The 72,089-nt window shown below is 44.1% G+C and overlaps 1 protein-coding gene across 1 annotated transcript; it reads right to left on the reverse strand.

Moving 5' to 3' along the window:
- Window positions 1-1,424: 1,424 nt before the first annotated feature.
- On the reverse strand, window positions 1,425-42,678 carry LOC126263259 (mucin-7-like). The gene is made up of 2 exons (XM_049960345.1): window positions 42,301-42,678; window positions 1,425-1,733 (listed from the first exon to the last, which is right to left on the reverse strand). Exons 1-2 carry the CDS (start codon window positions 42,676-42,678, stop codon window positions 1,425-1,427), a joined length of 687 nt encoding a protein of 228 aa, XP_049816302.1.
- Window positions 42,679-72,089: the final 29,411 nt, after the last annotated feature.

A 72,089-nucleotide genomic window follows, 5' to 3' on the forward strand; every position in this document is an offset into this window, starting at 1 on the left:
CCGTGTATTGATACTAGCTATTCCCTTTCTTGCTCCACTCTCAAATGAAGTGTGGCAAAAACGACTTTCTATACATCTCTTTACAAGCCCTAATCCCTCTTATCTTGCCTTCGCCATCCTTATGTAAAATGTGGTTCTCTAAATTTTCTTTATAGTGTTTCACAAAAAGAAAGTTGTCTTCCCTTTAGGGATTTCCATTTGAGTTCACAAAGCACCTCTGTAACACCTCTGTGTTGATCAAATCTACTGGTAAAAAATCTATCAGGACACCTCTGTATTGCTTCAACATCTCCTGCAAATCGGACTTAATGGGGATTGCAAACATTTCAGCAGTACTCAAGAATGGGTTGCATTCCATTCCATATCACATTGTTTTGCAGCATTAGGCCTAGATATTTAATTGATGTGACTGTGTTAAACAGCACAGTAATACTGTGTTCAAATGTTACAAGTTTATTTGTCCTACTTATCTGCATTAACTAACATTTTTCTACATTTAGAGTACACTTTCCATTCATCACAGCAAATATAAATTTAGATTGAGTCACTCTGTATGCTCCAAAAGCCACTCAACAACTGACACTTTCACATACCCAACAGTGTCATCAGCAAATAGTCACAGATTGCTGCTCTCCTTGTTTTTCAGATTGTTTCCTTCAATTTGCTCTTGAATTTTGGTGTTTATGAGCAAAGCTTTGATGTTGGTTGGCAGAAGACTAAACACTTTCATGCTCGAGCAATCTACTCTTCTACACAAAGATAAAGTTAGTTTGGTTGCTGTACAAGTCCTGCTTTGACCTCACATTGTGGTCATGGTACAGCCTGTTGGTTTGAAGAGATAGCAATTTTTAGAAACAAAACACATGAGGGAGGAGATACACTGAGATGTCCCTGTGAAAGCCTACAGTTTCTGGAGCAGATTCGTGCAAGAATATCTTTTATGGACACTACTAATAATACAGATTGTGATCTGTGCAACAAAGTTAGCTAGGTGTTTTTTTTACAATGGCTAACAAATATGATGCCATAAGAGAACATTGCATGGAAGTATCCAAAGCAAGCTGGTCTGACCCATCCTTAAGTTTAGTTTAAGGCAAAAGATGGTGAATTAAATAATTTTGCCAGATGTAGATTTTAATTTGTACACCTAAGAACTTGGAGAGATGTATTTGATGTCTTTTACATTTTAAATTTATGCTCTTATGTTCTGTCTGGGTCTCGTGGTTTTGTACAAATGTGTTTTATAGTGATTCAGAGTGAGTCCATTACAATTAAACTGTGGCTGGTAATATCACACTTTAGACGTCGAATATATATTTGTTTAACGCAGAAGGCAGTGAATACAACATGACAGTACAAACATAGCACCAAGAGAACACAGACAAAGGTAAATCAAAGATGATCGAGTCCAAAGATATGGTGCTTTACACTGGAGGCACCACAGAGCCCCCTCCCCGGCAGTGCGGAGCACAGCAGAGGGAAGCATCCTCACTTGAACACAAAATCTTTGTGCCAGCACAGCAGTTGAAGGCGGCGTCCAGCATGAGAATTGGGCGCGTTGGAAACTGCGCCTGCAGAGTCACGTGCGTTGGACTGCTGTGTAGGTAGCAGAACATCGCTTGAGGTTGCGTCGGTGGTGTCAGCAGGCATGGCGGTGAAGGCAGGCAGATCGGAAGTGCCGGAATGCGCACAACGTAAGACACGATGTGGACCAGAATAAGGTGGTTGCAATGCTGCATGCACAGAATTGTCATGCAGCATCACAAATTCACACAATGCCAGGTCCTTGTGGACAAACACTGACGGCGTGGTATGAGGGCAAGGCGTGGCGGGGCGGGGTGTAGGCAAGTGACTTGCAGATGCACCCGTTCCACAAGGGCCGGGAGGTCGATGGCATCAGCCTGTGGTGTGTCCTCCACGAATTCTGCTGGCAGGAGGAGGGGTTCTCCGCGTAGGATCTCTGCCAGAGATGCATTCAGGTTCTCCTTATGCGCGGAAAAGCTGCCAAGTAAGACCCAAGGGAGTGCCTTGGGCCATAACCCACCATGGCACACGAGCACAGCTTTTAGAGTTCTGTGCCATCATTCAACCAGGCCGTGCGCCTGCGGGTGATAGGTCATAGTGTGGAACTTTGTGACACCACACAGCTCGCACAGTCGAGCAAAAAGTTTAGACTCAAATTCTCACCCCTGATCAGTAGTGAGTGAAAGAGGGCAGCCAAACCTCATGACCCACGTGGATAAGAAAGCAAGAGCTATCGACTCTCCTGTTATGTCGATGAGAGGGGCAGCCTCAACCCAATGGGTTATGTGGTTGATCATAGATAATATGTATTGGTACTAGTCTCGTCATTGCTCATGTTCCGGGGTGGGCCAAGTTGTGTAAAGCATCGAAGATCCCACACTGAAGAGTGGACAGTACCAAGGGGCAGGGGGAGCCCATAGGAACATCGCAAAGGACCGCGGTCGTCGACCCTTGCAGGACAAGAGGTTGGATAGTGACCGAAGACTCATTGTCCGAAACTAATCACTGTGTATCGATGTATTCAGTCTAGAGTCAGGTGAGGTCATCTAAGTTCAAGGGTGTGGTAAGCACCAAGATATGAGATAGATAGTCAGCTACAACATTTTCCACACCATGGATGTAGAAAGTGTCCAAGGAATGTTGGCAAATATAGTCCATATGCCTGAAACATTGCAGCGGAAGGTCCTTTGCCGGGTTGCATATTGCATCCACGAGAGGCTTGTGATCCGAATAGATAGTGAAAGGGCTCCCCTCGAGGTTGCTCCAGAAGTGTTTGATTGCCTCATGAACCGTGAGAAGCTTGTGGTCGAAAGCCGACCACTTACACTGACTCCTGGTTAGTTTTTTTAAAAAGGAGTGGAGCGGCTGGGTGGATTCAGCAGTGTGCTGTTGTAAAACAGCATCCACAGTTGACTTGCTTGCGTCAGTTGTAATAGAAACATGGGCCTTAGGATCGGGATGGGTGAGAGTGATGGCTTTCGTGACTGCAGTTTTGAGATAGAAAATGTGTCGAGCATGGGTTTGGTCCAGTCAAACTTTTGTTTCCCCATGGTATTTTTGCCAGAGAGGGCGTCGGTAAGGGCCGATTGGACGGAGGCAGCCTGAGGGATATGGTGTCGAAAAATGTTTACCATACCCAGAAAACAACGGAGTTGAGCATAATCTTCGGGAAGAGGCAGTGAGAGAATGATTTCAACATGAGAATCTCTTCGTCGAAGGCCATCGGTCGAGACAGTATGGCTTAGGAGTGTAACTGATGTAGAACAGAGTTGAGATTTATCATGGTTGATCACAATACCATTGGCCACAAGAGCTGAACGAATTGCATCAAGGTGAAACTATTGCTCCTTGGCAGAGGAGGAAAAAATCAGAATGTCATCCAAATAAGCAAAAGCAAAAGGAAGAGGTAGCAAACTGGAATCAATGAACCCCTGCCACATCTTCACAGCATTTTTCAAGCCGTAAGTGTTGTAACAGTTTTCAAATTGGCTGAGGGGTGTGATGCTGGCCATTTTCAGAATATCCGGCAGGTGCATAGGAATTTGGTGATACACTTTCGAACAATCTAAGACAGAGAAGAACTTCGAGCCATGCAGTATTGCGTGAAATCCTGGATACGAGGAATGGGATAGTTATCAGTAATTGTCCGATCACATGCATAAGGAGCTGTCCTTCTTAAGAACAAGGCGGATAGGTGAAGACCAGTTGCTGTCCGATGGTCGGAGCACGTCAGAACCAATAAATCCTGAACAATTTCTTTCACACGCAGAAAGAAGCGTTAAGATGCCTAGCTTTAAAACATACAGATGGGCTCTCTGTGGTGGGTGCAGATTCTATCACAAGTGCCATTGCTGATGGACGATACCTGCAAAGGGAGGCAGGCAGGAGGGGCGAGAGGGGGGGGCTGGTGCGATGACGGTTCACTGACCTTGCCAGGCCAGTACAGCGTGGATGGGCTGTCGGCAGCAGACGATGATGGAGGGTGTGGCTCGGCAGCCACGCAATGCGAGCAACTGTGCGAAGAGAGAATATGGGTGTCCTGTAGATTCGCCTGTGACGACGCGGACATGGCAGCAGGCGGAGGGAAACTGGACACAGGAGCGATGTAGTGTGATGGCGCAGTAGATGTGAGTGATTGTTCCAAACATTGCAGCTCTGTAGACAGGCTGCAAATCGTATTCCATGTGTGATAATTCAGCAGAGGCGCCGACAATGCGACAGAGCTTGTCGATTTGTGTGCACATGTCCTGTAAATTAGAGAGTCATGCAGCAATATGCTTGAGCAGAGATGCACATGTGGAAAGCGTAGCCAAGGAGGCGGAGAGCTGAGTTGTGCTGAACTCATTTGAGCACAGAACGCTAGAACCAGATGCGTGGCGGAGTATGGCGGACTGCATATCTGGCAAAAGTTCATAATGGTGTAGGAAGTCCAAATAGATCACACGTTCATCCACATCGGCAACATGGAAAGTGCAAGGGAAGGTAGCGACTGGTGATAGGTGAAGCGACATATTGATGGAGCCAAGGACCGTGATAGGAGAGTGGTTTGCAGCGATTAAAGTGAGGTTAGTAGGAGAAAGCACGTTGCCTGCGTGCTTGACTGGGATAATGGTGACATTGGCACCGGTGTCAACGAGAAAGCGAGTGCTCAATGACAAGTCCGTGACATAGAGTCATGCCTGGAGCAAGTGGCGCAGTGTCAGATGGTAGGTGCCCTGAAGTTTCGTGGCGGGACATGGCACCTAAACATGCCCGCCGGAATTTTTTGGGTACACGCAAGGCACGTGGCAGTTGCAAGCGGCATCCCTGTAAGTGGCATGGTACCAGCATAGTGGGTAAGCTTGGTAGCGAGGCGGTGTGGAGTGGGAGGGGGATACAGTTGACTGCGTCATTGCTTGAGACCACTCGGGCTGTTGCTCAGGCAGGGACAGCTGCTGTTGGGAGGCCGCAGGCAGTACCTCCTATAGGCTGCTAGGTGTCAGCTCATGACAAGCTGCTGAGGTGAGCGCACTGGCCTCTGCCGGCAGAACGTGGAACCGAGGGTGTGCAGGCATGCCAACTGATGGCAACATGGATGTCGTTCATGACAGCTGGTGTCAGTGACGAATGATAGCGTAGGTGCGGTCAACCATGCAGAGGTGAATCTCGAGAGGGTTGGTGACATGAGATCAGATAAAGTTGTAGGTCTGATGGCAGTTTGGCCATCCACAAAGTCCAAAGCTCAGTTTCCGGTAGTGCTTGATCATCTATTAATGCAAGAATATGCCACCAAAGCTGCGAAGGTGTGCAGTCGTCGAGATGCTCGTCATGAATAATGTGGTGTATAGCCTCCTCTGGTGGGCGAGAAAGACATTCGATGAGCGATGTTTTCGCCATTAAATACTTCGACAAGGCAGGCGGTGAGAGGAGCAGATCACTGATGAGGTCTGAATGAACATGGACGTGGCTCACCAGGCAGACGAAATGTGCATCATTGTCTGAAATCATGTGGATATCCAGTAGGTGATCCACCAATGTGAAACAAGTCTTAGTGTTGTTCTTTTGCGAAGCAGGCAGCTTAGGAAACCTGCTGGGTAACACATGTTGATGCAGCACTGGTAGGCGAAGATCTGTGTGAGTGGGGCAGGAAGCCGACGACTCCGGGAGTGCAGTAGCGGTGGACGGTGCATCACCCAAGGTCTGCGTGGGGGGCGGCTGCAAGTAGCACACGATGTGGAGTGAGCAGGGGCAGCCGACGGCACGATGTGTCCCAACCGCAGGCCCAGTGGTGAATGTGGCGCGGGTGTAACGGCTGGTGCCGTTGCAAAAGTGGGCGGAAAGTGGTCGTGGTGCCGCCATGGGGGGGCTGATCCGGTAACTGGCTTGAATGGAACGGCCGGTGCCATTATGAAAGCGGTGTCATGGTGTGACCACAGAGCGATGGTCGTGGAAACCGGTGCAGTCGAGCTGACTGGTGTTGCCAAGATGGCATGCGGGGTGGGGGGTTTGTGACATCAGGCTTATAAGAATGAGCGACCCCATGAATTGGAATGTTCGAATTACAGTTCTCAAACTTTGTTGGCACATCCAACCAAACTGAAGGAGACTGATTAGCTGAGGGGTGAACCACAGCGTCCTTCACTGTATTATCGTTCACAATGTCACTAAGTGGCATTCACTATCCATGTAGCAGCCATTGCTGCGTAGTTGCATTTTACAGTGGCCATGTTGAGCTGGTTAAGGTCAAGTGGCTGCCAGCATGGCTGGGCGTAGGTAATTGTTCACTTTTAACCAAATGCACATTAGGTACACTTGTAAATACGCAAGCACAGTTAATAGTGTGTGAGGCACTAGCACAGAAACACACTGGTAAATCCATTGTTCTGAAGACAATGTGGGCTGGCACACGTAGTCCGTTAATGATGAAAAGAAACATAAAATAGTTTGCGAACACACGATGACGATGTTGGGGTCACCACTGTGGCTATTACGTCTTTTAGGGCAGTAATAACACACTTTAGATGTCGAATATACATTTATTTAGCACAGAAGTAAGCGAATACAACATGGCAGTACAAATGTAGTGCGCCGAAAGCACACAGACAAAGGTAAATCAAAGATGATTGAGTCCAAAGATATGGCGCTTTATGCCAGAGGTGCCATAAACCCTTTTGTGACCAAATTATTTACAGAAGTTGTGGACTTATATCAGCACTTTATTGGGCTTAGAAGCCACACAAAAAATCATAGCTTAAGTCTTGAAAGTCAGAAATTAGCATAAAAACATAAAAAATTAGTGGGAACTATTGTGCCTACTGAACTCTGGAGTGACTCCACATGAGAATTTGAAGAAAAGGTATTGTTTATTTATACGTATAAAAAACATCTGAAATATTACATGTTTTCATTTATTACATTCTGTTGTCCATTGAGTTCATTAAGCTGATGTGCCATGGAACTTAGAGAAGCATGGTGCTGTATACAAAGGTACCCGATAGCTGCTGCACATTACTTTTGTTCTCATTTCTTTGTTCTTCATGCTACATTCGTGGCATCTTCCGTTTGTTGCATCTTTTGTGGGCAAATGAGACCCAACATTCTGCAGATGAACTTCATTTGGAACTCCAGCCACACCTCTTTTCACAAGCCTTCCTCTTCACTTACGTCTTGAGAAACCACAGATGAGCTGCCTTGCCAGATGTAACCGAAAAGTTAATTGGTCTGCTTCTGTCTTTTGAACCTTCCATGTAATGTAGGAATTGACAACTGCCAAATCTAGCAGAAAGAAAAACAGTCTGTGCCACCACTTCAATGAATGACGACCTACAGCACACTGTTCTCGCAGCTGATCAAATCTATCAACTCCTCCCATTATTTTATTGTACTCTGCCACAGCCAAAGGGCAGAATAATTCACTTCTGCTGTCACCTTTATTTGTTCTCAAAACAGTAGTTGTTTTTTTTTTTGAGGTTATGATAATTTGACAGTATTCTCACAGGTTTACTATCCTGCCTCTTGACTGCTGCAACACATGACAGCAAATTCAAATTCTTCTCCGCTAAGTTCTGAATCTTTTTTTTCAGCATATCTGGTAGATCCTTCATGTCTGAGTGCACAGTACCAATATCATAAAGTCCACAAGACTTTAGATATTCTATTATTCAAAATGTAGTAAAATAATTATCAAATGGCACCAGCTTTTTACTTCCAACCATTGAATTGTTAGTGTAAGCATGTCTCCACCCAATAAAAAATTTGGACCTATCATCTTTGTCTTTTTCTCCAGTGTAGATGTCAAAATTTATAATGTACCCAGTCTTTGCATCAGCTAAGCACCACACTTTATACACACAATCGACTGGTTCCATTGGCAGAAATTGTTTTAGTGTTGAATGTCCTTTGTATGCCACCACACATTCATCAACTGCCCAAACAGAAGAACTTTACACAGTTTCTTTGTTACAGCACTGATGACAGGGCAGGTTGTGTGCACTTATCATATCCCAGTGTCCCTTTTTTACACATTTGCTGTTGTCATTGTAATGGGGATGCTCAACCTTTTTTTTGTATCAGTGCTTTTTTATCATGGATGTGATAGTAGGGACACCAAGAATTGGATCACTACTCCAATAATTTCTGAGTTGTGGAAGTTTGTGTATACCCATCAAAATAAGCATTCCCATAAAAAATTTTAGCTCAGGAATGGTTATGTCCTGCCAGTTGGAAGTTACTTCGCTTGTTTTGTTCCCTTTACTGTTTTCTGTGTAAGTTTGTTTGACTGCAAATGTGTAACAACAGATCTTCTGTAAATAAACACTGGAAATTTATTAGTTCATTATCAGACTTTGAGAAATTAGCCAGAATTTCTGGGCTTTCTTCTAATTTCACTGGAAGATTTTCAAAATAGAAAACATCCTCTCTCCGTGTATTAGCACTGGGTGATGTTGAAGCAGCTCTTACTGGAGTTGAGTTAGATACACAGGCATAACAAGGAGACGTTTTTCCAATTTAACTTGCTTCTATTGCCAAATTTAAATCATTATCATCACTCGGTACAGTAATGTTATCACTAATTTTGTTCAAAATCTGTGAAGTATTCGGCGAATGGATGTCTTAATCAGAATTAGAGTCAGCATCAAAATCTGAAGTGCAGATCTGGTGTCAGTCCAGGCATTTGAAACAATGAAAAACATACAATAAACACAATGCCAATTTCACAGCCACAACACATGCACATCACGTACAGTTCAGTGGGATAAATAGTTCCCACTAACTTACCTTGCAATATTTCTGTGATTTTCAGTTAAAGCGGCCAAATACAGATGTATACTGTCTCTTTGATAAATAAATAAATAAAAAAGAGCAACACAAGTCACTTCACACACAAAACAAAAACACAGAATACAAAAAAAGGTGTTGTGGTCAAAATAATGACTCCAACTCACACAGAAACAGCACCTCTGTATTGCTTGACTAAAGAGGTAGTCATACAACAGCTTCTGTTCACCAGTTGACAAATTACAAACTATAACAGAGAGGATAATGGAATGTAGTCGAATTAAGTCGGGTGATGCTGAGGGTATTAGACTAGGAAATGAGACACTTAAAGTAGTAAAGGAATTTTGCTATTTGGGGAGCAAAATAACTGATGATGGTCGAAGTTGAGAGGATATAAAATGTAGACTGGCAATGGCAAGGAAAGCGTTTCTGAAGAAGAGAAATTTGTTAACATCGAGTATAGATTTAAGTGTCAGGAAATCATTTCTGAAAGTATTTGTATGGAGTGTAGCCATGTATGGAAGTGAAACATGGACGGTAAATAGTTTGGACAAGAAGAGAATAGAAGCTTTCGAAATGTGGTGCTACAGAAGAATGCTGAAGATTAGATGGGTAGATCACGTAACTAATGAGGAGGTACTGAATAGGATTGGGGAGAAGAAGAGTTTGTGGCGCAACTTGACCAGAAGAAGGGACCGGTTGGTAGGACATGTTCTGAGGCATCAAGGGATCACCAATTTAGTATTGGAGGGCAGTGTGGAGGGTAAAAATCGTAGAGGGAGACCAAGAGATGAATACACTAAGCAGATTCAGAAGGATGTAGGTTGCAGTAGGTACTGGGAGACGAAGAAGCTTGCACAGGATAGAGTAGCATGGAGAGCTGCATCAAACCAGTCTCAGGACTGAAGACCACAACAACAACAACAACAACAACAGAGATGGCAGCACAAGCTGGAAGTGGGAACACTGTTTACCATTGAACTTCTAGTGAAAACAAAAAAGTGGGAACTATAGTTCCCACAGGTCATGAAAGGGTTGCCAGTTGAGGGCATCAGCAAAGACATGGTTAGCAGAAGTTTCCAGGTTTTTCCACTGCTGCTTGATCTAGTAGAAGAGAAGTATCACATGCAAAGGTGGTAAACTTGATTGCTGTAATGTAACAGATGGGAGATCATTTACGAATATTAGAAACAGCAAGGGAACCAGCACTGAACCTTGTGAAACTCTCCATTGTGTGCTGTGCCTCGCCCTGATGAAACCAGATATCCATTATTATCCATAACTGTTACTTTCTGTTTCCCACCTGTCACATAAGGCTTAATCCATGTTCCCACTAGTTCATGTAAATTCAATGGATTCTCTTGCGTCCGTCGGCTGTCGTAATTTAATATATTATTATCATTATTTTGATTGTTGCTGACTTATATGGTGGGCCTTAATAAAAATGATATTTCATTCAATTTTGATTTACGGTTAAATGCTTTTGTGAAGTTCTCCTTTTTAACAATATTAATATTAAATTATTTGTTACGTTAATGAATGTTAGACTTGCTGAATCTTAAAACATGAGCGTACAAGTTGAACATTGGAATAAACTTTTCATATTAATTTCCTCAGCTAGTCAGTTCACTTTAAAGCAAGAAATCTTTAGTTATTAATTACTATTGTGGCCCACACATGCGCGAGAGTATTTTTTCTTACCTCCGTTAACCATTGTATTGTAGTCGGAGTCCTAGCTCTGGCTCTCGGCTATGGTACTGAAAATAAGAATCTTAAAACTACGTATTTTCTGCAACGTCGGGCGGCTGTGGAGAAAAATTAATATTATGTTAATAGCGGGCAAGTTTTTTGCTTCCGCTAATTTTCTATAAGTTAATACCGCCACGTAATGGCGTCGTTGGCTGCATCGGCCGCTGCGATTGTTGAACTGTAAATTACTCGAATGCAGGTTAATTCAAGGAAGGCGGACATGAAATCGGGATCACCTCTTACAAATTAAAGTGCACAATAATATTAAATCAATAAATTATCTGCTTAATTCATACAAATATGCTTACATTTGCCAGCACTCGAAAGATGTCCATCTACACGCAATCAAGACAAGAGAAGAAGTGAAGACGACTAAAAAATTAACAAAAGAGTGTATCTTGTCGTCTCTTTAGATCACTTTGTTATATTTCTTTGCATTCGAAACTTAGACAGAGAAATTATTGTTTTACGGCTACATGATAAAAATATATTATTCAATTTTTAAATGTCTTTTCTTTATAAATACTGTTTTTTAAGTCTTTTCGTAATATAGCACTGGGGACGATATAATTCCTTACCTGCATTGTATCGGGCAATCAGGTAATGGGAAGATGTATTGGATTGTCTGGACATTACCTTGGTTGTATAGGTCAGACCTTATTTTAGAACGTTTGCTTTTGATCTTGTTGTTCCTGCCTGCAGTCTGTTTAAAGGTTTCGAGATTTACTGTTTTTTGATGTAACTAGAGGCTAGTTCTTTGATCGTTCCATCCAGTAAATGGCCTTTTAAAGTTGGCCACATCTCCACTGAGTTTCAGTTGATTAGTTTGCTTTCTGGGGCTTTTTGTGAAGACTTGTCCCATCTGACGATTGGCTCAGGCCCCAAACTAGAAATGATACAATAAAATAATTTCATTTGCTCTGAGGATACTATTTCTAAATTTCAGCCTTTGGGTAGGCAATTGAATGCCACATAGTGGTTTTTTACAGATGTGGAGGACCTTTGAGCTGAATTTATAGTACTCAATTGCTCTGAGGAAGCTCTTTCTAGATTTCAGCTTTTTGATAGCCAATTTAATGCCATATAGTGGGTGTTGTACAGATGTGTAGGACTTCATTCTGTGCAGGACTTCATTCTCTCTTTGTAGGAAATTGCTTTCCATCAAGTTGTCAGTGGAGTGATTCCAACCAGATGGTAGGAAATTACTTGTATTAGCAGGTTTTACACAGCCTGTTATGAACTTTTCAGAGATATTTTTTCTGCTACTTTCATTTTGGTGTTGACACCGTATTGCTATACATCGTGGCCACATTCAGGGTAACATTCAAGCATATGGAGTAGGCAACGTACTTGAACATCATTCCTTTCCATGTAATCTGGGATCCTATGGATACAGGGTTGTTGCGGAAGTGTAAGTTGGTTTCAGACACAGTATTATTTGATCCCTGTAGGAGTGTAGTGAGCCTTGCTTCAGCCTTTTTAAATGCACTTCCAAGGATGGCCACAGCGTAATAATAAGCAGAAATGAAGTCTGTAGTGTCATTCAATAGTTATTGGTCATTTGAATAAAAATGAAAATGTGTTGAGGCCAGTACATCACACTATGGTAGACCCATTTTCTTTCTCCATCACATGATTATTCCGTCTTGGTATTCCATAAAGAACATGCAATCTTCAAGGAGGTCTCTGATATCTTTGGTCAGTGTGTTGTCTTTCATTATGATGTAGATCTATTGTACCAGGAATCTGATGTCAGTTGTGTCATGCACACTGGAAAGACCTATGAATTCCACCTGAAAATACCCTGTTGACAATTGTTATGCATCATCTCATATTGTTTCTTATATATAGGGATTGGACAAAAATATGGAAACACCAAAAACACAACACATTACCATGCCTATTATATTGTAGGAAACTTGTTGGTCTTCAAAACAGCTTCCACTCACCTCAGAATGGATAAATACAAGTCCTGTATGGTTTTCAAGAGAATCTTACTCTATTCTTCATGCAAAGTAGTGGCAAGTTCAGTTAGTGATGATGAAGGTGGATAGAGATCAAACACCGTTCTCTCCAAAGTATAAGATACAGACATGTGATTACAAATATATGTACTATTCTTCATACCTTTCAGTACTTTTTCACATAGTCCCCATGCTGGTTCACACATTTGTCACAATGTGGCACTAAATTTGAAATTCTCTTGCAGTAGAATTCATCCGACTGACTGTGGGATCCCCCTTGGACTGCTGTCTTAGCATCATTGTTGCATGTGAATTGCTGTCTCATCAGGAACTTCTTCAGCAGACCAAAAACATGGAAATCTGTAGGGGTGAGGTCCAGACTGTATGATGGCAGTCCAGACTCTACCAGTGAAACAACCGGAGCTTGTCAATGGTTCTGACTGTTACACATGGCCTCACATTGTCACGAAGGATAACCACCCTTGCCCACACTGAGAATACCTTGGCACTTCTTCCTCATGGCAGCCTGCAAATGTGACAGTATGGAACAATGACTATTGGCAGTGATGGTTGCATGTAGTGGCACAAAATCCAGTAGGAATGGGCCACGGTGAGCCCAGAACATCATTAACATCATTTTCCCAACAGATGGCACTAAACAGAATTCTTTGCCACAGAAGAACCTGGATGTTTCCACAGAGTGCTCTTCTGCTTCTATTCTGGTATGGAATGCAGTATCCATGTTTTGTAGCCAGTTCAGCAAACTGTCACCCTCCTTTGCATACCATTGCAGATGATTCAGTGAAACAATCACTCACTTTCTGGTCACCTAAAGACCCAGGACTCCCATTTGAAATGCCAAGCTCCCAGGAAATGTCCTTGAGCTGCACATTCCAGTATGCTCTCACTGTTGCATCCATGCAGTAAATGTTGTCATCAGTAAGCGACAAATGCAGCCTCCCCAAATACTCATTGTCATGCAAGTCTTTAGCGAACTCTCCACACCACCACCTCACACTTCTCAAAGTGAGACACTTTTCCCCATACATGGGCTGCATTCCTGTGGATTTCGATGGGCATTCATTGCTTGCTCCATAGAAAACAAATAACACCTAGTTTCTCATATGCCATGGATCTGTGAAGTGCAACCGTCATCTTAAATGACTGACAACAGCATCCTGCAATGGAGCTACTGACAGATAAGGTCAGGTTAGTCCAAGAAATGTCCACTGCTGGGAATTTATATGTTGACTTCTCATTTGTAGCGTAAGTTTGGCTGAAAAGAGAGGGGCAAAGATTTTCTGATTCACCTTCGTAGGCCACAAAGGCTCAATAATATTGAGGTCTGGTGACTGTGGTGGCCAGGGAAGGTACAACAATTCATCCTTGCACTCATAAAACTAGTCCTGAACAATGCAGGCTGTGTGAACAGAGCTACTGTCATAAATAATGTGTCCTTGCAGAGTAACCATGGAGCCCATGGGACACCAAATCATCACCTAACGCCCACCTTGTTTCACTCTTGGGATGTAAAGTCAACCAGAAACAGGAAACAGTGTGATACAAGACTTACCTCTGTAGTCCAAGTTTTATGGCTTTGGCATTGTGTTTTTCTGTTATAAGCAATCGCATCAGTGAAGAGTGGTTTTGGAATTGCAGCTGATCCTACAATTCTTTGCGTTTCTAGAGTCCCTCTGTGTTTTTTGGTGCTGGCAGTATCTGTGAGACTGACATTTGGTTTTGAAGTGACTTTTAAAGCTATTGTTATCTTATTTTTTTGTCACAGTCCTCTTCAATGACAATCTGTTGTGATCACTCAGTACATACTTTCATCCATGTTGTGAATTAATGAATGATCATTTTCTGCTTTCCATATTCGTGGTATAAATCTCCAGTATGGTACCTCCAGAAACACCAAACACTTTGGCTACTTTGGTAATGGAAGTGTGGTGCCGATGAAATCGACACCAACATTGATGCATCCATCTTTGAACTAAGCTAAGATTATCTTTAGTCTCTTCTGCCACGTCCATTTCTTTGTGAGCTTTGCTTGTGTTTGGCTGAATAAATGAACTACTGCTAAATGGCGGTTGTTTGGTGTAACTAACCTGAACATCTCCCTCACTAGTGACCCCTAGTTGTAACATCTTCCATTTTCGCCGTTTTACTGTGTCCGCGACCTCCGCGTTGGTTATTTTTGTGTGTATTACATCGACACAGCATTCTAACAATGACTTGTTATCGACATGTATCATGTTGAGGGCGATGTACACCTGCCAGGACTGCAACACGATGCCTCTCACTCGACGATTACGCCGATTTTGCTGGATGTTTTCGAGCAGGAGTGTGCATGACTCTGGCTATCAAACACCTTTGTTCCCACCACATGTGCCCTCCCTCATTGACTGTGCAGCTATCTCTTATGGATCTCCGTGCAGTGCGGGACCATTGCTGATTTCTGCAACTGCTTCGTGGGACAACCTACCACCGCCAGGACAACGATTTGCCACGTCGCAATCAGTGCAGTACCACGTAGACACCTGCCACGTGGCTGGAACTGCTTCGTTCACAGGTCTACCTCCTCAGCATCTGACCACGCCCGCGCCTGCCTCGGTTCAGCATCAGCACATGCCTTCCTCCTTGGATACCTCGGCCTGCAACAGGAACAATAACTTATTATCTGTGCCTGACCTCCACCTCCATCCCTCTGCTATGCCTCCATGTTTTGTGCCATGACCTTCACCTTATCCGCACACTGTTTTGAGTGGAGTGACTATGAACAGTGAACATTCACACATTCCATCCCATGTTCGACATCATTTCCCACACTGTGCTTCTGGACAGCCCGCACCTCCGCAGCCTCCCTGCAACACAGGTGGCCCCGGCTCTGATCATACCTCGAGCTTTCCGCAGACTAACACGCGTTCTCAAACTTTGAACTTTTTCTCACCTGTCGCCCCTGTGCTGGCCCCAGTCGAGCTTCTGCTACCATTCTTGGCACATCTCAGTGCCTCATCCGCGTCGGTCTTCCGCGACGCATCAATCCAAACACACCCGCAAATTGTTGAGCTTCCGCAACCACAATCGACACATTACGGTGTCTCACCCGCGTTGGCCTTCCGTGTCGCGACGGACCACACTCAACCACAACGAGTCACCTTCATGCTGCCACCCGAACAGCCGTCATTGCTACTCTCCTAGAATACTACAGCAACAACAGCTCGATGCAGGCAGTGACCCGATGAACTCAGCTCAACCTGTTCTTCCGAACATTCTGCAATGCTTACTGACACTGTCGCCGTTTAATCCCGACACAGCAATAACCTGGTTCAAAATTGTGAACGAAGTGTTCGACCATTACAAACTCGATGAGTCAACCAGGTTTCTGTGCCTCATCACCCACCTGCACGACCAGGAGGACTTGATTACTGACCTGGTCGATGCCCCAGACTCATCTAACTGGTACACTCTAGCCAAATGACGTTCTTCGTCAGCTTGCATGCTCAACTGAGGCAGCAATACGGCAAGTGCTCCACATCGAGCAACTAGGCAACGACAAACCTTCCCAGCTCTGGAGACGGCTACGTGCCCTGTCAGCGTCGATCTACTCTCTGACACAGCTCTCCTCGCCATCTGGTCAGATAAACTATCTCCTCACATCCACTTTGCTCTGGCTCAGAGGTCTCCCGAACCTGTCGAGCAAAGAATGACAATTGCTGACAAGCTACACGATGCATCACTGCTCTATTTTGCCAGCCACTTCCTACCTGACAAGTCTCAGGTTCAGGCTCATCATCCTGCAGCCGGACGTGGTTGGGGCCGTACTGTGCCGACCGTTCCGCTCGCTCTGGCAAGCAGTAAACAAGCTACTGGGATCTCACCGGCTCTGCTCACAGTCATGCCTCCTCCTGCAACTGAGCCTGCTGGGGCCACCGAACCTCGGCCACCGCCACTGGCAATGAACGTTCCACAGGAAATGCAGCCACACTACCCGTACTTCTACTTCCACACATGGTTTGGTGAGGCGGCATGGAACTGCAGGCCACACTGCTACTTCCCAAACGCCAATCACAGGTAGGTCCGGGTGTGCCGCTTCCTGCGCACAACATGAGAGGCACCCCCAGGTGCTCCATTCTGTCCGGGAACGACCGTATAATTGCGGACGACTTTACATTAAAGACATTTCGTCGGGATACCTTTTCCTAGTGGACACAGGCACTGATGTTTCACTGCTGCCTACGTCCTTAGTGTCGTCGAACATCCACCCTCATCATACTTCACCGCAGGCCGTGAATTCAACTAAACTACAATGCTTGGGTTCAACTTCCCACATCGTCTCACTCTCTGCAAACTGCAAACTCGAGTGGACTTTTTTGATGTGCGAAATTGACAAACCTATACTAGGCATTGACTTTTTGCGAGACCACAAACTTTCACCCGACCTAGTGCTAAACACCGTGTTTCATCACCCGTCCAAGACTCACTTCCACTATGCTCCGTCGAGCAAACATCCCCCCCCCCCCACCTCCCCCCCACGACACATCGGTCCGGGCTCATCTTATCCGTACGTGCTCGTCTCTGTCGACGATGTTACAAGAAACAACGCAAAAGTGCCTTGTCGAGCTTGAAAATGTCGCTCGCCTACGCAAGGAAAACTTCAAGCTCTCCCTCCGGTTTCATGAAACTCAGCTCCAGCTCTCCGATGCAGCAAAGGAATTACAGACACTACAGCAAGGACAAAGCAAGGTCAGTAAGTACACCGAACCTGCTTGCAGTCCCAGCAATCGAGCCTCCATGTGTTTACCTCCCGCTACCCCTCGCAGCTGTGCTATCAAGACTGCCATAACATGTACTTACAGCTCCGCAGGGCCACACCCTCCTAACACGGCAGCGTTTGACACTCAGCCGTACAGAAGTGCGCATGCGTGACGAGTGTCACGTGTTCCCAAACTGACGGCTCCTACCCCGCCCCTCGCGGACAGCACCTCAAACTCTGCGACCGTGGTGCCACAGGCAGCGCCATTGGACAATGGACTCACTAACGGCTCAAGAGCTCTACTAAGCTCACCCGACCACGGTGCCATTGCTTTGGGCCAGTGGCCATCTTGTCGCGTTGACTCCTGGGACACTTCGCTGCCTCGGCTCCCGTCGGATCCGCCGAGTGGCTCCAGACACCACGACCACGCCTCACCTGCCCCACCCGCCACACATTGTATAAACAAACTGCCTCTCGTGGCGCCGGCAACATTTCCTTCATCACCAACAGCAAGGTTCACAAGCTTCGCCTCACGCCAGTTCCCCCGATCTCCAGTAAACCATGTCGACTTTCTCCCGAGCGCCTCTCCGACCTTAAAAGTCACATTCTGAGCTACTAAGCTCCGACGTCATTCAACCCTCTGCCAGTAGCTGGTCTATGCCCATACATATGACACCCAAGAAAGGCGGATCCTGGCGCATGTGCGGAGACTACCGTAGACTAAACGCACGAACAATTATGGGCACCTACTCCATACCCAACATTATCGACTTAATCAGTTCCCTCGCAGGTGCGACCACGTTCTCTGTCATTGATTGCAAACGGGTCTATCACCAGATCCCCGCGGCACCTGAAGACATCGAGAAGACAGCAATCACCACTCTGATATGGTTATTTCAGTTTCGATTCATGCCCTTCGGTCTGAAAAATGCAACCCAGACCTGGCAATGCTTCATCAACGTAGTGCTATTCGACCTAAGATTCTGCTTTGCATATCTTGATGACATTCTTGTGTTCAGCTCCTCCGTCGAGGACAACATTCGACATTTGCAAACTGTTATGAACACTCTTGCGGCGGCAGGCATCGAGACCAACCAGGTCAAATTGCAGCTACATCAACACGCTGTCACTTTTCTTGGCTTTTGGGTCTCTGCCGATGGCATTTCACCGCCCCCCTGAGCAAGTACAAACAATACTAAACCTACCCAGACTTCGTCATTCAAAGAGCTCCAGTGCTTTCTGGGGACGATTAATTATTATTGCCGACATCTACCTCGAGCTGCCTAGATTCAGGCTCGACTGACGGACGCCTTGGCAGGCACCAACACTTCTGGATCTCGGCCCGTTCCATGGACCTCTGCTATGACTGACTCTTTCACTGCCCTCAAAAATCTTCTTGCCGAGGCCTGCACCATCACACATCCTCATCCAAACGCACAGCTTGTCATCAGACACGAGCGATACTGCCATCGGCGCTGTCCTTAGCCAGACAATCGATGGCCAAACTTCGCCTTTGCAGTTCTTCTTGCGCAAGCTCACGAATGCACAACTGAAATATTCCGCGTTTGACAGGGAGTTGCTCGCGGTCTACAAAGCGATCAAGCATTTTAAGACTGACACTGAGGGTGTCCTTTCTATGTCTTAACGGACCACAAACCCCTGGCTGCGGCCATTACAAAGCCACCAGCTGACCCGCCTCCTCGCCGCTTCAGATAGATGGACTTCATATCTCAGTTCACCATCGATGTCAGACACATAAAGGGTGCTGACAATATAGTTGCTGATTTCCATTCACGAGTCGATGGCATCCATTCACTGTTAGACCTCTCTGAACTGCCTAACCTCCAACCCCATGACGAGGAAACACAAAACCTGATTTCAGACTCTACCTCTTCACTACACTTCGTCCGCACCACCTTTCCCGGCATTTCTGGTGAGATCTGGTGTGACGACAGTATGGGCACATTACGCCCCCTCATCCCAACCACGCTCCATCGAGCTGTCTTCAATGCATTGCATAATTTAGCTCACCCTGGTGTTCGTGCGTCCACGTGCCTCATAGCAGAGCACTTTGTGTGGAGAAATGTCAACAAGGACTGCCAGCAATGGGCACACTCCTGCATTGCGTGCCAACGCTGCAGAGTACACAAGCACACTTCACCCCCCCTTGGCACCTTTTCGATCCCTCCTGGGCTTCTGCAGCATATTCATACTGAGATTGTCAGCTCTCTCCCTCCCTGTAACGGCTTTCGTTATGTTCTCTCGTCTATCGACCGAACAACTCACTGAGTCGAGGCTGTCCCCCTCCCCAATATTACGGCAGAAACTGTTGCTCGAGCTTTCATCGAGTCATGGGTATCGCGTTTTGGATATCCAGCTATCATCACGACTGACCAGTGTAGACAATTTGAGTCGGCCCTGTTCAACGAGATTTGTAACATTTGCAGCATCCGGCGCATCCATACCACAGCATATCACCCGCAAAGTAACGGGCTAGTTGAGCGCTGGCACCACACTTTCAAGGCGGCTCTTCGATGCCACGACTCTCTATGGACGGAGACCCTTCCCTTTGTGCTACTCGGCATTCGTGTGATCTATAAGGAAGACCTCAAAGGCACAATAGCCGAGTTCGTATATGGCCAGAACATTGTTCTCCCTGGCGAACTTGTAAGCCCTTCCACTTCTCTCCCTCAGTCTGACTTACCTTCCTTCATGGACCGCGTCAGACGCCACTTCATCAACCTCCATATCCCTCCGCCCGCCAGCCACTCCCGCCCTAAGGTTCACGTCCCAAAATCTCTGGACAATTGTGAGTACGTCATGCTCCGAGATGACACTGTCCGTGCTTCCCTCCAACCTCCATACACCGGCCCGTACTGAGTTCTCTTGCGCTCAGCCAACACCTATGATATCCAGATGAAAGATTCAGCTGTTACAGTCTCTCTCAAGAGACTTAAGCCTGCTCATGTTGAGCCTTCTTCTACCCCACTTCAGGCCACGACCACGCCACTCACTGTCGTGACTCACAATGCTCCCACCACTCCCTCCACTTCGGACTTACACACTCGGTCATGTGACTTCCAGCTCCAATCATCGAGCTCTCCTCTGACCTCGCCCTCTACTCCGGTCTCACGCACTCCGTCGAGTGACCACATGCTCCCCACGTCAAGCTTACCTACCATCACGCCCTCGCTGCTGGGCCCTTCGCCCATCCCTTTGATGTCTCCACGGTCGCCTGCCTTGCCCTGTTGAGTTTTCTCACCCCCCCCCCCCCCCATCTTGAATGTGCCCTCGCTCGAGGTGTTTGTGCCTGTCCCCCCGGACATAATCCACGACATCTCAATAATACTGCACAATTATACACTGTTCATCATTTTTTTCTCTTCATCCAGTGCTCATGACATAACCTCCGCCATTCCCTGCCACCTGGTGAAATGTGTTTCCCTCCCGCCCGACATCGACCTGGACATGCTTCGTGTGTTCGCCACGCCCACCGGAGACACTGTCATTATCACTCCATTCCACCCGCAAACCGGCGGCCTACCTGTCGCCACACGATCAGCACGCCCAGTACAACGCGCGGCTCGCTTCAATGTCTTCCATGTTCGGTGGTCGAACCTTCCTTCATGGCATCTACCCACACAGCTCCCTGACGACGTTGTCGAGCTGACCGTGGTCCAGCTCCCGTGGACCACTCCTGCCGATGCCATAGTCCCCCCCCCCCCCCTTCCCCTCGGCCTCTCAAGAGTACTCCGTACCCCATCTTTGAACTAAGCTAAGATTATCTTTGGTCTCTTCAGCCATGTCCAGTTCTTTGTGAGCCTTGCTTGTGTTTGGGTGAAAAATGAACTACTGCTAAATGGGAGTTGTTTGATGTAACTAACCCGATCATCTCCCTCAGAAGCACCCAGCACACAAGCACTAACAATTTGCCAACATTTGAATAACTTAGCTGTGACATATTGCATTCACAACTACATAGAGTGCTATTCTGGTCACAACTGAAACTTGCAACACATTGAGGACATTGCACAGGTGCCATTTACAGTCAAATACAATGGGGCAACCTGCAGGCTTGACCAGAATTTCATTTCTTGCAGTGTTTTCATATGTTTGCCTGACCCCAGTACTTTGCTGTTGGTGTATACTGAAGTTTACTGTGAATCATCAATGCTGATGGCCTTTTTGCATGTATCAAACACCCCAGTGTAATCTTTAGTGTTTTATTTATTTGTTTATTTATTTTTGAGTTCCATGGATCGTTAATGTGAGTGTACAACTAGGATGTAGAATGTGTCAGATTATTAGAATAATAACATCACATTATTGCAATAATAACCATATGTAAATGGTCATGAGGCTTACAATCTAAAACATGTGTAAACAGATACATGACGTTCAAGTTCAATTAACAACATAGACTATAGTAGTAATGATGGTTACACAAACAAATTACACGGCTTACATTCTAAAACATATAAAATCCACTGTCAACAATTCATGCACAGTGCTACATAGTCATTTCTTATAGGAATGCTTAAAATTAAACACATTTCACTAATTATTACACACTGTCAAAAATTCCCATAAGAAGTAGATAGAACTATTCAAAAGATAAAGTTTTAGCTGTTTTTTGAATTTAGTCTTATCCCCAATGACTGATTTAATAAGAACTTTGAGTTTATTGTATACTTTTATGATTGACTGATGTACTCCTTTCTGTACCAGGCTGAGATTTTTTATTTTATTTTGAAGATTGTGTTTACTTCGTATATCATGATATTCACTGTTTGTTCTGTACCTTGTGTGATTATTGTTCACAAAGCTTAATTGTGGAAAAATGTATTGGCATGGCATGGTGAGGATCCCCATTTGTATGAATAAGTTTCTGCAAGAACATCGAGGGTGCCTATATCCAAAACTCTGATGACTCTATTCTGTGCACTAAAGACTTTATTTGATTGTGATTGGTTTCCCCCGGACATTATGCCATGTATCGTAAGTGAATGGAAATATCCAATGTACACAGCTTTGATTGTTTCCAAGTCACAAACAGAAGAAGTTGAATGAACGGCAAATGCTGCTGAATTCAGTCTTTTACAAAGGTGGATGATGTGAACTGACCAGTTTAGAGTATCGTTTAATGTGTAATTCCAGGAAGACTTAACTCTCAATATTACTTTGCCACCACATTTTATTTTAATATTTTCCAGTTTTTTGTTTGCTGTTTGAAACTGAGTGAATTGTCTTGTTAACAATGAGAGACAGACCATTTAGAAGTGAACCAGTTTAGAGATTTTTTTGAATATAGTGGTTGCAGAGTTCTCTAGACTGCAGTTTCATTCTTTCTCTATCATGATGGTTGTGTCATCTGCAAATAGGATGAAGTTTGCTTTTTTTGTGTCACACACCATGGCACATCATTGATAAAGATTAGGAAAAGTAAGGGACCAAGCCCCGAGCCCCGTTGTATTCCATATTTCACTGTGCCCCAGTCAAATGGGCGGGTGCCTTTACTGAATTATTGTGCCCCACCACATGCAGTGAGAATTATAAGTGGATGGCAATGGCATTCCGTACCCTACAGCAAGTAGGTGCCTCTGTCTGGTATGGCTGCACACTGACTGTTGTTGCTAATGCCAAGCACTGAATTGGTGAGTGTTTTTCTAAACTATGGCCCATCTGTCTGCTGTTATAATCCATAACAGTCAGTGGGAATCAACATGTTGTTCCTCACTGTAGTTGACCCTCACAGCAGTAAATTCTTCTTAATTAAGTCATTGTGATACTCTCTTCACACAGTGGCACGTGAAAATCTGAATGTATGCACAGCTTAGTTATTGGAATGACCCATGCAAGGGGAACATATAATTTGGACACAATCAGGTGCATTGGTGTTGTGTCTTGTCCATATTGTAAATGACTATTATGTCAATATTGAGGAGTGACAGCATCCCAATCATGTAAAATGCCAAATTATGCAATGTGGCATAGTGATATGAGCACTCTATACACAAAAAATTGACTGTCTCTAACGCAGTTTCTCGTTGGTTTGCATGGCCAGAACATTAGTATCATTTAATCAGTTATGTATTGTCCAGTTTTATTATTTGTACTCTTTGTTTCCCACTTCTGCATCAGATGCTAGTTTATTTCTGTGGTATAGGTTGCAAATTTGCACAGACCTTTCTCTGAAATTGTTAATCTTGATTAAAAAATGTTATGTAAAAAATAGAGTACCATACTTGCTAGATAGGCTGGATTCTGGTCTCTATAATAGAGCATAATATTTTATATCAATCCTTCAAATGAATTGAAAGTAATCCTTTTATGAGAAAATAAAAATACAACGTTTGGAACTTGAACCACTTCTGTTACTGATATTTTTAAAGTCTCTGCCAAAATTAATTTAGGAGTGTACAAAACTAATATTTGCTAGTAACATAAAAATAATGCTCAAGATCTCCAAATCAATAATATTAGATTACATTAATGCATTAATTACTATATACATTGCAGAAGCTTCTGAATTTTCCGAAACCATCTAATGTAAGGTTGCAAATAAATAACATTTACTTACATCTTAGAAATAGCTAATATTCATCATTCATGTAATCATATTCTCTATGTTGATTTTTGGAATAAGTAACTAAAATATTTTCATAAATAGTAAGATAGTTATTTCCCCTGTTTTACTCTTGGATGGACGTATTTTGCATATGTGCACTCCTCACTTTCTTATGGACAGTATTTGGGTTAATGTAAAATTTATTCTGTACAAACATGTTTTAAAGGTATTTCCTTGTCATTCTTACATTCATGTCCAGTACCATAATCATTTTCAGTGTCTGTTGTTGACAATAAAAGATAGTTTGAGAGACAAAGAACATTAAATTCCATGTAGGCTTTCAATTATTTTCTAGATCCTAAAGTGGAACCGTTTAATCTGATGCTAAAGCTCTATTTGTATGTTAGGAAAAAAATCCTCAGGTTATTGATTAATGTCAGCAGTGACTCTCTTTAGTTCTGAATACCAGAGAAAAAGAAGAAGGAAAAAAAAAAGAATGTAGAGCTATTCCAGCAAGATTATGTCAACTAACTACACACACTGACCAGCCAAAAGCATTATGGCCACCTTTGGAGTGCAACACAGCAGAGATTATGCATGGCATGGATTTGCCAAGTCCTTGGTAGGTTTCCATAGGTATGTGTCACCAGATGTCTAAAGTCAGGTAATGCAATTCCAGTAAATTAGACTGTTGGTTTGTGGATGCAGAGCTGGTGCTTGATGTGTTCACTTGGGTTCAAATCAGACAAAATTGGTGGCCAAGACTTAAACATGAGTTCACCATCATGCTCTTCAAGCCACTTTAGCACAATTCTGGCTTTGTGACATGGAAGTTGTCCTGCTGGAAGATGCCATCATTATTGGGGAAGGCATCAAGCAAAAATGAATCCAGGTGGTCCACAATAATGTTCACATGACCTACAGCTGTCATGGTGCCTTTGATTACTGCCATAGGTGTCATGGTAGCCCAGGTAAGTGTACCACACAGCGTGACAGTGCCCCTGGTGGCCTGCATCCATGGTGTGGTACTTGTTTCAAGCAGTCATTCACCTGGATGACAGTGTATCTCGATATGTGCATTGACTTGGTGTGATGAAACATGATTCATCTGACCATGTAACACATTTCCATTGATCTGTGGTTCAATCTCAATAATCCTGTGCCCAGTGCAATAGTAATGGACCATGACATTGGGTTAATATTTGAACGCGTAGATATTGGCTGCTGTGGAGCCCCATTTTGGCAGTGCCGCGAGTGGAAGTGTGTGATTCTAACTTGAGAAATAGTTATAGTTATGTGGTTAAAAATGGAGTTTGTAAGAATTGTAACGCTGAAATAACAATGCTAAAAGAATCAATTGCAAGCTTAGAATTAATAGTCAGTGCTTTAAGAAGCAATATTGATTCACTCAAGAGAGAAAATCAGGGTTATGATCGAAGCCAAAACCAAATGAAGTGATGCAAATCAAAAGTAATAAATCGTCCAAGTGGATAAAAGTGATGTATAAAGGAAGTTTTCCAACTGCATAAAGAACAACAATGTTGACTTCCTGGCAGATTAAAACTGTGTGCCCGACCGAGACTCGAACTCGGGACCTTTGCCTTTCGCGGGCAAGTGCTCTACCATCTGAGCTACCGAAGCACGACTCATGCCCGGTACTCACAGCTTTACTTCTGCCAGTATCTCGTCTCCTACCTTCCAAACTTTACAGAAGCTCTTCTGCGAACCTTGCAGAACTAGCACTCCTGAAAGAAAGGATATTGCGGAGACATGGCTTAGCCACAGCCTGGGGGATGTTTCCAGAATGAGATTGTCACTCTGCTGCAGAGTGAAAATCTCATTCTGTCAACAAGGATGTTGTCGTCTTCAGTCCTGAGACTGGTTAGATGCAGCTCTCCATGCTACTCCATCCTGTGCAAGCTTCTTCATCTCCCAGTACCTACCGCAACATACATCCTTATGAATCTGCCTAGTGTATTCATCTCTTGGTCTCCCTCTATGATTTTTACACTCCATGCTGCCCTCCAATACTAAATTGGTGATCCCTTGATGCCTCAGAACATGTCCTACCAACTGATCCCTTCTTCTAGTCAAGTTGTGCCACAAACTCCTCTTCTCCCCAATTCTATTCAATACCTCCTCATTAGTTCTGTGATCTACCCATCTAATCTTCAGTATTCTTCTGTAGCATCACATTTCTAAAGCTTCTATTCTCTTCTTGTCCAAACTATTTATTGTCCATGTTTCACTTCCATACATGGCTACACTCCATACAAATACTTTCAGAAACGACTTCCTGACACTTAAATCTATACTCGATGCTAACAAATTTCTCTTCTTTAGAAACGCTTTCCTTGCCATTGCCAGTCTACATTTTATATTCTCTCTACTTCACCATCATCAGTTATTTTGCTCCCCAAATAGCAAAACTTCTTTACTGCTTTAAGTGTCTCATTTCCTAATCTAATTCCCTCAGCATCACCCGACTTAACTCAGCTACATGCCATTATCCTCGTTTTGCTTTTGTTGATGTTCATCTGATATCCTCCTTTCAAGACACTGTCGATTCCATTCAACTGCTCTTCCAAGTCCTTTTCTGTCTCTGACAGAATTACAATGTCATCGGCGAACCTCAAAGTTTTTATTTCTTTTGATACCTACTCCAAATTTTTCTTTTGTTTCCTTTATTGCTTGCTCGATATACACATTGAATAACATCGGGGAGAGGCTACAACCCTGTTTCACACCCTTCCCAACCACTGCTTCCCTTTCATGCCCCTCATGCCTGCTGTCTGGTTTCTGTACAAACTGTAAATAGCCTTTTGCTCCCTGTATTTCACCCCTGCCACCTTCAGAATTTGAAAGAGAGTATTCCAGTCAACATTGTCAAAAGCTTTCTCTAAGTCTACAAATGCTAGAAACGTAGGTTTCCCTTTTCTTAATCTATCTTCTAAGATAAATCGTAGGGTCAGTATTGCCTCACGTATTCCAATATTTCTACAGAATCCAAACTGTACTTTCCCGAGGTGGGCTTCTACCAGTTTTTCCATTCGTCTGTAAAGAATTCACGTTAGTATTTTGCAGCTGTGACTTATTAAAGTGATAGTTCAGTAATGTTCACATCTGTCAACACCTGGTTTCTTTGAGATTGGAATTATTATGTTCTTCTTGAAGTCTGAGGGTATTTCGCCTGTCTCATACATTTTGCTCACCAGATGGTAGAGTTTTGTCAGGACTGTCTCTCCCAAGGCTGTCAGTAGTTGTAATGGAATGTTGTCTACTCCCGGGGCCTTGTTTCGACTTAGGTCTTTCAGTGCTCTGTCAATCTCTTCAAGCAGTATCAAATCTCACATTTCATCTTCATGTACCTCCTCTTCCATTTCCATAATATTGTCCTCATGAATGTTGCCCTTGTATAGACCCTCTCTATACTCCTTCCACCTTTGTGCATTCCCTTCTTTGTTTAGAACTGGGTTTCCATCTGAGCTCTTGATATTCATACAAGTGGTTCTCTTCTCTCCAAAGGTCTCTTTAATTTTCCTATAGGCAGTATCTATCTTATCCCTAGTGAGATAAGCCTCTACATCCTTACATTTGTACTCTAGCCATGCCTGCTTAGCCATTTTGCACTTCCTGTCGATCTCATTTTTGAGCCGTTTGTATTCCTTTTTGTCTGCTTCATTTACTGCATTTTTATATTTTCTCCTTTCATCAATGAAATTCAATATTTTTTTTTGTTACCCAAGGATTTCTATTACCCCTCGTCTTTTTACCTACTTGATCCTCTGCTGCCTTCACTATTTCATCCCTCAAAGCTACCCATTCTTCTTCTACTATATTTCTTTACCCCATTCCTTTCAATTGTTCCCTTATGCTCTCCCTGAAACTCTGTAGAACCTCTGGTTTAGTCAGTTTATCCATGTCCCATCTCCTTAAATTCCCACCTTTTTACAGTTTCTTCAGTTTTAATCTACAGTTCATAACCAATAGATTGTGGTCAGAGTCCACATCTACCCCCGGAAATGTCTTACAATTTAAAACCTGGTTCCTAAATCTCTGTCTTACCATTATACACTCCTGGAAATTGAAATAAGAACACCGTGAATTCATTGTCCCAGGAAGGGGAAACTTTATTGACACATTCCTGGGGTCAGATACATCACATGATCACACTGACAGAACCACAGGCACATAGACACAGGCAACAGAGCATGCACAATGTCGGCACTAGTACAGTGTATATCCACCTTTCGCAGCAATGCAGGCTGCTATTCTCCCATGGAGACGATCGTAGAGATGCTGGATGTAGTCCTGTGGAACGGCTTGCCATGCCATTTCCACCTGGCGCCTCAGTTGGACCAGCGTTCGTGCTGGACGTGCAGACCGCGTGAGACGACGCTTCATCCAGTCCCAAACATGCTCAATGGGGGACAGATCCGAAGATCTTGCTGGCCAGGGTAGTTGACTTACACCTTCTAGAGCACGTTGGGTGGCACGGGATACATGCGGACGTGCATTGTCCTGTTGGAACAGCAAGTTCCCTTGCCGGTCTAGGAATGGTAGAACGATGGGTTCGATGACGGTTTGGATGTACCGTGCACTATTCAGTGTCCCCTCGACGATCACCAGTGGTGTACGGCCAGTGTAGGAGATCGCTCCCCACACCATGATGCCGGGTGTTGGCCCTGTGTGCCTCGGTCGTATGCAGTCCTGATTGTGGCGCTCACCTGCACGGCGCCAAACACGCATACGACCATCATTGGCACCAAGGCAGAAGCGACTCTCATCGCTGAAGATGACACGTCTCCATTCGTCCCTCCATTCACGCCTGTCGCGACACCACTGGAGGCGGGCTGCACGATGTTGGGGCGTGAGCGGAAGACGGCCTAACGGTGTGCGGGACCGTAGCCCAGCTTCATGGAGACGGTTGCGAATGGTCCTCCCCGATACCGCAGGAGCAACAGTGTCCCTAATTTGCTGGGAAGTGGCGGTGCGGTCCCCTACGGCACTGCGTAGGATCCTACGGTCTTGGCGTGCATCCGTGCGTCGCTGCGGTCCGGTCCCAGGTCGACGGGCACGTGCACCTTCCGCCGACCACTGGCGACAACATCTATGTACTGTGGAGACCTCACGCCCCACGTGTTGAGCAATTCGGCGGTACGTCCACCCGGCCTCCCGCATGCCCACTATACGCCCTCGCTCAAAGTCCGTCAACTGCACATACGGTTCACGTCCACGCTGTCGCGGCATGCTACCAGTGTTAAAGACTGCGATGGAGCTCCGTATGCCACGGCAAACTGGCTGACACTGACGGCGGCGGTGCACAAATGCTGCGCAGCTAGCGCCATTCGACGGCCAACACCGCGGTTCCTGGTGTGTCCGCTGTGCCGTGCGCGTGATCATTGCTTGTACAGCCCTCTCGCAGTGTCCGGAGCAAGTATGGTGGGTCTGACACACCGGTGTCAATGTGTTCTTTTTTCCATTTCCAGGAGTGTATAATCTATTGAAACCTGTCAGTATCTCCAGGCTTCTTCCATGTATACAACCTTCTATCATGATTCTTAAACCAAGTGTTAGATATGATTAAGTTGTGCTCTGTGCAAAATTCTACCAGGTGGCTTCCTCTTTCGGTTCTTACCCCCAATCCATATTCACCTACTACGTTTCCTTCTCTCCCTTTTCCTACTACCGAATTCCAGTCACCTATGACTATTAAATTTTCATCTCCCTTCACTATCTGAACAATTTCTTTTATTTCATCATACATTTCTTCAATTTCTTCGTCATCTGCAGAGCTAGTTGGCATATAAACTTGTACTACTGTAGTAGGCATCGGCTTCGTGTCTATCTTGGCCACAATAATGTGTTCACTATGCTTACCCGCACTCCTATTTTTTTTTTATTCATTATTAAACCTACTCCTGCATTAACCCTATTTGATTTTGTATTTATAACCCTGTATTCGCCTGACCAAAAGTCTTGTTCCTCCTGCCACCGAACTTCACTAATTCCCACTATATCTGACTTTAACCTATCCATTTCCCTTTTTAAATTTTCTAACCTACCTCCCTGGTTAAGGGATCTGTCATTCCACGCTCTGATCTGTAGAACACCAGTTTTCTTTCTCCTGATAATGACGTCCTCTTGAGTAGTCCCCGCCCGGAGATCCGAATGGGGGACTATTTTACCTCCAGAATATTTTACCCAAGAGGACAGCATCATCATTTAACTAAACAGTAAAGCTGCATGCCCTCGGGAAAAATTACGGCCGTAGTTTCCTCTTGCTTTCAACCATTCGCAGTACCAGCACAGCAAGGCCGTTTTGGTTAGTGTTACAAGGTCAGATCAGTCAATCGTCCAGACTGTTGCCCCTGCAACTACTGAAAAGGCTGCTGCCCCTCTTCAGGAACAACACTTTTGTCTGGCCTCTCAACAGAGACCCCTCAGTGGCTATCTGTATCGTTGAGGCACGCAAGCCTCCCCACCAACTCTGCTAAAATGGTCACATTTTCTGATAAAAACAAAGATGTTTTGCAAACAAGTGACTGTGATAACGACTCTCCAAATGAGTGTGAACTTATAAAGATCAGTGAACTGAAAATGAATAGTGTTTATGCAAAAAATGTAAACAACAAAAACAGATAGGGGAGAAGTGTAATGTACTATTACTAACAGACAGTGCACGGCAGAAATCTATCCAGCATGCTCCATGAGAAAAATTGTGACATAGCAATGAACCAGTGTAGTGAAACCAGGAGTGGGATGTAAAAATGTTGTACACGCTAACTCTCAGGTGAAATTAATGCAGGAAATTGACTTTATCGGCTGTATAATGGGTTGAAATGATGTGGCAAAACAATGAAGCAGAGGTTTGCATGAAAACGCTGCAGAATTTGTACAAGCTAACAAATGCAGAAACACAGTAGTTGGCACACTGCCTCATAGGCATAATCTAATTTATAGTTAATGTGTAAACAAAGAAATTCAGAAAACAAACATTAAAATAAGAAAACTGTATTCTCAATATGCTAAGTGCGATGTACTGGATATAAGCAAGCTGCATCGAAATCTGCACACGAAGCACGGAATGCATTTGAACTATGAAGGAAAAAGGTTTGTTTGTGATTGTGTTAGTGAAATAATTGAAGAAAGACTTCTAAGGAATAGAACAATTTATCAGCTTCCTGTACATCCTTCCAACAGCAGCAAGGGGACTCAGCCTGGTAGAGCAAGACAACCACCATTAAGAAGTGAGGATATTTACTGGCCACAGATGAAGACAGCACCTCCATAGTTCATCCCAGAAGTGTTCTTCAGATAAAAACAAAAGGAAGGCAGAGACAAATAAAGGTAAGTGATGAATCAGATATGCCAAGCAGAAACCCCTAGTTTATAATTGTCCATCAAAATGTGCAGTCATTGCAAAACAAAATTAATGAGCTAGAAGTATTACTGTCAGATCAATTAAAAGAAGTATTTGTAATGTGTTTTAGTGAACATTGGCCAATTGATGAGATGTTAGCAATCACAAGTATACAGGGTTATGTTATGACATCTCATTTCTGTAGAAAAATATCTACACATGGAGGAACATGTGAATCATGAATTTGCAAAATTACTTAGGCCTTAGTCCCTAGAGGTACATTTTCAGAAACAACAGTTGTCTATTGTCTATTATCTTACTAAAGGGAATATTGCACTAAATTATTGCATTATATGTTGCATACATCGAAACTACATAAGACTGTCATTACTAAAGCATGATCTTGTACTTCCTTCATGTTCTAATTTTGGTTTAAAAAAGAAGACTTAAGTTGTTTCTCAAATTAACTTCAGTTTTGCTTCTTATGTAATAAAATTCTGGAATATATACACATAATAATGTATTTCCTTTATTCAAAAACACATTCAGAATACACAGAACAGTAAATCATCCAGGGAAATAAACATACAGGACAAAATTTCCAAAACGAAATTGCAATTTTACTCATTTATCTTTGTTTCCCAAGCTGCAAGTTTCTCATAAAATCCTTTGGATTCATTACAGTCAGGAATGTACTTGAGCATTTTGCATATATCTTTAATTTTATTTTCATTGATTGGACACATGCCATTTGGATGAGCAAGTCTGTGTGATAGTTATGGGACATGAGGACATGTTGGCCCAAGGATGAAAGAATGTTGGTTCTGGGATGTGTGGATATGTTGGCCCAAGGATGAAAGAATGTTGAATTATTCCTCCTATGAATGGTTTTGACACAACTATTCTGATCTGTTCTGCAGAAAATCAGAATTCCATAAAAGTTGAAACAGGGAAAGATACCTTTTTACCTCTAGGAACATCCTTAACAGACGTCTCTATGGAACTGGCATTTCTTTTGTAATAATGCAGCCACCAGTTGTTGTAATCATAAACATCCTCATTTTCAACGATTGTAACTGTAAAATTTCCTTTAGCGCTAGAGCTGACTATGTGTTCACACACGTCCTTCATTGTGTAGAGTCTGTCCACATGCCTCAGTCATCTTTTCACTACTGTGAAGTCCCTATCATTTGGCAGAGAGGACTGTCCTGTGGTAGGGAAAAGAAGTCTGATGTTCAAAAAACACCTCTGAGCACTTACAGCCATTAAAAACCTGATGAGAGTGTTGTTCTTATTCTTTCTTGGATAGCCGTCAAAAAACAACCAGAGTTCTTTAACACTAGATGAGACACAGGTATTGAAATAATTGAAATAACGGAGGAGAAAACAGCGTACCTCATTTGGACTTTTCTTAACTTGCCCCTCATAGTAGATGTAGAAGGATACTGAATTAGTTTTCATGTAATGCACAGAGAAAACTGAAATTCTCAGTTGACGATAACAATACATGTCCTGAACTGGAATCTTAGGCAAGCACGCATTTTGCGTGTAGTCAGATTTTAAAGCAAGAAAATCCTCTCTCTCAGTGCATAACTTGGTTGCATCTTCTAGTGTTTTGTAGAACTTTTTGCTGCGACGTTTGTGAACTACAAGTTCTGCTGCAGCTACACGTTTAGCACAATCATTAAGTGCACCACTTTTCACTTTAACATTCAGTTCTTCACATGTAATGCATGTATCTACACTGGGCCTACCAAATCTCAAACAGAAATGGTTATTGAAATATCTGTGATAATAGTGGTAAGAGACATTACTATCAGGATATTTGACAAGAAACATTTCATGCATACTTTTCACAGTTAGTTCACTGTTTAAGAGGAAAACATCTGTGTTTCCATAGTTCGAAATGATGGAATATGGGCATGAATAGAAGCAAGTATATCAGCCTCTTTTATGTTGCCTGGATTGTGTTTTCCACATTGGTCTTTAGGAGACTTGCCACGAAGCAGCAACTTCTTCATCCTGGATTCAGTAACACTATAAATAATGAGGAAGGCTTCCTTACATACCTCTATCTGCTTCTGTGAATCTTTAACATACTATGTCAACATAGCTGCCCTAGTACTAGGCTTATCTTTCCTTCTTCTTCATCTTTTTATGGCAATGCTTTCAGGTTGTCCTTGTAAGAACACATCTTGTTCGTTCTTAGTGTCAAAATCTTTCATGTAATTAACTGCTTCTAACAATACAATTTCGGAAATCAAGTTGAGACATTGTTCCCTGCATGTGAAATATATGATAATTTTTTATAAACAGGAGTGTGCATTACTAGTAATTACCAGTCTCAGTAAGTTGCCTAAAATCTCTCGAAAATTTAGGAAAAGAAGGTGATTTTGAAATCTCTGCTGTGGAACTAACTTCAATAAAAACAATCATCATTTACCTGCACAGAAGTCCAAACTCAAACATAAAAATATTCTTTAACCAACTTGAAGGTAGTTTTGACAGTATCAGGGACCTAAACAAAGCAGTCATAATATGTGGAGACTTTAACATTGACTTTAACAAAGTTTCAAAAGATAGAGGTTATCTTACGGCTATTTGTGCAACATACAACCTGCTCCCAATTATAAATTCCCCTACGAGAGTTACAAGTGTATCCAGCACCACTATTGATATGATACTGATAAACAAGGAAAGCCATGAATATGCAGTTAGAAACTTCAACACAGGTTTCAGTGACCACTATGCACAGCTTCTTGAAATATCTTCACTGCCAAACTTAACCAAACAAACAGAAACAATAAAAATAGGAAGAACCTTCAGCAATCAAAACATTGAATACTTTAGGAATTTACTAAAGAAGGAAACATGAACTGAAATGCACAGATACGAAAACACAGGTGAGAAGTTCTACATATTTATGGATATATTTACACATTATTTTAACAAGTTATTTCCAGCTAAAAATCAGAAAATCAAGTGTAGTAGACTTAACAGAACAAATTGCTGGTTGACAACAGGTATAAAAAAAGTCATGAGCTGAAAAGCAAATATTATATGAGATCTCCAAGTCTTCCATTGTATCCAATGAATTCCTTGCATATTTCAAGAATTATAAAATGATACTTAAGACGGTGATCAAAGAAGCTGAAGTAATGGCAAATGACTGCTATGTAAATAACACCAATAACAAAATGAAAGCTGTGTGGAGTATAGTGAAACAGCAAACTGACAATGTTTCTCCTCAAAATTCCAATATTAAATTGAATTGTAATGGCAAACAAATTAATGATCCCAAAGAAACAGCAAATGTGTTCAACACTTATTTTAGTAATATAAGTGAACAGTTAATCACTGAAATCAAACCTTGCAATTCAAACTGCCCAGTAACATCTGTAAATACCAACATAAATCCTACTTCACTGTTTCTCTTTCCAACAACCCAGAAGGAAGTACTGTCAGTTATCAGAACTTTAAAATTTTCCCATCATGCCTAAAAACAGCTAAGCTCAAACCACTATTCAGAAAAGGTAGAAAGGATGAAGTGGCTAACTACAGGCCCATTGTTCTACTATCTGTATTCTCAAAAATCATAGAAAAAATTTTTCAAAGAAGAGTAGTAGATTTTCTGGAAGAGCACAAAATACTATCCACAGTGCAACATGGTTTCAGGAAAGGCCGATCAATTGATACAGTAATTTTTGAACTATTAAGTGAAGTACTTCAAAAACTAGATAATGGCAAAAATGTCATTGGAATATGTCTAGATCTCTCTAAGGCTTTTGGTGTAGGCCTAAGCTTGACAACATGGAGATTAGAGGAACAGCTAACAGCTGGATAAAGTCATATCTAAGTGGTCCAAAACAAGTGGTTTAGGTACAACATCAAAATTTCATCAAACTCACTCAATACTATTCAAACAATAAAACCATTAAATATGGAGTGCCACAAGGTTCAGTTCTGGGACCTCTTCCATTTCTGTTATATGTCAATGACCTAAACACATTATGCGAGAACGTCATCCAGTTTGCTGACGATACAAGTGTGCTAGTGAGTGGGAAAGAAATGGAAATGCTTCAGAAGTCTACAACAGAGACACTGAACAAAATTGAAAACTGGTTTGGTCACAAAAAATTGGTAATAAATGCAAGTAAGACAGTGGAACTAAATTTCTGTACTGTGAAAAAAGGTGAGCAAACTGTTCAGATTCAGATATCTGACAAAGACCTTAAGAATATATCTAAAAACAAAGATGATGTAACTTACTGAACGAAAGTGCTGGCAGGTCGATAGACACACAAACATACACACAAAATTCAAGCTTTCGCAACAAATGGTTGCTTCATCAGGAACGAGGGAAGGAGAGGGAAAGAAAAAAGGATGTGGGTTTTAAGGAAGAGGGTAAGGAGTCATTCCAATCCCGGGAGCGGAAAGACTTAGGGGAAAAAAGGACAGGTATACACTAGCACACACACACACATCCATCCGCACATACACAGACACAAGCAGACATTTGTAAAAGCATAGAGTTTGGGCAGAGATGTCAGTCGAGGCGGAAGTACAGAGACAAAGATGTTGTTGAAAGACAGGTGAGGTGTGAGCGGCGGCAAATTGAAATTAGCGGAGATTGAGGCCTGGTGTACAACGAGAAGAGAGGATATACTGAAGGGCAAGTTCCCATCTCCGGAGTTCTGACAGGTTGGTGTTAGTGGGAACTATCCAGATAACCCGGACGGTGTAACACTGTGCCAAGATGTGCTGGCCGTGCACCAAGGCATGTTTAGCCACAGGGTGATCCTCATTACCAACAAACACTGTCTGCCTGTGTCCATTCATGCGAATGGACAGTTTGTTGCTGGTCATTCCCACATAGAAAGCTTCACAGTGTAGGCAGGTCAGTTGGTAAATCACGTGGGTGCTTTCACACGTGGCTCTGCCTTCGATCGTGTACACCTTCCGGGTTACAGGACTGGAGTAGGTGGTGGTGGGAGGGTGCATGGGACAGGTTTTACACCGGGGGCGGTTAGAAGGGTAGGAGCCAGAGGGTAGGGAAGGTGGATTGGGGATTTCATAGGGATGAACTAAGAGGTTACGAAGGTTAGGTGGACAGCGGAAAGACGCTCTTCGTGGAGTGGGGAGGATTTCATGAAGGATGGATCTCATTTCAGGGCAGGATTTGAGGAAGTTGTATCCCTGCTGGAGAGCCACATTCAGAGTCTGATCCAGTCCCGGAAAGTATCCTGTCACAAGTGGGGCACTTTTGTGGTTCTTCTGTGGGAGGTTCTGGGTTTGAGGAGATGAGGAAGTGGCTCTGGTTATTTGCTTCTGTACCAGGCCGGGAGGATAGTTGCGGGATGCGAAAGCTGTTTTCAAGTTGTTGGTGTAATAGTTCAGGGATTCCGGACTGGAGCAGATTAATTTGCCACGAAGACCTAGGCTGTAGGGAAGGGACCATTTGATGTGGAATGGGTGGCAGCTGTCATAATAGAGGTACTGTTGCTTGTTGGTGGGTTTGATGTGGACGGACATGTGAAGCTGGCCATTGGACAGGTGGAGGTCAACGTCAAGGAAAGTGGCATGGGATTTGGAGTAGGACCAGGTGAATCTGATGGAACCAAAGGAGTTGAGGTTGGAGAGGAAATTCTGGAGTTCTTCTTCACTGTGAGTCCAGATCATGAAGATGTCATCAATAAATCTGTACCAAACTTTGGGTTGTCAGGCCTGGGTAACCAAGAAGGCTTCCTCTAAGTGACCCATGAATAGGTTGGCGTACGGGGGGGGGGGGGGGGGGTCATCCTGGTACCCAGGGCTGTTCCCTTTAATTGTTGGTATGTCTGGCCTTCGAAAGTGAAGAAGTTGTGGGTCAGGATGAAGCTGGCTAAGGTAATGAGGAAAGAGGTTTATGGTAGGGTGGCTGGTGATCGGCGTGAAAGGAGGTGCTCCATCGCAGCGAGGCCCTGGACGTGTGGAATATTTGTGTATAAGGAAGTGGTATCAATGGTTACAAGGATGGTTTCTGGGGGTAACAGACTGGGTAAGGATTCCGGGTGTTTGAGAAAGTGGTTGGTGTCTTTGGTGAAGGATGGGAGACTGCATGTAATGGGTTGAAGGTGTTGATCTACGTAGGCAGAGATACGTTCTGTGGGGGCTTGATAGCCAGCTACAATGGGACAGCCGGGATGATTGGGTTTGTGAATTTTAGGAAGAAGGTAGAAGGTAGGGATGCGGGGTGTTGGTGGAGTCAGGAGGTTGATGGAGTCAGGTGAAAGGGTTTGTAGGGGGCCTACACTGTGAAGCTTTCTATGTGGAAATGACCAGCAAAAAACTGTCCATTCGCATGAATGGACACAGGCAGACAGTGTTTGTTGGTAATGAGGATCACCCTGTGGCTAAACATGCCTTGGTGCACGGCCAGCACATCTTGGCACAGTGTTACACTGTCCGGGTTATCTGGATACTTCCCACTAACACCAACCTGTCAGAACTCTGGAGATGGGAACTTGCCCTTCAGTATATCCTCTCTTCTCGTTATCCGCCAGGCCTCAATCTCCGCTAATTTCAATTTGCCGCCGCTCATACCCCCTGTCTTTCAACAACATCTTTGCCTCTGTACTTCCGCCTTGACTGACGTCTCTGCCCAAACTCTTTGCCTTTACAAATGTCTGCTTGTGTCTGTGTATTTGCGGATGGATATGTGTGTGTGTGCGAGTGTATACCTGTCCTTTTTCCCCCTAAGGTAAGTCTTTCCGCTCCCGGGATTGGAATGACTCCTTACCCTCTCCCTTAAAACCCACATCCTTTCGTCTTTCCCTGTCCTTCCCTCTTTCCTGATGAAGCAACCGTTTGTTGCGAAAGCTTGAATTTTGTGTGTATGTTTGTGTTTGTTTGTGTGTCTATTGACCTGCCAGCACTTTCGTTCAGTAAGATACATCATCTTTGTTTTTAGATATATTTTTCCCACGTGGAATGTTTCCCTCTATTATATTCATATCAAAGACGTTAAGAATGTAGACAACATTAAGAACTTAGGAGTATGGCTTCAAGATAATCTTAAATGGGGGACACATATTGAAAAAGTCTGTAAGAAATTAAGCACTACCTGCTACTTAAGGAGAATATTAGAGGGATGCTGCAACAAAGATTCTCTGAAAACTGTGTATAATGCCTATTTACACTCACAACTGAAATGTGGAATTATTTTCTGGAGTAACTCTTTCCTTAGCCAAAAGCTCTTTAGACTACAAACAAGAATTTAAGAACAATGGAAGGTGTACAATGGAACTAAAAACCTGCAGACCACTCTTTAAAAAGCTAGAAATCATCCCACTTCCATGTATATATGTGTATGAGATAACCATGTTTGTGAAAAAATATTCAATGGAAAATACCACTCTCTTTGAGAAAAATGAAAATATCCAGTCCTATAACACCAGGCAAAAAGGAGTCTTTCCTCTAGAGCCCAACAACAACACCCTGAATAAAAAAAAGCAACCCTATATTATGGGAAAGTTATTTATAATAAACTCCACCCATGAATTAAGTCAGTAAATGACCTGGCAAACTTCAAGTCAACTGCTAAGGCATATTTCACTCACCACTGCTTCTATAGCCTCCACGAGTTCATTCAGAAAGATGCCTCACAACTGAAATTTGGAATTATTTTCTGGGGTAACTTTTGTCTTAGCCAAAAGCTCTTTAGACTACCAAAAAGAATTTATTTATTTATTTTGATCCAACATCAACTGATTAAAAAAAAAGGTGTTTTTTGTTCCAGTCTTCTGGATAAGTCAGAGCCTTACTTACTAGTGTTACATATTATTGGCTGGCACTTTTATCTACACAACTTTTTCTAAATTTAGTTGAGAGAACAGAGTTACATATATGGACTATACCTAAAAAAATTGTTATTACCATACTTAGATTAAGGAATCTATAGTTTGTAACACAGTATTCGTATCTGATATTCAAATATTTACAGTTTGTGACACAGTCTAAGATATGAGATTACATATATTTTTAGATAGATGGTCTTCCATCATACGAGTGTACTAAATCTAGAAACTCATGTATTGAATATACAGGACTGTTTAGGAGCCATAATTTTAATTTCATTTGTAGTTTTGTAATGGGCAATTTGGAGATATTTGGATGGAAGCAATTCAGTAGTTTTATGCCTGCATAGTGAGGGCTTTTCTCATAAAGTGTTGTTCTATGAGAGATGATGTGGGGTCTCTCTCTACCTCTAGTGTTGTGATCATGTATTTCTTTATTAAGTGTTTTGTTACTGTTTACTGCCATAATGATTATCTTCAGCACATACAGGTTATGAACAGTTAGTATTTTAAATTCTTTAAACAAATTTCTGCAGGACTCCCTGGCACATTTCTTTCCCATAATTCTAAGTGCCTTCTTTTGTAAGGTAAGTACACTTGTCATATTACCTTCACTGCTGGATCCCCATACCTCTATCCCATAACTTAGATGGGATTCAAATAGTGCAAAATATATTTGCCTCAGAGTGGTGATGTTACAAAAAGGTGTCAGTTTTCTTAGGACATATATGGTAGTACATAGCTTTTTGCAAATATCATTTACATGATCAGACCAGTTTAACTCTGCATCTAGTGTCAGGCCAAGAAATTTGGTTGAGTATTGTTTTTTAATGTATTCGTCACCCATTAAGATTTGATTTTCATGATTTTTTTGCCTCCCAAGATCAAATTCAATACAGACAGATTTATTTGTGTTTAATTTTAGTTTGTTTTCATTAAAATACTGCAGAATTAAGCCTGCTGCAGTATTGGATTCCACTTCGAGCTGTGAATATCTTGGATTGCTGCATATTAACGTGGTATCATCTGCATATAAGATAGCTGTTGCATGGTTTGTTATGGACTGAATATCAATTACATAGATAATAAAAAGAAATGGTCCTAATATTGACCCCTGTGGAATACCAAAATTTATGTCAGTGGTGTTTGAATTGTATGCTCCCTCTGTAGTGCTAATAGACACAAACTGCTTCCTATTTGTCAAGTAGGACCTCGTCAGATTATGGGCTGTGCCTCGAATGCCATAGTTCCACAGTTTGTCCAGCAATATGGTCATATCAACACAGTCAAATGCTTTTTGTAAGTCTAGAAAGATGCTACATACATGTTCTTTATTATCTATTGCTTGAGTGACACCTTCGATTAAGTTGGATGCTGCTGTAATGGTGGATGACCCCTTGACAAACCCATACCGCCCCTTAGATTGGTTGGTTTGGTTGGTTTGGGGGATTAAAGGGACCAGACTGCTACGGTCATCGGTCCCATACTGCCCCTTAGAAATCACTTTTTTGCATACCAGGAAGTTCCAGATTCTTATGTATATTACTTTCTCAAAGATTTTGGATATTATTGGAAGAACAGAAATGGGTTGAAAGTTTTCTACTAAATTCCTGTTTCCTTTCTTAAAAATAGGCCCAACTCAGGCAATTTTCAACTCATCTGGAAATAGACCATCTTCCATATGAGAATTGATAACTGTTGATAAAGGTGATGCAATTTTATGTATACATTTCTTAAGAGTGTCCAGACTAAGACCATCATATCCTGCTGCATGGGAATTCTTTAAGCTACTCACTATTTTAATTATTTCTTCTTCACTTGTTGGCATCAAACATATACTTCCTGACACTGGTGTTCCTCTGAATTTGTATTTATGATTTTTAAGCTGATTGTTTATGCTGGAGCCAACAGAAGCAAAGTAATTGTTAAATATATCTGCTATCTTATTCTGATCAGTTTCTATTGTGCCGTTTATCAGCAAGTGATTTTCAGTTGTATGGTTCCCAGATTTACCTATTTCTCTATTTACTAGTGACTATGATGTTTTGGAGATATTATTTGAGTTCTGAATGACGGTTTCAAAATATTTCTGTTTTTCTGAAATTAGGAGGTCTACATAGTATTTCTGATACTTTTTGAACTCTTCTTTTAATTTTTTTTTTAATTGCTCAAGTCATTTAACATAGCATACTCATACCATCTTAGTTTTTCTCTAGCCTCAGTGACTGAACTTGATATCCAGTTTCAGGTTACAGCATGTGACTGAATTCTCTTTTTCTATTAATGGGCAGGATTGGTTAAGAATGTAGAATAGTTCACTTGAGAATTTGCCATAACTATGAAGTGTCATTAGAACACTGTTCCAATCCACATTCCTTAGCATATTATTCAACTGAGTTATATTTTGGTCTGTATTCATCCTAATATATCTATAGCAACTGTGTGTAGGAACCTTTTTTATGTGCACACTTAGTTCTACTGCATGGTGGTCTGACAAAGCACTTATAATAACAGAAGATGTAAGATCGTAAAGACGAATACCAGTGATTATGTTATCTATTGCAGACTGGCATGTTTCAGTCTCCCTGGTTGCAGTGTTTATCAGGTATCTTACATTATATTCAAGCAGAGTATTCTTGAATAGTCTAGTGTGTAACTTATCTGCTAATACATTTATGTTGAAATCTCCTATAATTACTAACTTGTTCAGGTGTGATATAAAAACATTCTCTATCATGTCACAAAACTTTGTTAAGAAAACTTCGAAGTTTCCACCTGGTGGTCTATATAAACATATAACGTAAATTTCATCATTTGGTATCTTTATATGTGCTGCACATAATTCAATTGTTCCTTCTAATGAATATTTACTTACATTTACAGAATTAAAATCAAATGTGCTCTTTACATACATTGATACACCCCCACCTCTGATAGTGGATCTGCAAAACTTATTACTAGTACCATGTTTAGAGGTTTAAAAAGTTCTAATTTGGCATCAGATAGCCAGTGTTCACTAATACCAAGCACATCAGCCATAGTTTAATTTACAAACACGTCTAATTGTTCATATTTCTTTCTCAAGCCCTGTACATTCTGGTGGATTATTTTAAAGTTGTAAATACCTTGTTGCAGATTTCTCTGCTTTACCGACTTAAATAAGGTCAAATCTCTGTTTCTCTTGTGGGCTTCCTCCTCTTTCTGGTTTCCACTAAAAAATTATTTAGATGGGATGGAGGCACTGGCTTCCATCTGCTGTCTGAAGTTTTTTTAGTTGACAGTACTGGTTCTGCTAATGTTGGAGTTGATTCTGCTGCTATTGTGGATGGTTCTGCTGTTGCTAATGATGGTTCTGTTGCTTTTGCTGTTGATTTTCCTGCTGGTATTAGGGCTGGCTCTGCAGTTGATGGAGCTGTTACTGCATTTGTTGTTGTTAGTGGAACCATTCTTGATGCTTTTACTACTTTTGGCGGAGTTGGTCCAGCTACCATTGATTCTGTTGCCGTTGCTGGTAGCAGAGGTGGCTCTGCTGTTGATGTAGCTGCTGTTGCTGCTTTTGTTGTTGTTGTCGCTGTGATTGTTTCTGATGCTTTTAGCATTTTTTGTAGAAATACTTCTGCTGGTGCTTGCTTTAAAACTGTTGGAGCTAATGGCAATGACATGCTGTCACTATGTTTGTTCATTCTCTCTAACATTTCACTGATTTTCCCACACAAATGTTTCTTGCCCTTTTTGTTCAGATGCATCCCATGTTTCGTGAAGCAGTCTCTCTTAAGAAAATCTGTACAAAGAAAGTTTGTATTTGGATACATTTTGCATATTTCCTGAAATTGTGAGTTGGCTTCCCTAATTTCAGCATTTACACACGAAGTGGGGATAAGGTCATGTCTACAAGGAATGCTAGTGGCAATCACGTTCTGCTTCTTAGTACCATCCAGAAATTTCCTGAAGTTGTGCACAGCATTCAGTAACTCATTCCTGTACACGCGCACAGCATTCAGTAACTCATTCCTGTACACATCATTGGCACCTCCAATTAATAAAATATAACGATTTGTGCTTTTTTTGTTGTCTTTTATGATGTCCTTTATAATTTCCTGCATTGGAGCGCCTGGTTTTACACAACTGTAGGCTTTTAAGTCATGATGATTATTGAGAATTTCCGCAAGACCGCATCCATGGCTATCAGAGTAAATATTTAGGCCTACTTCATTTTCTGTGCTGTTGGCAGAGTATGATGTTTTTGGCCTAAATACTGAGGTTTCAGCGTGTTCAGTAAGAAGCTGAATCATGTTTTTTAATAATTTAATGTACTTTCTAGCAGCTTTTAAGTCTTTGAGTACTTCATTTTTCACACTTAGTTTGAGTTCAGAGTTACACATCTCTGTGGCAGTTTCTCGGCCATTACACAGATGATTTAAGAATAATGGAAAGTGTAAAATGGAACAAAACCTGTAGACCACGCTTTAAAGAGCTAGAAATCCTCCCACTTCCAAGTAGGCATATTTGACTCATCACTGCTTCTATAGCCTCCATGAGTTGATTCAGAAAGTTCACTAATGATTTGTATCTTTGCCTTAGTGATGTATCATATAACTGTTACTACAACTTTAATGATTTACCATGTAAATGTTACTGTAATACAAATATTAATCTGCCAGTAAAGTACATGCTCTTTCTGATTTAAAATATCTACTATTTGTTTTTGTGCAATATTTTCCGTGTATATTGTAACTCAGTAATAATTTAGTGTAAAAATAATGAAATTAATGCAAATTTATGTTATATTTTGTTACACATTGACTTATCCTACATCAGAATGTACTATTTGTGTACTATGTGATTACCAGGACCAATAAAACTCTACTCTGCTTGGCAAAGCAGTAGGAAGAAGGCTGTAATTTTAAGGCTGTTAACATCGTACTATAAATAAACTGGAAATATGTGGATTTCTATTTGTAACTACTGTCTTGAAATAAAGAGCCATTATTTTTAGACTTCCTGAACTGCTGTGTTCTGCATCATGATGATGATGACGATGATGATGCATCTTGCAAAGTTATCAGTACTTATGTACACATGTGATGCATGCAATTGGTAATAGAGCAATGGAAGTAGTTTGTAAATCTGATTTTTTTCTTGGAGTTCCTCCTTTATGAGGTTGGCAACATACAGTGAGTATGTCAACCAAATGAGCATTAAGGTCTAAAACCAGACACACTATACAAGTGAATTTATCAGTATTTTTTGAGTGTTGCAAGTCTGCTTCTCTTGGCCAACACAGTACTGTGCAAGTTTGTTGAAAAACTCACAAGTTAGAGCAGGAGAACATTATTTGTACATTAGACTGTAAAGCACTCAGTGCGAAGCACACTCTCAGTCTGCCCATGTGCTGTCAGTTCTTTCACTGAAAAAACTACTGTCAGTTGAATGGTGAATGAAGACAGCTCTGCTTTAGGGAAACACAGAAATCCATGTGCTAGCCAAATGTCAATGAAGGCCCAAATCATAGTCTAGGAGGAAACCACAGTGCAGTGTTGTCATCAGTTGGTACAATGGAGAGCTTACTGTGCACATCAGCTGGTTGTGACAAGTAAGGTCATGGCAGTCCATGGCAGCTCTTAAATCTGCAATGGGTGTTTTGACACTTGACCTGGCATCAGTGGATGTATCCTTCCATGCCATGTCTAGTGACCTCACCAGATGTAAGCATAATACATTGCCTTATCCATTGATACATCCAGGGGAATTACAAGAGAAAGATGTTTTCATTCTTTAGTCAAGTAATATGAATACACCAAAAGTTGGGTTGTTAGGCAGCAGGCTGCTAAACATATATTGTTTCTTCATTCTGTCTTTACTTTTCTGTAAACTCTTTAGTTTCCTAGTCTTCAGTCAGCAGAATCCCCAAGACTTTACACAAATACTGTTATTGTATCAACTCAAAACCGAGAAGCCATCTCATCACATGTGATGTTGTTGTTGTTGTGGTCTTCAGTCCAGAGACTGGTTAGATGCAGCTCTCCATGCTACTCTATCCTGTGCAAGCTTCTTCATCTCCCAGTACCTACTGCAACCTACATCCTTCTGAATCTACTTAGTGTATTCATCTCTTGGTCTCCCTCTACGATTTTTACCCCGCGTGCTGCCCTCCAATAATAAATTGGTGATCCCTTTATGCCTCAGAATATGTCCTACCAACCGATCCCTTCTTCTAGTCAAGTTGTGCCACCAACTTCTCTTCTCCCCAATCCTATACAATACCTCCTCATTAGTTATGTGATCTACCCATCTAATCTTCAGCATTCTTCTGTAGCACCACATTTCGAAAGCTTGTATTCTCTTCTTGTCCAAACTATTTATTGCCCATGTTCCACTTCCATACATGGCTACACTCCATACAAATACTTTCAGAAACGAATTCCTGACACTTAAATCTATACTAGATGTAAACAAATTTCTCTTCTTCAGAAACGCTTTCGTTGCCATTGCCAGTCTACATTTTATATCCTGTCTACTTCGATCATCATCAGTTATTTTGCTCCCCAAATAGCTAAACCCATTTACTACTTCAAGTGTCTCATTTCCTAATCTAATTCTCTCAGCATCACTCGATTTAATTCGACTTCATTAAAAAAAAAAAAAAAAAAAAAAAGCCGAACAAAAACAACCAACAGCAGTTAACACAAAATGCAGCAGTACAAACAACAATCGGACCAGAAATGCCAACAACAGCATCACCATCAACAGCAGCATCACAGACAACAGTAACAGCAGAAATCCCAGCAATAGCAGGAGCAGCAGCAGACATGGAAACAACCAGTAAATGCTATTGGTAGGTGGGGATACACTACACATGGCCTGCACCTGAATAGTGTGTGTGGTTTGAGGTTTTCAGGCGCTAAACAGCGTGGTCATCAGCGCCCAAACGCATAGAAACAGGAACACATGCGGTGAAGGGACGAAGATGGACAGCAAACAAGGAGAACGGCTAAGACACAGGCCTGATGCAGTTCCAAATCCTCACATACAGAGGCAAAACAAGAGGAAAAGAAACGCACTAAAAAAGGAGAGGAAAAACAAGGAACAGAGAACAGAAATCGAAGTGAAACAAGTAGGTAATCATGACTGGCAGACCTCTTACCTAAAACCTGGGTGAGTCAGTCACCCAGCAGCACATTAAAATTCTCTCCCTAAAATCCGAGGCAACAAATTGGACAGGACACAAAACCATAAGACCTTAACCACAGTCGTTGTGTCGTCTTGCAAAATAGAGGGCAAATCCGGTGGCATGGAAACCACCGCCCTCTGGTCAGAGAATAAAGGACAGTCAAGTAAAATGTGGCGGACAGTAATCTGGATGCCACAAGCACTGCAGATTGGGGGTCCTCCCGCCGGAGTAAAAAACCATGCATTAAGGGACTGTGCCCAATGCGGAGGTGAGTGAGGAGAACCTCATCCCGCCTGCATGACTGGTAAGACGTACGCCATGGCCGCGTGGTGGTCTCGAGCAGACGCAGCTTATTTTCACCGGCTGCCAGCCACTCCTCTTCCCATTGACGCATAACACGAAAACGCAAAAGGGAGGTAACAGCATGGAGGGGGCAGCACATTCAACAACGTGAGGGAGGGAACATGCATCTTTGTCAGCCACATCCGCCAGTTCGTTTCCCCTAATACCCACGTGCCCCGGCACCCAGCAGAAAGAAACCTCCTTCCCCTGCCATTGCAGGTGGAGTAGGGCATCATGGTTGTTCTGGACGACCGTATCCACTGTGTACAAGTGTTGCATGGTCTGAAGGGCACTCAGGGAGTCAGAACAGATGAGAAACTTAAGTCTGGGAACACATCTCATCTGCTCCAATGCCCGCAAGATCGCAAACAATTCGGCATTAAAGATGGTAAACGCCGCAGGAAGCCGTAACTTGACGACTCGATCAGGGAAAACAACAGCACAACCAACAGACTCCCCCTATTTAGAGCCATCCGTAAATACTGGTACATGGTCGGGAAGCTGGTTTAAAATATCGTAAAATAAGGAGGTAGAAACAAATGCAGAAGTGCAGCTCCTCCGGTACTCTGACAAGTCTACAAGGACGCTGGGCCTCTGGAGCAACCAGGGAGGAAGGCAGGTAAAACCCTGGAGTTGGGGTGCCACACGCTTCACACCAAGGGACTCAAGCAAATGCTTGGCACAAATCCCAAATGGTCTCGTTGCCCTTGGACGACTGGAAAAGAGACGTTCCATAGGTGGTCGGGCAACAGTAGGGTACGCAGGGGAGGTTGGACAGGTAAGGAATTGACACACCCGTCGCACCATGAGGAGTTTCCGCCGGATGGCGACCTGCGGTTCCCCTGCCTCAGCACACAGGCTGGGGATGGGACTGGCACGGAAGGCCCCAGTGGCCAGCCTGATACCCTCATGGTGTACTGCGTCAAGAATCTTCAGATATGAAGGCCTCACTGACCCATACACGGTGCATCCATAGTCAAGACGCGACCGGACGAAAGTCCTATAAAACTGCAGCAGACGCGCCCGATCTGCTCCCCAGGACCGATGGCTCAGACACTTCAAAACATTCAGTGCCTTCAGGGCCCGCACCTTGAGGTCTTTAAGGTGCAGCAACCACGACAACTTGGAATCAAAATTGAGACCCAGGAACCTCACAGTGTCTCTAAAAGGAAGAATGGTGTCCCTCAGACGCAATTCAGGGGAGGTAAAAGCATGTCGAGAACGGTTTAAATGAACACACACATATTTGTCTGCAGAAAAGGTAAAACCCGTCTTCGCAGTCCATACCTCTAATCGCTTTATTGTAAGCTGCAGCTGCCGACTAGCAGTGATAAGACTGGAGGAAGAACAGAAAACAGCAAAATCGTCCACAAACAAGGAGCACTGGGCTGGACTCCTGATAGTGGACGTGATACTGTTAATGGTGATGGCAAAGAGGGTGACACTTAAAACGCTTCCCTGAGGAACACCATTCTCCTGCACGTACAAATCAGATAGCACATTACCAACCCGATATCGAAAGAGGAGGCGGGAAAGAAAGGACCGAATGAAGATGGGGAGATGGCCGCGAAAGCCCCACTGATGGAGTTGATTGAGGATAAGGCGGCACCAAGTAGTGTCATACGTCTTATTAATGTCAAAGAATACACCTAGACAATGCTGGTTACGTAGGAAGGCCTGCTGGATGGCCGCCTCAAGCAGGGTCAAGTTGTCTATAGTTGAACGACATCTCCGAAAGCCACACTGAGAGTGGCTAACGAGCTGCCTGGTCTCGAGCAGCCAAACCAGGCGACGGTTGATCATGCGTTCCAATGTCTTCCCGACACAGCTCGTCAAAGCAATACTCCGATAACTACTGGGATGCATTCGGTCCTTTCCTGGTTTGAGGAGGGGAATCAAAATCGCCTCCCTCTGTGAGTCAGGGAACGTGCCGGATGACCATATCATATTAAAACAATTCAGGAGAACTTCCTTGGATGGCAGCAACAAGTGCTGCAGCATGCTGTACAGGATTTAATCATCACCTGGCGCAGTATCATGAGCCACAGACAGCACCAAATCCAGTTCCCACATTGTGAAGGGGCAGTTGTAGGGTTCAGAATTTGGAGACCGGAAGTCCAAGTGATCCCTCTCGATGGCAGTGCGGTAGCGGCAGAAATCTGGATCACAGTTAATAGTGGCAGTAGATTCTGCAAAATGCATGGCCAGTGTCTGGGCAATATCTCTCGGTGCCGTGAGGAGACATCTCTGATGCAGCAATGCCGTGACAGGTAGTTGGCTGCGTTTCCCGGAAATCATCCTGATGGCTTCCCATACTTTCGTAGAACTAGTGGAGCGGGAGATGGAGTTCAAGAACGATTACCATGACCATCGTTTGCTCTCTTTAATCACTCGCCGCGCCTTGGCCCTTGCCACCCGAAAGGCCGCAAGATTGTCAGCTGAGGGACGGCACTTGAAGCAGCGCAGAGCTGCACGGCGGGCTCGTATGGCTGAGTGGCACTCAGTGGTCCACCAAGGGACAGAACGCCTCTTGGGATGACTTGAGGACTGCGGGATTGACAATTCAGCAGCATGGGAGATCACGGCTGTAACATGGTCGACCCATTCATGGACGCTGGCACGGTGTTCCAAAACAGCTAAATGGCTGAAAAGTGTCCAGTCAGCTCTGCAGAGGTGCCACCTGGGCGGCACTGGTAAAGGCACAGCCTCATCCAGGAAGCGAATCCAAATGGGGAAATGGTCACTAGAATGGAGGTCAGCGGCAACCTCCCACAGAGCAGAATCCGCGAGTGCTGGAGAGCAAAAGGAAAGGTCAATAGCTGACTACGACCCAGAAGCAGTACAGAAATGAGTGGGAGCACCAGAGTTGAGGATGCACAGTTCTTCGGACGCCATGAGGCTTTCCAGAATACGACCTCTGGGGCAAGTAGTTGTAGAGCCCCATAAGACATTATGAGCATTGAAGTCCCCCAGAAGGAGAAATGGGTGGGGGAGTTGGCTAATAAGGTCTGTGAGAGCCTCAGAGTCTATTGCATCCTGAGGCGGTAAGTAAACGGAACAGATTGTGAGCCTCTTCCCCACAAGAAGGTCAACTGCAACTGCTTGCAAGTCCGTAACGAGAGGGAGCTCAGATGAGTTGTGCATGTCACGGACAAAAACCGCAACACCACCCTTTGCCCTTTCCCCCATCAGATCATCTTTGCAATACACGGTATAGCCCCGTAAAGAAGGAGCATCAGTGGCCCGAAAATGTGTCTCTTGGAGACATAAGCACAAGGGGCGCTCTCGTATAAGGAGTTGTAATTCGGCCACATGCGTCCTGAACCCGTTCAGGTTCCACTGTAATATGGGAGCCAGTGATCAGGGTGGCTGAATTTTCACCCTGCCTCTGTGCTTTGGAGGAGAGCCCGTACTGGCCGGAGATTTATTCCTGGGGCGATAATATCGCCCCCGGTCGACATCAATGTCCATCAGCTCCGATGGCAACCCAAGGGAGATGTCAGACAGTACGATGGCATCGTCATCAGACTGACCCTGACTAGTCTCCTCAGGTGGCAAAACATTCACCTTCGGCGTCTTTGTCTTGGGGGGCTTAGAGTGCAGAACCTTGTCAACAGTTGGAGCTTTACTCGCCTGGGCAGAAGGTGCCATATGGGGAGGGGCAGGAAGTACCCCAATGTCAGCAACCATGGCCTTGTCTGACGTTGTGGGGAGAGCTGCAGGTTGCAAAACAACTGCAGCAGCACAAGTGCACTGGCAAACGCAGGTATTAGTGCTGACACTAGCAACCTCCGTTTGTGTAGCAACAGTGGCCAACTGTACCGGTTTCTGCAGAGCGGAAGCGAAAGATGTTGTAAATACAGGAGGCTGCATGGCCTTAAAGAGCTTCTTGGCCTCACCATAGGGGATGCGCTTAGATGTTTTGATCTCCTGTATCTTCCGTTCCTCGAGATAGATGGGGCAGACCTGGCTCCAGACAGGGTGACTCCCAGAGCAATTCACGCACATCACAGGCGATGAACAATCGGCTCCTTCATGGGCAGGCTGACCACATTTACCACAAGTGGCTATTCCATTGCACCCCAACGTAGTATGCCAAAAGCGCTGACATTTAAAACAGCGCATTGGGTTGGGGAAATATGGCCGTACTGGCAAACGTAAAAAACCTCCTTTAACACGCTCTGGGAGTCTCAGGCAATTGAACGTGAGAATAAACGAGTCGGATTTGACTAGGTCCCCATCGACTCATTTCATAATATGCTGCACGTCGACAATACCTTCGTCAGCCCACTCAGATTTCAACTCGTCCTTGGGGATATCCACCAAGTCCCTACATGTCACAACACCCTTACTATAGTTCAAAGTGGGGTTGAGCTCGATCTCGATAGCGTACTCTCCGAGACAGGTTGCTTTCTGAAGAGAAGTGACTTGACGGGAACTAGAAGTTTCAACTAACAGAGTCCCATTGCACAGTCGCTTCACAGATTTCAGTGTTCCTGCAATTTCCTCAAGACCCTTGTGGATGTAAAAGGGAGAAACCCTCTCAAAACTACCTTCCTTCCGTTTGACAATCATAAACACATTCTGGTTATCAGCATGTGCTCTGTTACGACAGTCTGATAAATCTCTAGTAACACCAGGCGCTGGAGGACTCGCAGCACGAAGTCGCTTTTTCGATGGGGTGTGTTTTCCTACCAGTGGCCCACCGAATCCACTGGTAGGGGGAAATGTAGAGGTCGAAGGGTCCATTGTGGTCCCACGAGCAGCTAGGGAACTAAAGGTCCGCTCAGACAAAGCCCCGTGTGTCTGAGTAAGCCTTATACAACTGGGGTGCGGCAGGTGCCCCAGAGGTTGCCCTCTTGCGACTGTTCCACCCCAACAGCCATGTATCTTATAGGTGCGCAGCACACCGTAAGATTGAGGGGTTTTTATGGAGGTTTACCTTCCTCGCAATCCAGGCAGTCAATCCAAGATTACCATTCCCCGCAGCACACAACATTCCACCGCCGCGCCATGCGGTGGTCGCTGAAGCATGTCCGGGGGTTACGGTGACAGGAGACTGGCGGCGCTGACCAGTCCCCAGCTCAGGACCCCGGGGTCGCCAAGCCCGTACTCAGCAAATGAATGCTGAGCCCCTGGGGGGACCTGAATAGGATGGGGAAAAGTAAGTTAGCTTCTTTATTAGCAGAAACTGTAAGGGGGTTCACAGTCACACAAGGGGTGATCCCTGTGGTTAATGGGTCCAGGCAGACAGGTTTTTTGGGTTAAAGCCAAAACCCAGACAGATGACAATCAAGATAAATAGAATAAAAGAAACTTTACGTACAGTTAAGAGGGGTAAAGTTAAATGCAGTATCAACATACTTTGTCAAAATATCAGGGGAATAAAAAATAAAGTAGATGAGCTATTAGTGTGTTTAGATGATCTAAAAAATAAGAATGAGATTGATATACTCTGTCTGTCTGAACACCATGTAACTGTGGGCAATGACTGTGTCACTATAAGTAGCTATAATTTAGCATCTTACACTTGTAGATCTAGGATGGATAAAGGAGGAGTTGTCATTTTCATAAAACAAGGGTATAAATGCAAAACTGTAGAAGTAAGCAAATTTTGTGTTGATGAGCACTTTGAGGATTGTCCATGTGAACTTCAGCTAGATAATGTAGTATTGATATTAGGCAACAGTGTACAGGTTCCCATTAGGAGATTGGAAGCTGTTCATAAAAAAGTTTGACTCTTTATTATGCTGTCTGTCAGACAAAAAGAAGAAGTTACTAATCTGTGGTGATTTCAATGTAAACTTTCTAGATAATTCTGATAGGAAAGTGAACTAGAAGTGTTATTAACAACATATAACTTAGAATCAGTGATCAATTTCCCTACATGTATAGCTCAGGACAGTAGCACACTAATAGATAATGAATTTGTACAGAAAGGGGATGTAAATCAAACATGTGCTTTCCCTGTGGTAAATGGATTGTCAGACCATGATGCACAACTGAAAACTTATAAAACCTAACAGGCTGTATAGTTCGGAAACCATTAAGTAAATGTGTGTGGCGCTGATGTCGTCAACACCAGCATCGATATGCATTCGTCTTTGAACCCTGAGCATCCATCTTTGAACTAAGCTAAGCATTATCTTTGTTCTGTTCCGCCATGTCAGTTCTTTGTTAGCATTTGATGTGTTTAGGTGAATAAATCAACTGCTGTTAAAATGGTGTTGTTTGGTGTAACCAACCTGAACATTCACCTGACTGGTGACCCCGAGTTGTAACGTCTTCTGTTTTCGCCGTTTTACTGTGTCCGTGAGCTCCGCATCGATTATTTTTGCGTGTATTACATTGACACAGCACTCGAACAGTGACTTCGGCCCAATGCCTAACGTGGGGTTTTGTGATCGACATGCATCGTGTTGCCGGCGATGTACACTCACCAGGACTGCAACACAAAGTCTCTCACTCGACGATTACGCCAATTTCGCTGGACATTTTCGAGCCTGCAACAATAAGTGAGGTTAGGAGTGTGCATGACTCCGGCTATCAAACGCCTTTGTTCCCACCACATGTGCCCTCCCTCATCGACTGTGCAGTTACCCCCTATGGATCTCTGTGAAATGAAGGACCAATGCTGATTTCTGAAAATCCTTTGTCGGGTAACCTACTACCGCTAGGACAATGATTTGCCACACCGCAATCTGTGCAGTACCACACAGATACCTGCCACATGGCTGGAACTGCTTCGTTCACAGGTCTACCTCCTCAGCATCCGACCACGCCCACGCCTGCCTCAGTCCAGCATCAGCACATGCCTTCTTACTTCAATACCTCGGCCTGCAACAGGAACAATAAGTTATTATCTGTGCCTGACCTCCATCTCCGTCTCACTGCTATGCCTCAGTGTTTTGTGCCATGACATTCACCTTATCTGGACACTGTTTTGAGTGGAGCGACTATGAACAGAAACATTCACACATTCCGTCCCATGTTCGACATCATTTCCCACACTGTGCTTCTGGACAGCCCGCACCTCCACAGCCTCCCTGCAACACAGTTGGCCCTGGCTCTGATCATACGTTGACCTTTCTACGGACTAACACGCATTCTCAAAGCTCCAGTCGAGCTTCTGCTACCGTTCTCAGCACATCTTGGTGCCTCATCCACATCGATCTTCCATGACATGTCAATCTGAACACACCCGCAACGTGTTGAGCTTCCGCAATCGACACATTATGGTGTCTCATCCGCGTCAGCCTTCCGCGTCGGAACGGATCGCGCTCAACCACAACATGTCACCTTCACGCTGCCACCTGAACAGCTGTCGTTGCCACATCCCCTGGAGGCACATTCTCCTCAAATACCAAGCAACAACAGCTCGATGCAGGCAGTGCCCTGACGAATACAAAGCAACCTGTTCTTCTGAACATTCTACAGCACTTACCGATGCTGCCGCCATTTAATCCCGACAGAGCAGCAACCTGGTTCAAAATTGTGGATGAAGTTTTCGACCATAACAAACTCGATGAGTCAACTAGGTTTCTGTGCCTCATCACCACCTGCACGACAAGGAGGACTTGATTGCTGACCTGGTCGACACCCCGGACTCGTCTACCCGGTACACTCTAGCCAAAAAGACAGTTCTACGTCAGCTTGCATGCTCAACTGAGGCACCAATACGGCAAGTGCTCCACGTCGAGCAACTAGGCAATGACTAACCTTCCCAGCTCTGGAGACGGCTACGTGCCCTGGTCAGCGCCGATCTATTCTCTGACACAGCTCTCCTTGCCATCTGGTCAGATAAATTATCTCCTCACATCCGCTTTGCTCTGGCTCAAAGGTCTCCTGAACCTGTCGAGCATAGAATGACAATTGCTGACAAGCTACACGATGCATCACTACTCTATTTCGCCATCCACTGTCTACCTGACAAGTCTCAGGTTCAGGCACATCGCCCTGCAGCCGGACGTGGCCGGGACCATGCTGTGCCGACCGTTCCGGGAAGCAGTAAACAAGCAACTGGGATGTCATCGGCTCCGCCCACGGTCACGCCCCCTCCTACAGCCGAACCTCCTGGGGCCATCGAACCTCGGCCACCGCCATTGGCAATGAACTTTTCGCAGGAAATGCAACCGCACTACCCGTACTGCTACTTCCACACACGGTTTGGCGTGGCGGCACGGAACTGCAGACCACCCTGCTACTTCCCAAATGCCAATCGCAGGTAGGTCCGGGTGCCGCCTCCTGTGCACAACATGACAGGCAACCTCCAGTGCTTCATTCTGTCCGGGAACGACCGAATAATTGCGGTCAACTTTACGTTAAAGACATTTCGTCGCGATACCTTTTCCTAGTGGATACAGGCACCGATGTTTCGCTGCTGCCTACATCCTTAGCGTCGTCGAACATCCGCCCTCATCATACTTCATTGCAGGCTGTGAATTCAACTAAACTATAATGCTCAGGTTCAACTTCCCACGTCGTCTCACTCTCTGCAAACTGCAAACTCGAGTGGAATTTTTTGGTGTGCGAAATTGACAAACCTATACTAGGCATTGACTTCTTGTGACACCACAAACTCTCACTGGACCTAGTGCGAAACACCGTGTTTCATCACCCGTCCAAGACTCACTTCCCCTGTGCTCCGTCGAGCAACACCCCCCCCCCCCCCCCTTCCCGTGACACATCGGTCCAGGCTCATCTCATCTGTACATTCTCGTCTCTGTTGACGACATTACAAGAAACCACGCACAAGTGCCTTGTCACGCTCGAACTTCGATCTCTCTCTACGGCTCCACGAAACACAGCTCCAGCTCTCCGATGCAGCAAAGGAATTACAGACACTACAGAAAGGACAAAGCAAGGTCAGTAAGTGCGCCGAATCTGCTTGCAATCCCAGCAATCGAGCTTCCGTGTGTTTACCTCTGTGCTATCAAGACTGCCATAATGTGTACTGACAGTGCCACAGGGCCACAGCCTCCTAACGTGGCAGCGTTTGACACTCGGCCGGACAAAAGTGCGCATGCACGACGAGCGTCATGCATTCCCGAACTGACGGCTCCTACCCCGCCCCTCGCGGACAGCACTTCAAACTATGCAACTTCAGCTCCTGCACGCCAGAGTGTGACCGCCGCTGACAACACAAACAGTGCATTAGCGCCAAGCGTTTCACCCACGACCGTGCTGCGACAGGCCGCGCCCTTGGACAATGGACTCACTAACGGCTCACAAGCTCTACCGAGCTCACCTGACCACAGTGCCACTGCTTCGGCCGGGCGGCCATATTGTCTCATTGACTCCTGGGACTCTTCACCACCTCGGCTCCCGTCGGATCCGCTGAGTGGCTCCGAACACCACGACCACACCTTGCCTGCCCCGCCCGCCACACATTGTAAACAAACTGCCTCCCATGCCGCCGGCAACATTTCCGTCGTCACCAACGGCACAGTTCAGAAGCTTCGCCTCACGCCACATCCCCTGATCTCCAGTAAACCACGTCGACTTAGTCCCAAGCGCCTCCCCGACCTTAAAAATCATATTTCTGAACTACTAAACTCTGGCGTCATTGAACCCTCTGCCAGTAGCTGGTCTACACCCATACATATGACACCCAAGAAAGATGGGTCCTGGCGCATGTGTGGAGACTACCGTCAACTAAACGCACGAACAATTATGGGCAGCTACCCCATATCCAACATTACCGAGTTTACCATTTCCCTCGCAGGTGCGACCACGTTCTCTGTCATTGATTGCAAATGGGCCTACCACCAGATCCCCATGGCACCTGAAGACATTGAGAAAACAGCAGTCACGACCCCGAACTGGTTATTTCAGTTTCGATTCATGCCCTTCGCCATGAAAAACACAACCCATACCTGGCAACGCTTCATCAATGAAGTGCTATTCGACCTAAACTTCTGCTTTGCATATCTTGATTACATTCTTGTGTTCAGCTCCTCCGTCGAGGACAACATTCAACATGCACAAACTGTTACGAACACTCTCGTGGCAGCAGGCATCGAGACCAACCAGGACAAATTGCAGCTACATCAACCTAATGTCACTTTACTTGGTTTTCGGGTCTCTGCTGACGGCATTTCACCCCCCCCCCCCCCCTGAGAAAGAACAAACAATACTAAACCTACCCAGACTTCGTCATTCAAAGAGCTCCGGCTCTTTCTGGGGATGGTTAATTATTATCGTTGACATCTACCTCAGGCTGCGGAGATTCAGGCTCCACTGATGGACGCCTAGGCAGGCACCAACACTTCTGGATCTCGGCCTGTTCCATGGAGCCCTGCTATGACTCACTCTATCACTACCCTCAAAAATCTTCTTGCCGAGGCCTGCACCATCACACATCCTCATCCCAACGCACAGCTTTTCATCACCGCAGACACAAGCGATACTGCCATCGGCGCTGTCCTTAGCCAGACAATCGATGGCCAAACTTCGCCTCTGCAGTTCTTCTCGTGCAAGCTCACCAATGCACAACGGAAATATTCCGCGTTTGACAGGGAGTTGCTCGCGGTCTACAAAGCGATCAAGCATCTTAAGACTGACATTGACAGCGCCCTTTCTATGTCTTAATGGACCACAAACCCCTGGCTGCGGCCATTACAAACCCGCCAGCTGACCCGCCTCCTCGCCGCTTCAGATAGATGGACTTCATATCTCAGTTCACCACCGATATCAGACACATAAAGGGTGCTCACAATATACACTCCTGGAAATTGAAATAAGAACACCGTGAATTCATTGTCCCAGGAAGGGGAAACTTTATTGACACATTCCTGGGGTCAGATACATCACATGATCACACTGACAGAACCACAGGCACATAGACACAGGCAACAGAGCATGCACAATGTCGGCACTAGTACAGTGTATATCCACCTTTCGCAGCAATGCAGGCTGCTATTCTCCCATGGAGACGATCGTAGAGATGCTGGATGTAGTCCTGTGGAACGGCTTGCCATGCCATTTCCACCTGGCGCCTCAGTTGGACCAACGTTCGTGCTGGACGTGCAGACCGCGTGAGACGACGCTTCATCCAGTCCCAAACATGCTCAATGGGGGACAGATCCGGAGATCTTGCTGGCCAGAGTAGTTGACTTACACCTTCTAGAGCACGTTGGGTGGCACAGGATACATGCGGACGTGCATTGTCCTGTTGGAACAGCAAGTTCCCTTGCCGGTCTAGGAATGGTAGAACGATGGGTTCGATGACGGTTTGGATGTACCGTGCACTATTCAGTGTCCCCTCGACGATCACCAGTGGTGTACGGCCAGTGTAGGAGATCGCTCCCCACACCATGATGCCGCGTGTTGGCCCTGTGTGCCTCGGTCGTATGCAGTCCTGATTGTGGCGCTCACCTGCACGGCGCCAAACACGCATACAACCATCATTGGCACCAAGGCAGAAGCGATTCTCGTCGCTGAAGACGACAAGTCTCCATTCGTCCCTCCATTCACGCCTGTCGCGACACCACTGGAGGCGGGCTGCACGATGTTGGGGCGTAAGCGGAAGACGGCCGAACGGTGTGCAGGACCGTAGCCCAGCTTCATGGAGATGGTTGCGAATGGTCCTCGCCGATACCCCAGGAGCAACAGTGTCCCTAATTTGCTGGGAAGTGGCGGTGCGGTCCCCTACGGCACTGCGTAGGATCCTACGGTCTTGGCGTGCATCCGTGCGTCGCTGCGGTCCGGTCCCAGGTCGACGGGCACGTGCACCTTCCGCCAACCACTGGCGACAACATCGATGTACTGTGGAGACCTCACACCCCACGTGTTGAGCAATTCGGCGGTACGTCCACCCGGCCTCCCGCATGCCCACTATATGCCCTCGCTCAAAGTCCGTCAACTGCGCATACGGTTCACGTCCACGCTGTCGCGGCATGCTACCAGTGTTAAAGACTGCGATGGAGCTCCGTATGCCACGGCAAACTGGCTGACACTGACGGCGGCGGTGCACAAATGCTGCGCAGCTAGCGCCATTCGATGGCCAACACCGCGGTTCCTGGTGTGTCCGCTGTGCCGTGCGTGTGATCATTGCTTGTACAGCCCTCTCGCAGTGTCCGGAGCAAGTATGGTGGGTCTGACACACCGGTGTCAATGTGTTCTTTTTTCCATTTCCAGGAGTGTAGTTGCTGATTTCCTTTCACGAGTCGACGCCTTCCATTCGCTGTTAGACCTCTCTGAACTGCCTAACCTCCAACCTGCCGACGAGGAAACTCAAAACCTAATTTCAGACTCAACTTCTTCACTACACTTCGTCCGCACCACCTTCCCTGGCATTTCTGGTGAGATCTGGTGTGACGACAGTATGGGCACGTTATGCCCCCTCATCCCAACCACCCTCCGTTGAGCTGTCTTCATCGCATTGCATAATTTAGCCTACCCCGGTGTTCGTGCGTCCGCCCACCTCATAGCGGAGCGCTTTGTGTGGAGAAATGTCAACAAGGACTGCCAGCAATGGGCACGCTCCTGCATCGCGTGCCAATACTGCAAAGTACACAGGCACACTTCACCCCCCACCCCCCACCCGTCCCCCCTCGGCGCCTTTTCGATCCCTCCTAGGCGTTTCCAGCATATTCATATTGAGATTGTCATCCCTCTCTCCCCCTCTAACGGCTTTCATTATGTTCTCTCATCTATTGACCGAACAACTTGCTGGGTCGAGGCTGTCCCCCTCCCCAATATTACGGCAGAAACTATTGCTCGAGCTTTCATTGAGTCATGGGTATCGTGTTTTGGATGTCCAGCTATCATCACAACTGACCAGGGCAGACAATTTGAATCGGCCCTGTTCAACGAGATTTGTAATATTTGCGGCATTCGGCAAAGAAACGGGCTAGTCAAGCGCCGGCACCGCACTTTCAAGGCTGCTCTTTGATGCCACGACTCTCTATGGATTGAGGCCCTTCCCCTTGTGCTACTCAGCATTCGTGCAGTCTATAAGGAAGACCTCAAAGGCACAATAGCCGAGTTTGTAATTGGCCAGAACATTGTTCTCCCTGACGAACTTGTGAGCCCTTCCACTTCTCTCCCTCAGTCCGACTTACCTTCCTTAGAGGACCACGTCAGACGCCACTTCATCAACCTCCATATCCTTCCACCCACCAGCCATTCCCACCCTAAGGTTCACGTCCCGAAATCTCTGGACAATTGCAAGTATATCATGTTCCGAGATGACACTGTCCGTGCTCCCCTCCAACCTCCATATACCGGCCCGTACTGAGTTCTCCGGCGCTCAGCCAACACCTATGACATCTAAATGCAAGATCCAGCTGTTACAGTCTCTCTCAAGAGACTTAAGCCTGCTCATGTTGAGCCTTCTTGTACCCCCCTTCAGGCGACGACCATGCCACTCACTGTCATGGCTCACAACGCTCCGACCACTCCCTCCACATCGGACTCACGTACTCCGTTGAGTGAGCACATGCTTCCCACGTTGAGTTTACCTATGATTACGCCCTCGCCGCCGGCCGCTTCACTGGTCCCTTCGACCTCTCCACCATGTCTTGCCTCACCCTATCGAGGTTTATCACGCCCCCCATCTTGAACGTGCCCTCATTCGAGGTGTTTGTGCCTGTCCCGCTAGACATAATCCACAACATCTCAACAATACTGCGTGATGATACACTGTTTGTCATGTGTTTCCCTTCATCCAGTGCTCATGACACAACCTCCACCATTCCCGGCCACTTGGTGACATATGTTCCCCTCCCGCCCAACGTCGACCTGGACATGTTTCGGGTGTTCGCCACGCCCTCTGGAGACATAGTCATCGTCGCTCTGTTTCACCCACGAACCGCCGGCCTACCCGTTGCCACATGACCAGCATGCCCAGTATGATGCCCAGCTCGCTTCAATGACTTTCAGGTTCCGTGGCTGAACCTTCCTTCATGACATCTACCCACACAGCTCCGAGACGACGCAATTGAGCTGACCGTGGTCCGTCTCCCACGGACCGCCCCTGCCGACACCTTAGTCACCTCCCCCTCCCCGGCCTCTCAAGATTACTCTGTACTGCGGGGGGCGGGGGGGGGGGGGGGGCGGCTATGTTGTTCTGATGATGTCCACATCAGCATCAATATGCATTTGTCTTTGGACCCAGAGCATCCATCTTTGAACTAAGCTAAGCATTATCTTTGTTCAGTTCCACCATGTCAGTTCTTTGTGAGCCTCCGATGTGTTTAGGTGAATAAATGAACTACTGTTAAAATGGTGTTGTTTGGTGCAACCAACCCGAACAATCTCCTCAAGTGTGAGGTCGCTCAACCCGGTATCTATACAGAATTTCAGAGAAAGCTTAAGAAATGATAATTGGGGGAGATGTATATAATGAGCCAAATGCTAATGATAAGTGCAACATATTTCTTGATAAATTTATATCCCTCTTTGAACATTGTTTCCCGAAGAAAATTACTAAGTGTAATACCACACACTTTTCAAAGAAACCTTGGATTACTACAGGTGTTAAAGTGTCTCCAGAAAGAAAAAGAAAACTATATGAGACAGCAAGAACTAGTAAAGATCCAGAAGTAAGTTTCACACTATAAAAATTATTGTAACATACTGAGAAAAGTTGTAAGGAAATCAAGAAATATGTATGTTAGAGAATAAAATAACAACTCTGACAATAAAATCAAATCACTGTGGAATGTTGTTAGAAGGGAGACAGGAAAAGTAACCACTGGGGTAGGTAGTATTACTGTTAAAGAGAATGAGACCACCCTAACCAACAGTACACACGTAGCTAATGTATTTAACAACCATTTCTTAAGTGTAGGAGAAAAATTGGTGAGAACAGTTCAAAAGAAAAAGCTAGGCAGTACATGGAAGAGTCTATTTTGAAAAAAAAAAAAAAAAAAAAAATTTAGTCAGATTAAGTTTAACCTAACAACCTCTTGTGAAATAAGTAAAATTATTAAATCTCTGAAAAATAAATGTTCTGTTGGAGTAGATGACATCTCTAATAAGATATTAAAGCAATGTGGAGCAATTACAGCTGATATTCTGTCACATATGTAATGCATCACTAAGTCAAGGTATTTTCCTAGACAGGTTAAAATATGCCATTGTCAGGCCTCTATACAAAAAGGGGGATATCACAGATGTCAATAATTATCAGTCAGTATCCTTGCTTGCAGCATTCTCAAAAATCTTCGAGAAAGTAATGTACTCAATAGTAGTTAGCCATCCCAACAGTAATGGTAGAAGTAGAAGTAGAAGTTTATTGTCTCATAACATAAAATTTCAAGCCATTGACTTAAAAGTACAGGAGACTCGTCAAAATGCAAAAACTGGTTTACAATTTTCCTTATAATACCAGTAATATAATATACAGTACTGAATAATTACTTAATTAAGCAGTTAATAATTTTTCTTCAAACGTAACAGACTTTTTAAATCAACAGTCCTAAGTACTTGCTCTCCTGCTCTAATTTTCAGGTTGTCATTTATGAATTCTTCTACTGAATAGTAACATTTCTGCACTAGTTTCTCATATAAGGAATTTTTCAGTGTTGCTAAATTTATGCTGAGCAATTCTCTTCCTTTCACTTTGTTATAAATTTTCATACCTATATAATGTGGAGTTTGAGCATAAAGTTTTAAACAGTGGGTGGGCAGCATAAAATTATTTTGATTTCTGGTGTTGTAATGATGTTGAAAATGATTTGCTACAAAGAAATCAGGGTTACTGTGTACAAAGATAATCAGCTCATACATATATAGTGAGGGAACACTTAGTATACTCAGATTTTTTAGGAGTGGGTGACATGATTTTCTTCATCCTACATTGTGCATATTTCTAATTATGGTTTTCTGAAGTTTGTCGGTGGTCATTCATGCGGACAGACAGCTTGTTGGTTGTCACACCTACATAGAATGCAGCACAGTGGTTGCAGCTTAGCTTGCAAATCACATGACTGGTTTCACGGTAGTCCTGCCTTTGATGGGATAGGTGATATTAGTGATGGGACTGGAGTAGGTGGTGGCAGGAGGATGTATGGGACAGGTCTTGCATCTAGGTCTATTACAGGGGTATGAGCCATGAGGTAAGGGTGGCCAACAAACAAGAGGACCAGCTTATTGCTGAACACGCTGCCAAACATGATGTCCCTCATCTCAATGACTGCTTCACATCTTGTGCCATATGGATCCTTCCCACCAGCACCAGCTTTTCTGAATTGCGCAGGTGGGAACTTACCCTGCAATACATCCTACGTTCCCATAACCCTCCTGGCCTCAACCTTCATTAGTCACTGTCTTCACCCATCCAGCCCCCTCCGTATTCCCATTCCAGCACTACACAGCCATCATTTCACCACCACATCATCTTTTAATTTCTTTTATTTTTATTTTTATTTTATTTCTCTCCTCTGTGCTACTTACCCCCTCCCCCCTCCACACCTTCTCTCCTGCCCTCCGTCTAAACTGCAACACTTCACTGCCAACCACTCCCAACACACTATCCCTCCCCCTCCCTGCCCCAGCCTCCTCCTTACCCCCACCCAGTCGCCACTCCCATGATGCCTTGGTGCTGCTGCTCACAGTGTAGTTTCAGCTCTCTGAGACTGCAGACGTGTGTGTGTGTGTGTGTGTGTGTGTGTGTGTGTGTGTGTGTGTGTGTGTGTGTGTGTGTGTGTGTGTGTCTACTGCTGACAAAGGCCTTTATGGCCGAAAGCTACAATTGTGTGAATCTTTTTGTTGTGCCTATTGCGACTCAGCATCTCCACTATATGGTGAGTAGCAACTTTCCTTCTCTGGTATTGTTACATTTAGGAATATCCAACATAGTTTTGGCATGTCATTACTAGTCAACTGTGCAACAAGACCATCTACTATTGACCATATAGCTACAGATGTAGGCAGAGAAAACTAATGTACTTGTTAAAAATCTGGGACTATCTGACCATCTATATCAGATTACAGAAGTAAAAGCTTGTGTAAAAAAGAATCAAAACTGCATATATATAAAAGAGTCTACTCTCCATCAGCTTTGCAAGAGTTTTCCTTAAAGTTAACACATGAGAGTTGGGAAGGAGTATATATAGAAACTAAAGTGAATAGCAAATTCTCCAATTTTATGTCTGAGTTTAAATTAAAATTTGAAGAAACATTCCCGAAAGCATTAATTCCTATTGGAACACCCACCAACAATAAATGGATTACTAAAGGAATCAGAAAATGTGCTCAAACTTGTAAATACCTAAACTCCATTAAAAAGGACAATAGTTTTTGTATCCCGCCTGGGAGGCAGCGCTTGGGTAGGAATGGCAAAAAGTTATACAAGTCGGTACTGCAAGGACCTGGTTCACTGGTGCAAAAACAAGGTGATAAATGATTACATAACTTTGTACATAGGTGCGATGCTGAAGCAAAGTGTCCTGGCTGGCTGCATGTGATCAAATGGGCTGAGGCAGTCCCGGAGCTCGCCGCCCCCGACAGCATCGGCTAGAGGGTGCTGACGTCTGTGTCTTTCGTAGTGCCAACTTGAGAAACTATTCCGTGGCATCGTTGCTATCGATACCACAATAGTGATCCAGTTTTTTTGCACTATTACAAAAACTACAAAAGGATCTATCTACAGGAAGGTACTCAACACTGCAAAAAAATCAGCCAATGATAGGTTCATAAATGTAGCCAATGATAAAAGAAAAGCTACATGGGCTGTAATGAAACAAGAAAGAGGAACTGTGAAGCAGAGAGGTACAAACACAAAAATCAAGAACAAGGAAAACATAGAAAGTATCCCGAAAGAATTAGCAAATTATGTGAATACCTACTTTAGTAGCATCGCAACAAAGTTACAGAAAATTTTTCCAAAAAGTGCTAATCAACCAATACAGAAGCATATAGCAAACTCATTGGTATTGCTTCCAACTACTGAGGAGGAAGTATGCAATGTTGTAAGGCAATTAAAGAACAAAAACTCAGCAGGTTTAGATGAAAATCCCAATGTGTGTGCTGAAAAAATGCATAAACGGTATCAAAGCTCCACTAACAGAAATCATAAATGAATCCTGACTATCTGAAGCATGCTAAAATTTAACAGTTCACAAGAAAGGTGGCGTAGAAAACGTTGAGAACTACAGAGCAATAGCCTTATTGTCATGCTTTTCCAGAGTGATAGAAACAATAATGAAAAACAGGCTTATGAGCTATCAAAGTAAATTCAACCTCGTCTGCAATGACCAGCATGGTTTCAGGCCTGGTAGAGGTACAGAATCTGCATTAACACAATTTAAAAAAATAGTTTTAGAAGCACTAGATGAGAACAGCTATGTTAGTGGCCTTTTCCTAGACTGGTCTAAGGCATTTGATACAGTTGGCCACCAGAAGCTGTCGCATAAGTTAGAGGCACTAGAAGTAAGGGGAGTGGTTCTCAAATGGTGTCGTCTATATCTAGAAAACAGAGAACAGTCAGTAGAGATCACACATGTCTCCAGTGGATCAAAGTACATCGAGAAACATATATCTGATCCACAATACATCGACATTGGGGTCCCTCAAGGAAGTGTACTGGGCCCAGTGTTGTTTCTGGTATATATAAATGATTTCCCGCAACATATCAGCCATGGAGAGAAGATATTGTTTGCTGATGACAGCAACGTAGTAATCACCAGAAAGATACCAGCACAATACTGGGAAATTCTTCTGAAGTGATGAGGGATGTTCACAAATGGTCTCAGGAAAACAAAGTAACTCTCAACATAAAGAAAACAAATACAATATACTTTAGAATGAACAGAAAACAGAGTCCCTTAAATTTAAAACTAGATAACATCTCCATAGATGATGCACCCACAACAAAATTCTTAGGGTTGCACATTGACAGCCAAATGAAGTGGAATTAATATGCTATGAAACTCTCGAAAAAGATATCCACAATATGTTATGCACTTAGTGTCCTTGTATCCGCATCCAGTAGTGAATGTTTGAGAACTGTATACTTTAGTTATGTTCATTCAGTAATCAGTTATGGTATTATTTTCTGCGGAAACAGTGCTCAGAATTTACAAACAGTATTTAAAATGCAAAAGAGAGCAGTAAGAATTATAACAAAAAGCAGTAAGCGGGCCCACTGCTGAGAACTTTTCAAAATGTTAGAAATTCTAACTGTTCCTTGTAAATTTATATTCCAAACCACAGTGTACATCAAGAAAAATATAGAAAATTATAGCACAAATAGCATTTTTCATAACTTTAGTACAAGAACAGGAGGAATAAACATAAGACTCAAAATAACTTCTTGTATGAAGGTGTAAAACTGTATAATAAACTGCCACAGAAAATAAAAGAAGCAGACAACATGTACCGCTTTAGGAAAAATCTTAATTGTTTTTGCAGGAACACTGCTTTTACACTATAAGTGAATTTCTTAGTACAAAATGGTTGTAAATAACTTTTGTTTCACAATATTTAACTGTATGTAATGTTTTGATAAGGAGAAAATATGATTGTAAATAACTTATATGTCACAATGTTTAACTACATGTAACATCAGACTCATAAATATATGAATGTACACAAACTGACAACATCCATACATTTTAAAATGTCCATGGATGGCTAAATAAATAAATTACTGTGTTAACAACTACAGATATATATAAAGGGCTTATTTCAATAGTGGTGTGGTGCCGATGAGGTCAACACCTGCATCAATATGCATTCATCTTTGCACTCTGAGCATCATCTTTGGACTCTGAGCATTGTCTTAGGGCTGTTCCGCCATGTTCATTTCTTTGTGAGCCTTGCATGTGTTTAGGTGAATAAATGAACTACTGCTAAATGGGTGTTGTTTGGTGTAACCAACCCAAATTTCTCGCTCACTGGTGACACCGAGTTGTAACATCTTCCGTTTTCACCGTTTTACTGTGTCCGTGAATTCCGCGTCGGTTATCATCACGTGTATTACATTGACACAGCACTCGAACAATGACTTCGGCCCAGCGTCTAACGCCGGATTTTGTGATCGACGTGCATCATGTTGCAGGCGATGTACACCTGCCAGGACTGCAACACGATGCCTCTCACTCGATCATTCCGCCGATTTCACTGGACGTTTTCGAGCCTGCAACAATAAGTGAGGTTAGGAGTGTGCATGACTCCAGCTATCAAACGCCTTTGTTCCCGCCACATGTGCCCTCCTTCATCAACTGTGCAGTTACCTCTTACGGATCTCTGTGCAGAGTGGGACCAATGCCAATTTCTGTAAATCCATCGTCGGACAACCTACTACTGCCACGACAACAATTTGCCACACCACAATCCGTGCAGTACCACACGGATGCCTGCCACATGGCCGGTATCCGACCACACCCACCCCTGCCTCAGCATCAGCACATGCCTTCCTACTTCGATATCTTGGCCTGCAACAGGAACAATAACTTGTTATCTGTGCCTGACCTGCACCTCCGACCCACTGCTACGCCTCAGTGTTTTGTGCCACGACATTCACCTTATCCGCACACCGTTTTGAGTGGAGTGACTATGAACAGTGAACATTCACACATTCCATCCCACATTCAACATCATTTCCCACACTGTGCTTCTGGACACCCCGCACCTCCACAGCCTCCCTGCAACACAGGTGGCCCCGGCTCTGACCATACATCTAGCTTTCCATGGACAAACACGCTTTCTCAAACTTTGAACTTTTTCTCAACTGTCGCCCCTGCGCCGGCTCCAGTTGAGCTTCCGCTACCATTCTCAGCACATCTCGGTGCTTCATCCGCGTCAGTCTTCCGCGACACGACGGATCATGCTCAACCACAACACTTACCGACGCTGCCGCCATTTAATCCCGACAGAGCAACAACCTGGTTCAAAATTGTGGACGAAGTGTTCGACCATTACAAACTCAACGAGTCAACCAGGTTTCTGTGCCTCATCACCCACCTGCATGACCAGGAGGACTTGATTGCTGACCTGGTCGACGCCCCGGACTCGTCTACCCGGTACACTCTAGCCAAAAAGACAGTTCTACGTCAGCTTGCACACACAACTGAGGCAGCAATATGGCAAGTGCTCCACGTTGAGCAACTAGGCAACGACAAACCTTCCCAGCTCTGGAGATGGCTACGTGCCCTGGTCAGCGCCGATCTATTCTCTGACACAGCTCTCTTCGCCATCTGGTCAGATAAATTATCTCCTCCCATTCGCTTTGCTCTGGCTCAAAGGTCTCCCGAACCTGTTGAGCATAGAAAGACAATTGCTGACAAGCTACATGATGCATCACTACTCAATTTCGCCAGCCACTGCTTACCTGACAAGTCTCAGGTTCAGGATCATCGCTCTGCGGTCGGACGCGGCTGGGGCCATACTGTGCCGAATGTTCCACTCGCTCTGGGAAGCAGTAAATAAGCAACTGGGACATCACCGGCTCCGCCCACGGTCACGCCCCCTCCTGCAACTGAACATGCTGCAGACATCGAACCTTGGCCACCGCCGCTGGCAACAAACTTTCCACAGGAAATGCAACCGCACTACCTGTACTCCTACTTCCACACACGGTTTGGTGAGGCGGCACGGAACTGCAGACCACCCTGCTACTTCCCAAATGCCAATCGCAGGTAGGTCCGGGTGCTGCCTCCTGCGCACAGCATGACAGGCACCCCCCAAAGCTCCATTCTGTCCAGGAACAACCGGATAATTGCGGACGACTTTACATTAAAGACATTTCAGCGAGATACCTTCTCCTAGTGGACACAGGCGCCGATGTTTCGCTGCTGCCAACGTCCTTAGCGTCGTCAAACATCCACCCTCAGTATACTTCACTGCAAGCCCATGATTTCAACTAAACTACAATGCTCGGGTTCAGCTTCCCACATCGTCTCATTCTCCGCAAACTACAAACTCGAGTGGACTTTTTTAGTGTGCGAAATTGACAAACCTATACTAGGCATTGATGTCCAGCTATCATCATGACTGACCAGGGCAGACAATTTGAGTTGGCCCTGTTCAATGGAATTTGTAACATTTGCGGCATCCGGCGCATGCATACCACTGCATATCATCGGCAAAGTTATGGGCTAGTCGAGCACTGGCACCGCACTCTCAAGGCGGCTCTTCGATGCCACAACTCTCTATGGACGGAGGCCTTTCCCCTTGTGCTTCTTGGCATTCATATGATCCATAAGGAAGACCTCAAAGGCACAATAGCTGAGTTCGTATATGGCCAGAACATTGTTCTCCCTGGCGAATTTGTGAGCCCTTCTGCTTCTCTCCCTCAGTCTGCCTTATCTTCCTTCGTTGACCGCATCAGACACCACTTCATCAACCTCCATATCCCTCCACCCACCAGCCATTCCCACCCTAAGGTTCATGTCCTGAAATCTCTGGACAATTGAGAGTACGTCATGTTCCGAGATTACACTGTCCGTGCTCCCCTCCAACCTCCATATACCGGCCCGTACCGAGTTCTCCGGTGCTCAGCCAACACCTATGACATCCATGTGAAAGATTCAGCTGTTACAGTCTCTTGCAACAGACTTAAGCCTGCTCATGTCAGGCCTTCTTCTACCCCCCTTCAGGCCACAACCATGCTACTCACTGTCGTGGCTCACCATGTTCCCACCACTCCCTCCACGTTGGACTTACACACTCGATCGAGTTACTTCCAGCTCCATTCGTTGAGCTCTCCTCTGACCTCGCCCTCTACTCCGGTTTTACGCACTCCATCGAGTGACCACATGCTCCCCACGTTGAGCTGACCTACGATCACGCCCTTGCTGCCGGGCCCTTCGCAAGTCCCTTCGACTTCTCCACCGTCACCTGCCTCGCCCTGACGAGGTTTCTCATGCCCCCCCCCCCCCATCTTGAACGTGCCCTCGCTCGAGGTGTTTGTGCCTGTCCCCCCGGACATAATCCATGACATCTCAATAATACTGCCCCCGGACATAATCCATGACATCTCAACAATACTGTGCAATTATACACTGTTTATCATGTGTTTCTCTTCGTCCAGTGCTCATGACACAACCTCCACCATTCCCTGCCACCTGGTGAAATGTGTTCCCCTCCTGCCCGACATCGACCTGGACATGCTTCGTGTGTTTGCCACGCCCACCGCAAGACATTGTTGTTGTCACTCCGTTCCACCTGCAAACCGCTGGCCTACGTGTCACCACACGACCAGCATGACCAGTACGACGTCCGGCTCGCTTCAACGTCTTCCCATGCCGACGCCTTAGTCAAACCCCCCCTCCCCCGGCGACTATAGAGTACTCCATACTGCGTGGGGATGAGGTCAACACCAGCATCGGTATGCGTTCGCCTTTGGACTCTGAGCATCGTCTTTGGATGACTCTGAGCATTGTCTTTGGGCTGTTCCACCATGTTTAGTTCTTCGTGAGCCTTGCATGTGTTTAAGTGAATAAATGCTAAATGGGTGTTTGGTGTAACCTACCCGAATTTCTCCTTCAGTGGTATAAGTCCATTACCACCAGTTTTCTGTCTATAATGTTTCTGAAATTAATGAGCCAAACAAACAAAAAGAAAGGTTCGTCTCTGGCAAGAAGCTATATGCTTGAATATTTCTCTTATCTCAACTGCAGATTTTTCAGCGCTCATTTAACTTAAGGAGTCTGTATCTCAATATGAACAAAACTGGACTTGTACCACTATTGAAATAAGCCCTTCATATGTAGTCAAACAATAATTTAGTACAGTAACAGCCTTGGTTCAGTGTTGGACCACTATTTGTAACGAATTTTTTTTCTGGGAGCTAGTATTTATATTGTAGCACATCTCTTGGGGCAATTTTAATGTTAGTTACATGAAACAGTATAGCATTTATCAACTTTGTATATCAATCATTATTTACCGATGCTGTGCAGAAAGCAAAAATGTGACCCACATTTATCTTGGAAACATCACGTATCTACCACTGCTCATGACATTCATACTGTGGGACACATTTCCTAGTCATAGCACACCCTGCTTAAAACAGAAAAATAGTGTACAGGAGTGAGTGAGTGAATAGTAAGGTTTCATTGAAACTTTATTGCACACAATGGCTAGGCAAATAATTTACTAGAAATCAAGCAAGGGAAACAGTAAGAGAAGCTATGGGAATCCAACACTTAAGAATTACAGTAGCTCTGGATAATCTTTTGTCATCTTTCATATTTTTCTACAAGTGCTGCCGTCTGATAAAAATGTATAAGTTCTGTTTGGTGTCTGCTGTACCTTCCTTGTTCTGAATGAGCTAGCTGACTTACTTTTAGAAGTGAGGACAAGTATTTTATCCCTCAGATATTGTAAAATTAGAATGAACAAGGCAAAAATTCACACTAATTGACCAAGGAGCCTAAATTTAACTAACTGTTCAGTTTAGGGAACTGTAAGTGATTGATACTTTTATATATCCTGGTTCATCCATCAATGTTATGGGAAACTGCAAGGAAGTGATAATAAGATACACTGACTTACAATGTGTTTTCAGGAACAAACTTATCAGTACCTGTGGAATGTAGCAATTGTAACATTGCAGGTTTTGTCTCTATTAATGATTGTACAACAGTTTTTCTTTGCAACACAGACATAAAAAATAGAAATTTAACAAATCCTTACCACACATGTTATAACTGTTATTGGTTGGCTGATAAAAACTTGCTTCTTTGTAGTTTTTAATTTTAATCACCAACAGATCCTTTCCAAGATATGACTGGACTTTACTGAAGCAAAACGATTTCAGATTCCTCATAAAATTTGTAATTACTATAAACTAATATTCCATTAAGAGAATCTGTATTTTCATACTCCGTCATCACTCCAGAAACAATAGATATACACGAATTTCAATTTAGATGCTTCTAGTGTAATTAATTTCAAGCACTTAGGAATAAAAAAGTAAACTTTGAATAATACCGGTGCTTAACAGTTAATTAGCAAATACTTCTCTTCATGCTGGCCAGAGTGGCCAAGCGATTCTAGGTGCTTCAGTCTGGAATCGCACGACCGCTACGGTCACAGGTTCGAATCCTGCCTCGGGCATGGGTGTGTGTGATGTCCTTAGATTAGTTAGATTTAAGTAGTTCTAAGTTCTAGGGGACTGATGACCTCGGAAGTTAATCTGTTCGTAAACCACCTTGAAGCTGTACTGGCCCATTTAGCAACCAAAAACAAAGGAATAGTGGTTGCTGGTGATTTCAATGTAGATTTCCTTAAAGACTCTCCCAATAAGAACTTATTTGAGTTAGCAACACTATCATTCAACTTAATTCTCACTGTAAAGTTCCCCACTAGGGTAGCCAATTGCTCACAGACATCCATTGATAATATCTTTATAGAAAAGTCCAATGAACAAAATTATATTACAAAACCAATAGTCAATGGACTCTCAGATCATGACATGCAGTTCCTTCTATTAAATGTTAACACTGAACAGGATATAAAATGTGTTAAATCTGAGCTCAAGAGGGTAATCAATAAGCCAAAAATTGATTATTTTAGGACACTCCTCAGAGACATTCACTGGACTGATGTTTACAGTGCTCATGGGATGAATGAAAAATATAAAACTTTTGCTAATAAAGTGCTTAC

The sequence above is a fragment of the Schistocerca nitens genome, chromosome 6, assembly GCF_023898315.1.
Source record: "Schistocerca nitens isolate TAMUIC-IGC-003100 chromosome 6, iqSchNite1.1, whole genome shotgun sequence".
Taxonomy (NCBI): Eukaryota; Metazoa; Arthropoda; class Insecta; order Orthoptera; family Acrididae; genus Schistocerca; species Schistocerca nitens.

What these genes read in the sequence shown, in the direction of transcription:
- LOC126263259 (XM_049960345.1), bottom strand. Translation starts at nt 42,678, where the DNA reads ATGTCATTGCCATTAGCTCCAACAGTTTTAAAGCAAGCACCAGCAGAA. An exon ending in CTCCAACATTAGCAGAACCA is followed by an intron (nt 1,734 to 42,300) that starts GTACTGTCAACT and finishes CTGTGCATGCAG; the next exon opens with CATTGCAACCACCTTATTCT.